The sequence below is a fragment of the Danio aesculapii genome, chromosome 23, assembly GCF_903798145.1.
Source record: "Danio aesculapii chromosome 23, fDanAes4.1, whole genome shotgun sequence".
NCBI classification, from domain to species: Eukaryota; Metazoa; Chordata; class Actinopteri; order Cypriniformes; family Danionidae; genus Danio; species Danio aesculapii.
Window position 1 is genome coordinate 1,811,698 of NC_079457.1, and position 51,516 is coordinate 1,863,213.

The 51,516-nt window shown below is 38.1% G+C and overlaps 3 protein-coding genes across 3 annotated transcripts in view; all 3 read left to right on the top strand.

The window, feature by feature from the left end:
• zgc:153012 (uncharacterized protein LOC777626 homolog) overlaps nt 1–12,084 on the top strand; it is a 23,257-nt gene extending 11,173 nt beyond the window's left edge. Inside the window, exons 3-4 of the mRNA XM_056448940.1 lie at nt 8,062–8,113; nt 11,482–12,084. Of these exons, the coding sequence (XP_056304915.1) occupies nt 8,062–8,113; nt 11,482–11,622 (193 nt within the window). The 3' untranslated portion in view covers nt 11,623–12,084. The remainder of the gene's footprint in view (nt 1–8,061; nt 8,114–11,481) is intronic.
• Nucleotides 12,085–18,610: 6,526 nt separating this feature from the next.
• On the top strand, nt 18,611–26,778 carry ppp1r35 (protein phosphatase 1, regulatory subunit 35). The gene is made up of 5 exons (XM_056449277.1): nt 18,611–20,214; nt 21,360–21,456; nt 24,587–24,784; nt 25,424–25,557; nt 26,434–26,778. Exons 1-5 carry the CDS (start codon nt 19,957–19,959, stop codon nt 26,611–26,613), a joined length of 867 nt encoding a protein of 288 aa, XP_056305252.1. The 5' UTR covers nt 18,611–19,956; the 3' UTR covers nt 26,614–26,778.
• Nucleotides 26,779–30,028: 3,250 nt separating this feature from the next.
• Nucleotides 30,029–51,172, top strand: LOC130217483 (growth hormone secretagogue receptor type 1-like). The gene is made up of 3 exons (XM_056449593.1): nt 30,029–30,693; nt 44,861–45,323; nt 50,834–51,172. The coding sequence occupies exons 1-3, from the start codon at nt 30,421–30,423 to the stop codon at nt 51,130–51,132; spliced, it is 1,035 nt and encodes a 344-aa protein (XP_056305568.1). The 5' UTR covers nt 30,029–30,420; the 3' UTR covers nt 51,133–51,172.
• The last annotated feature ends 344 nt before the right edge of the window (nt 51,173–51,516 follow it).

The following is a 51,516-nucleotide window of genomic DNA, read 5'->3' on the forward strand; positions in this document are numbered from 1 at the left end:
GTTAACACATATTTCTAATCAGCCAATCACATGACAGCAGCTCAATGCATTTAGGCATGTAGACATGGTCTAGACGATCTACTGCTGTTCAAACTGAGCATCAAAATGGGGAAGAAAGGGGATTTAAGGGACTTTGAATGTGGCATGGTTGTTGCTGCCAGACGGCTGCTCTGAGTATTTCAGAAACTGCTGATCTACTGGGATTTTCACACACAACCATCTCTAGGGTTTACAGAGAATGGTCCGACAAAGAGGAAATATCCAGTGAGCGGCAGTTCTGTGGACGGAAATGCCTTGTTGATGCCAGAGGTCAGAGGAGAATGGCCAGACTGGTTCCAGCTGATTGAAAGGCAACAGTAACTCAAATAAGCACTCGTTACAACCGAGGTCTGCAGAAGAGCATCTCTGAACACACAACACGTCCAACCTTGAGGCGGATGGGCTACAGCAGCAGAAGACCACACCGGGTGCCGCTCCTGTCAGCTAAGAACAGGAAACTGAGGCTACAATTCACACAGGCTCACCAAAACTGGACAATAGAAGATTGGAGAAACGTTGCCTGGTCTGATGAGTCTCCATTTCTGCTGACACATTCAGATGCTCGGCTCAGAATTTGGCTTCTTCAACATGAAAGCATGGATCCATCCTGCCTTGTATCAACGGTTCAGCCTGGTGGTGGTGGTGTAATGGTGTGGGGGAGATTCTCTTGGCACACTTTGGGTCCATTAGTACCAATTGAGCATGGTGTCAACACCACAGCCTACCTGAGTATTGTTGCTGACCATGTTCATCCCTTTATGAGCACAGTGTCTCCATCTTCTGATGGCTACTTCCAGCAGGACAACACACCATGTCATAAAGCGTGAATCATCTCAGACTGGTTTCTTCAACATGATAATACTCAATGATGCTGAGCACTCTATATAGAGAACAGCTTAGTGTTTTTTTTTTATCACAATTCTATGATTTCTTTTTGGTCTTCATAAAGTGTTCAATAACTAGAAATAATGAACATGAATATGAACAAAAATCAAAACAATAACACAGATTTTATTGTCTGAATGTTCATATTATAGTATTCAGTAAAGCAATCCAGTAGTTATTGCAACATACATGAAGAAGAGATAGAATAAATACACACACACACATATCAGATAGTAAATCTAAAATGTGTGTGTGTGTGTGTGTGTGTGTGTGTGTGTGTGTGTGTGTGTGTGTGTGTGTGTGTGTGTGTGTGTGTGTGTGTGTGAGAGAGAATTTGAATGTGAACGCCACTCATGTGTGTGTGAATGTGAACGCAGCCCATATATATGTGTGTGTGTGCGTCAGATTGTATGAAACAGAATGTGGGCGGAGTAAGGAATGCTGGGATCCATGTGGGTGGGCAGAGAATCACAGCACGCGATTTGATTGGCCAAGCTAGAGAGTGGGCGGAGAACAGAATGAAAGAGCGTGTGTGTGTTTGACTGTACATATTTACATATGTTTGTGTGTGTCGTGAGGAAGCACAAACACACACTTAGAGATCAGCGTTTGTGTCTCGATCACGGCTCCAGCAGGTGGACTTTCCCCCAGATTACTCTAATCTGCAGTTTCTGATGGATTTCAGCACAACAGAGCGCTCAGAGACGCGGGACTCGTGATGAGGAACGTCAGTGAGCGCTTTACTCAACATTACTGAGAGGAAATACTGCAGGAGTTTAATATTGTGATTGGTGGCGGATTTATAGCTAAACAATTACTGCAGCTGCGTTTTTATTCATTAATTTATTATATTATATATTTTTTGCTATTTAAATAATATGCAAATAACAGTGCAGTGGGGTTTTAGTATTATATACAGTTGAAGGCAGAATTATTCGCCCCCTTTGAATTTATTTAGTTTTTCTTATTTAAATATTTCTCAAATGATGTTAAACAGATTCAGGAAATTTTCACAGTATTTCTGATAATATTTTTTCTTCTGGAGAAAGTCTTATTTGTTTTATTTCAGCTAGAATAAAAGCAGTTTTTAATTATATAAAAGCAATTTTAGGTCAATATTATTAGCCCCTTTAAGCTATATTTTTATTCGATAGTCTACAGAACAAACCATCATTATACAATAACCTGCCTAATTACCCTAACCTGCCTAGTTAACCTAATTAACCTAGTTAAGACTTGAAATGTCACTTTAAGCAGTATATTAATATGATTATCAATAGTCTAATATTATTGACTTTCATCATGGCAAAGAGAAAATAAATCAGTTATTAGAGATGAGTTATTAAAACTATTATGATTAGAAATGTGTTGAAGAAATCTGCTCTCCGTTAAACAGAAATTGAGGAAAAAAATAAACAGGGGGCTAATAATTCAGGTGGGCTAATAACTCTGACTTTAACTGTGTATGACTCTGATTCATATTTGAATTATTGCAATTTTTTAAAATAATTTAGCTTATTTTTTCCGTTTATATTTTGTAGTTTTTTATTACTATTTTTTTTGTATAAATAAAAATAATAATTATAAATTTTGTCCACAGGAGATTCGTATATTGTAGTAATAATTTTGTTTGCATTAATTATTATTAATTTTTATTTTAGTTTTATTCATTTCCATTTAGTAGGTTCAGTGCTTCAGTTTTAAATATTCATGCATGCATTATTTAGATGCTTCTGATTCATTTTTGAATTATTGCAATTATTTTAATAATTGAATTTATTATTTCCATTTATATTTTTAGTTGTTTTTTTCTGGTTATTTATTATTATAAGTAAAAATATTATATATTATATATTTACATATTATAGTATTTTTTATTTTGTTTGCAGTAATAATTTTGTACATTTTTTATTTTAGTTTTGGTTGATTTCTATTTAGTTTTAAATAGTCAGGCATGCATCATTCTGTTAGTTGCTTTCAGTTGATCTAATGTTTATATTTTACCTTAATCTTAAAAATAAAAAAGATCATTTCTGTCCGATAAGCACAGGAGATCCACATATATTGTAGTAAAAAAAAGTTTGCCTTAATTATTAATCATTTTATTTTAGTTTTTGTTCATTTTGATTTAGTACTTCAGTTTTAAATATTCACGCCTGCATATTTCTATTAGTTGCTTGCAGTTCATCGAATGTTTATATTTTGCTATAAATCGTAATGCTTTTCACATTTTAGCTATATATTTAGTTCACGATAATAACCCTGAGTTTTAATACATACAGTGGGACGTTTACATTGTTTAATTTAATTTATTCTAATATGTGAAGTTAAATGAAATACAAATAGGAAATGTTGCTTTACTAACTAGCTAATTAAAAAATGGTATGGTTGTTGTAGCTATAATAACGCTGAGCTGCACCATAGTAAAGTGTACTCTTGTTCTGCAGATGTGAACAGAGATTTTTGGGGTTTTTTGTTACTGAATGAGTCAAATCCTCCCCGGACGCTTCAGAAAGAGGTCAGAGGAAACAATTACATGATGACTTTTCCTGTCGCTGCGTGAAAAAAAAACAACCACGTTCATGATTGAGCTTCCTTTGGATGTGTGTTTTTCCGGTTTCCCGCCATGTTTGTTAGCGTACGGAAGATGGTCTCCATATTTGAAAGCAAAAAACAGCCTCGTCCTTTGTCACTTCCTCCTTGTGTCTCTAATGAACAAACTGAGAAAGACAATACAAAGTTTCCTGCTGGACCTGCCTCTAAGCCACACCCCTCTATGCTAAACCCCGCCCCTTCAGCTGTCATTCGTAGGCCACGCCTCCATGAAGGAGGAGCAGGAAGTGGGAATGTGACTTTGCGAGATACTAATGTAGTTCGAAAGCTTCGGGATTCTTGGCCAATCGGAAAGCTGGATTGCTATCCGAGGGCTGGCAGATTAGTGGTTTCCATGGCAACTAAGGAGCCAATCAGCAGCAAGCGTTTGCCGCGCACAATGTCCAGAAGCAAACCTAGAGACAGACCAACAGATTTGAGAATGAGCGCATCCAAACATGCTGTCAGCTCAGAGACAGGAACAGATACAGCTACGCCACCTGCTGGCCAAAGTCAAGCACTGTGCTCTGAAAACAATCCCAGATCTGGGCAATCCAGGTCGTCCTGCAGGTCCACTGTTAGTGACCAGAAATGGACCTCACTGGCTTCCTCTGTCAGAGCAGACAGGGGTGGAGCTTTAGCTCACAAGCACAGACCCCGCCCCTCTGACGCCACTCTCCTTTCCCTTCTGCTTTTCTTCCACAGGTAATATCACCTCGCAACCTTATAGAAAACGCTGATAAGTCTCTTAGAAACCACTAAAAACAGTATAGCAACCTGTTAGAAACAGCCAATATCCTGCTTAAAAAAACATATTAACGTCCTAAAACCCACCAATAAGACGATTAGAAACAGCATAGCAACCCTCTAAACAGCGAAAGAGTCACTTAAAAACTACCTAGAACCCCTCCTAGAAACAGCCAATAAGCTGCTTAAAAACAGCATAGCAACCTCATAGAAACCACTAATAACCAGCTAAGAAAAAACATACCTCAAAGTAACAGCCAATAAGCTGCTTAAGAATAGCATAGCAACCTCCTAGAAACAGCCAATTAGCTGCTTTGTAACAGCATAGCAACCTCATACAAACAGCCAATAAGCTACTTAGAAAAAATCTACCTCCAAGAAACAGCCAATAAGCTGCTTTGTAACAGCATAACAACATCATAGAAACAGCCAATAAGCTGCTTAGTAACAGCATAGCAACCTCCTAGAAACAGCCAATAAACTGCTTAGTAACAGCATAGCAACATTCAAGAAACGACTAATAAGCTGCTTAGTAACAGCATATCAACCTCCTAGAAACAGCCAATAAACTGCTTAGTAACAGCATAGCAACCTCCTAGAAACAGCCAATAAACTGCTTAGTAACAGCATAGCAACCTCCTAGAAACAGCCAATAAACTGCTTAGTAACAGCATAGCAACATTCAAGAAACAGCTAATAAGCTGTTTAGGAACAGCATAGTAACCTCCTAGAAACAGCCAATAAACTGCTTAGTAACAGCATAGCAACATTCAAGAAACGGCTAAAAAGCTGCTTAGTAACAGCATAGCAACCTCCTAGAAACAGCCAATAAACTGCTTAGGAACAGCATAGCAACCTCCTAGAAACAGCCAATAAACTGCTTAGTAACAGCATAGCAACCTCCTAGAAACAGCCAATAAACTACTTAGTAACAGCATAGCAACATTCAAGAAACGGCTAATAAGCTGCTTAGTAACAGCATATCAACCTCCTAGAAACAGCCAATAAACTGCTTAGTAACAGCATAGCAACATTCAAGAAACAGCTAATAAACTGCTTAGTAACAGCATAGCAACCTCCTAAAAACAGCCAATAAACTGCTTAGTAACAGCATAGCAACATTCAAGAAACAGCTAATAAACTGCTTAGTAACAGCATAGCAACCTCCTAGAAACAGCCAATAAACTGCTTAGTAACAGCATAGCAACATTCAAGAAACAGCTAATAAGCTGTTTAGGAACAACATAGTAACCTCCTAGAAACAGCCAATAAACTGCTTAGGAACAGCATAGCAACATTCAAGAAACAGCTAATAAACTGCTTAGTAACAGCATAGCAACCTCCTAGAAACAGCCAATAAACTGCTTAGTAACAGCATAGCAACATTCAAGAAACAGCTAATAAACTGCTTAGTAACAGCATAGCAACCTCCTAGAAACAGCCAATAAACTGCTTAGTAACAGCATAGCAACATTCAAGAAACAGCTAATAAACTGCTTAGTAACAGCATAGCAACCTCCTAGAAACAGCCAATAAACTGCTTAGTAACAGCATAGCAACATTCAAGAAACAGCTAATAAACTGCTTAGTAACAGCATAGCAACCTCCTAGAAACAGCCAATAAACTGCTTAGTAACAGCATAGCAACATTCAAGAAACAGCTAATAAACTGTTTAGGAACAGCATAGTAACCTCCTAGAAACAGCCAATAAACTGCTTAGGAACAGCATAGCAACCTCCTAGAAACAGCCAATAAACTGCTTAGTAACAGCATAGCAACCTCCTAGAAACAGCCAATAAACTGCTTAGTAACAGCATAGCAACATTCAAGAAACGGCTAATAAGCTGCTTAGTAACAGCATAGCAACCTCCTAGAAACAGCCAATAAACTGCTTAGTAACAGCATAGCAACATTCAAGAAACAGCTAATAAACTGCTTAGTAACAGCATAGCAACCTCCTAGAAACAGCCAATAAACTGCTTAGTAACAGCATAGCAACATTCAAGAAACAGCTAATAAACTGCTTAGTAACAGCATAGCAACCTCCTAGAAACAGCCAATAAACTGCTTAGTAACAGCATAGCAACATTCAAGAAACAGCTAATAAACTGCTTAGTAACAGCATAGCAACCTCCTAGAAACAGCCAATAAACTGCTTAGTAACAGCATAGCAACATTCAAGAAACAGCTAATAAGCTGTTTAGGAACAGCATAGTAACCTCCTAGAAACAGCCAATAAACTGCTTAGGAACAGCATAGCAACCTCCTAGAAACAGCCAATAAACTGCTTAGTAACAGCATAGCAACCTCCTAGAAACAGCCAATAAACTACTTAGTAACAGCATAGCAACATTCAAGAAACGGCTAATAAGCTGCTTAGTAACAGCATATCAACCTCCTAGAAACAGCCAATAAGCTGCTTAGTAACAGCATAGCAACATTCAAGAAACAGCTAATAAGCTGTTTAGGAACAGCATAGTAACCTCCTAGAAACAGCCAATAAACTGCTTAGTAACAGCATAGCAACCTCCTAGAAACAGCCAATAAACTGCTTAGTAACAGCATAGCAACATTCAAGAAACAGCTAATAAACTGCTTAGTAACAGCATAGCAACCTCCTAGAAACAGCCAATAAACTGCTTAGTAACAGCATAGCAACATTCAAGAAACAGCTAATAAACTGCTTAGTAACAGCATAGCAACCTCCTAGAAACAGCCAATAAACTGCTTAGTAACAGCATAGCAACATTCAAGAAACAGCTAATAAACTGCTTAGTAACAGCATAGCAACCTCCTAGAAACAGCCAATAAACTGCTTAGTAACAGCATAGCAACATTCAAGAAACAGCTAATAAACTGCTTAGTAACAGCATAGCAACCTCCTAGAAACAGCCAATAAACTGCTTAGTAACAGCATAGCAACCTCCTAGAAACCTTCACTTAATAACAAGTGAGAAAGGATCTAAAAGGCTCGTCAACCAATTAGAAACCTGAGTTCTGTCTCCGCCCTCATGCTGATTTTACCATCAGGCCCCTCCCTCTGACCTCGCCTTCTTTTCGCTCCTCCACAGTAGCTGGTCTAGCTGGAGTCTACAGTGGGTTTGAGTCCTCTTCAGTGTGCGTGTGTGTGTGTGTGTGTGTGTCTTTAATTGAGTTACTGGAGGTTTGGCTTCCTTCTTCAGGATATTTATGATGTATTTGTGGTTGTTGAGAGCGTGGCCCTTGAGTGTGCGGTTTTCTGTTTCCATCAAGGTTATGAGAACCATGTGCTGCAGAACTCTCAGAACAATAGCATCAGTGTCACACACACACACACACACACACCGCCTTTCTCAGAGCTGCTCATGAAGACCTCATTCAGGTCAAGCATCGGGATTATAAGAGCAGAGTAAAGAACATCCAGCAGCGCTAGTGCTCCAGATATCACTCGCTTTGGGTTTCCATGCACCTCTATTCATTCACATTTTGAAATATTGCATTAAAATGTCTTCAATGCCAAGATGCACATACATTTTTTGCAAAACATTTGCTTTAAATATGAATAAATATATTGTTTAGTTTAATATTAGACAAATAAATAACATTTTACTCAAACCCCTAGCTAATACATTCAGAGAAGCTCAACATTTGAATCACAAGTGATGTATATGCTGATGTTTTCTATAGCTGTGTATGTATGCATATATATTTGTGCTGTGTTTGTACTGCATTCAACTAAAGGAATTGTTGTTATTGGTAAAGTGTCTGCAGAAGGATTATTTAAATGTAATATATGTCGATCTCTGTCTTTGTCACAGTGGAACGAACAGCAGTATGATCGCCATCGATAACAAGATCGAGCAAGCCATGGTGAGTGAGATCTTTCACTATAGCAGAACATCAAGATCACAAGTCTGAATGAAATTAAATGAACAATGTCTGTTTTGCTTGCGCGCATTGTTAGTGTTAAAGTGAACAATTAATCTGTGCATGTTAATCTGCTGGAAAAAAGTTTGTTTTGGTAATCTTTACCAGCTTTTCAACTTTTTGAACAGCAGTCCAACAATAATGACTAATGATTGGGTGAAATATGCTTAGCCACGCCCCTCCAACTGTTAGTAGAGGCGGAGTTCATCATAAACCCCGCCCCCCACTCAATATTCCATTTAAATTGGAAGTACATCATCATACTGAAATGAAAACCCACCCCTACTCCATATTCTATTTAAATTGGAAATACATCATCATAAACCCCACCTCCTACTAATATTCAATTTTAGTTGTATATCATTATACTGAAAAAACCTGCCCCCTACTCAATATTTAATTTCAAATGCAAATACATCATCATACTGAAATAAAACCCCGCCCCTTCATAATATTTTATTTCAGTTGGAAATGCATCATCATCATCATCATGAAACTCCGCCCCTACTTAATATTCCATTTCAGTTGGAAATGCATCATTATTATAAACCCCGCCTCTAACTCAATGCTTCATTTCAATTGGAAATACATCATTATACTGACATCAAACCCGGCCCTCTACTTAATATTCCACTTCAACTGGATCTGTATTGTCATACTGCAATAAACATATTTAATATCAAAACAGGAAATTCAAAACAGGATATTTATCATACTTAAATAAAACCCTGCCCCCTACTCAGTATTGCATTTCAGTTGGAAATACATTATCATAAACCCCGCCTCCTACTCAATATTCAATTTCAGTTAGAAGTACTTTATGATCATAAACCCCTGCCCCTTACTCAATATTCAATTTCATATGAAAATACATCATCGCACTGAAATGAAACCCCGCCCCCTGCTCAATATTCCATTTTAATTGGTAATACAGCATCGTACCGACATAAAACCCTGCCCCAACTCAATTTTGTGAATTGAAATAAACCCCATCTATGTAATATTCCATTTCAGTTCGAAGAACATCATTATCATAAACCCCGCCCGCTACTCAATATTCCATTTTCACTAGAAGCATAATATCCTACTGAAATAAATAGAATATTCAATATCAAGACAGGAAACTCAAAACAGGATATTCAACATTGTGAAATAAACCCCACCTCCTGCTTAATATTCAATTTCAGTTGGAAGTACATCATCTTCCTAACCCCCACCCCCTTCTCAATATACCATTTCAGTTGGAAATGCATTATACTGAAATAAAACCCCGCCCCTACTCAATATTCCATTTCAGTTGGAAGTACATCATCATCATCATAAACCCCACCTCCTACTCAATATTCAATTTCAGGTGGAAATTCATCATTATCATAAACCCCACCTCCTACTGAATATTCAATTCCAGGTGGAAATTCATCATCATACCAAAATAAAGGCCCTCCCCTTCTCAATATTCAGGTTTATTGTAAGTACTTCATCATACCGAAATAAAGGCCCTCCCCTACTCAATATTCAATTTCAATTGGAAATACATTATCATCATACTGAAATGAAACCACACCCCTTCCCAATATTCCATTTCAACTAGATGTGGTATCACACTGCAATAAACAAGATATTCAACATCAATGCATAGGGAAATAACACCTACCCCAAATCAATATTCAAATTCAATTAGAAGTACATCCTCATACTGAAATAAACCCCGCCTCCTACTCAATATTCAAGTTAATTTGGAATTACATCATACTGAAATAAAGCCCCGCCCCTACTCAACATTTCATTTAAACTGAAAATGCATCATTATTATAACCCCGACCCTACTCAATATTTGATTTCAATTAGAAATACATCATCAAACTGAAATAAAACCCTGCCCCCTACTCAATAATTCATTTCAATTCGAAGTATATCATTATCATAAACCCCGCGCCTGCTCAATATTCCATTTCAGTTGTAAGTACATCATTATACTGAAGTAAAACCCCGCCCCCTACTCAATATTTAAATTCAGTTGGAAACACATTATCATAACAAAAACCTGCCCCTACTCAATATTCCATTTCAGTTTGAAGTACATCATTATAATAAACCCCGCCTCCTACTCTATATTCAATTTCAGTTAGAAGTACATCATCATACTGAAATAATTTCAGTTGGAAATACAACTTTATCATGAAACTCCGCCCCTACTCAATATTCCATTCTATATGAAAATTCATCATCATACTGAAATAAAACCCCGCCCTCTACTCAATATTTAATTTCAGTTGGAAATACATCATTATCATAAACCTGCCTCCTACTCAATATTCAATTACAGTTAGAAGTACATCATCATACTGAAATAAAACCCGCCTCTACTCAATATTCCATTTCAGTTTGAAGTATATCATTATCATAAGCCCTGCCTCCTACTCAATACTCAATTTCAGTTCGAATTACATCATCAAACTCCGCCCCTACTCAATATTCCATTCTATATGAAAATTCATCATCATACTGAAATAAAACCCCGCCCCTACTCAATATTTAATTTCAGTTGGAAATACATCATTATCATGAACCCGCCTCCTACTCAATATTCAATTTCAGTTGTAAGTATATTATTATAGTGAAATAAAACCCGCCCCCTACTCAATATTCCATTTCAGTTGGAAATACATCATAATCATAAACCCGCCTCCTACTCAATATTCCATTTCAGTTGGAAATACATCATAATCATAAACCCGCCTCCTACTCAATATTCCATTTCAGTTGGAAATACATCATAATCATAAACCCGCCTCCTACTCAATATTCCATTTCAGTTGGAAATACATCATAATCATAAACCCGCCTCCTACTCAATATTCAATTTCAGTTGTAAGTATATCATTATAGTGAAATAAAACCCGCCCCCTACTCAATATTCCATTTCAGTTGGAAATACATCATAATCATAAACCCGCCTCCTACTCAATATTCATTTTCAGTTGGAAATACATCATAATCATAAACCCGCCTCCTACTCAATATTCAATTTCAGTTGTAAGTATATCATTATAGTGAAATAAAACCCGCCCCCTACTCAATATTCCATTTCAGTTGAAAATACATCGTCATTATGAAACTCCGCCCTCTACTCAATATTCAATTTCAATTAGAAGTACATCATCATACTGAAATGAAACCCCGCCCCCGATCAGATGTAAACTTTCACTGCAGTATAAATCACTTTTGGGTGAAATCATAACCGTGTGTGTGTTTGCGTGCATGTGTGTGTGTGTGTGTGTGTGTGTGTTTGCGTGTGTGTGTGTGTGCAGGACCTGGTGAAGTCTCACCTGATGCTGGCAGTTCGAGAGGAGGTGGAGGTGCTGAGAGAACAGATTAAAGAGCTCTCAGAGAGAAACGCTCAGCTAGAGAGAGAAAACTACATCCTCCGAGCCCTCAAGGACCGAGACTGAGCCCCGACACATGACACTGGCCCCGCAGTGCATCATGGGAGACGTAGTTCAATCAGAAAAAAGAGCCCAGAAAAAGGGAAAGGAAGACAGAAGAGTGTGCAGTATTGACCAGTTAGTGCCTTAAAAACCGCAGTAATGATTGATAGCGCTGCTCGTATGCTCTAATTAAGAGATAATTAAATGATGTTAATTGATTTATGACACCCTAAACAGTTCCTATTTATTACTGTCAGTCTGTATGCGTGTGTGTGCGCGTGTGTGTGTGTGTGTGCGCGTGGGTTAGTTTGAAAGCACTGCTCACGTCTAGGTTAACAAGTCTTTTTTAATGTTGCCATCGTTACTCCTGAACTACCCCGGGCGGATGAAAAGACTAGTTTAGGTTGGTTAACTGGCTCTTCCTGTCTGTTAGTGAATAATGATCTGATCTGTAATGATGACTGCTCTAATAAATAACTCTCACTACCCCGGCTGTCTGAGCATTTCACTGCTGAAATATAATAAATATAGAATGGACGTCTTACAAATATGCATTTGTTTGAGGCTTGGTTTTAATTTTGTTGGGAAACATCTTGTTGGATAATCAACAATTTAATAATTATGTCATCTTTACAAGGACCAGTGTTTATAAATCGACTAAATGCACTGATGTCACATTTATTCACTCTTTAACGTGGTCTTTATATAAGTTTCTAAACATATTAATCAAGTTTAATGTAGTTTAAGGTTTAAAATACACCTATTTTACCCCTTTTTCTTTTGTCTTTTGTGTCTCCAGAATGTGTCTGTAAAGTTTCAGCTCAAAACACCCCTCAGATTATTTATTATAGCTTTCAGATTGTTGGGATTTTCTGCTCTGAACACTCTGTAGCTGTTTTTGTGACCTGTGCCTTTAACGCTGATTCTCTCCGCCCACCGTTCCCACGTGTCTGTCAGAGTGCGCCTCAATATCCGCCTCGGCTGCGTCAGATAAACAGCACAGTGACAGACATGAAGGAAGCAGATCTCATGTAGCGTTTGGGAGAAATACTACTGTAAAAACATTACCAATGATCATTTGATCTATTTGTTGTGGAGTTAATTCAAGCCTTTCTGCAACGATGAGTCGCACACAATGTCGTTACAAAGTCAATGCAACGCACACAGACACACACACAGTATCGCATGGCAAATGTGTCAGGATACAGGTTAATCTCCACTGCTGTATGGATATCTGTTATGTTAATGTACAAAATAAACTTGATTTAACGTCCACAAACTGGGATTGAAGCATCTTTTTAAAATAATTGTACTGACACGCAGCTGTCAATCAATTCAGTGGGCGGGGAAATCATACTCCAACGTCACGTTGCGGTGGGCCTCAAAATGGGAGGGATTTGGATCCTATTTTAACGTCAGGAAATTTTTTAAAAGAGACTTATTGTGTTTATATCACTCCGATGTGACTGTGCACACACTATACCTACACACAGTTCTGTCCAAACAGATTATAAAAGATGAATATTTAAAGCATTATGCAGCACTGTTTGTTTTTCAGTATTAATATCTAAAGACTCTTCAATTGAGAGACATTTCCTGGAGTAACAAACAGACTTTAGATATTGTATGAGATTAGTTTTTGGGGAAAAAAAGCATGACAGAATTGAGTGAATTTAAGCTTAAATCTGTTTTTCTGATTGATGTTTATTTTAGTTTTAATCAAAACAAGACTTAATATGTTGTCATCGTGCTTTACAGTAAATGTTTGTTGATTTAAGAAGGTTTTGAGTTTGAGCATTGGGAAAAGAGATAAAAATACAAAGGAATCATTTTTAAAAATCCATTATTTTCAATATACAGATGAAGTCAGAATTATTAGACAATTATTTGATCAGAATTGTTTATTTTTTCCACAATTTCTGTTTAACGGAGAGCAGATTTCTTCAACACATTTCTAATCATAATAGTTTTAATAACTCATCTCTAATAACTGATTTATTTTCTCTTTGTCATGATGACAGTAAATAATATTAGACTAGATATTCTTCAACACACTTCTATACAGCTTAAAGTGACATTTAAAGGCTTCACTAGGTTAATTAGGTTAACTAGGCAGGTTAGAGTAATTAGGCAAGTCATTGTATAATGATGGTTTGTTCTGTAGACTATTGAAAAATATATAGCTTAAAAGGGGCTGATAATATTGACCTTAAAATGGTGTTTAAAAAATTAAAAACTGCTTTTATTCTAGCCGAAATAAAACAAATAAGACTTTCTCCAGAAGAAAAAATATTATCAGACATACTGTGAACATTTCCTGAATCTGTTCAACATCATTTGGGAAATATTTAAAAAAGAAAATATAAATAAATCAAAGGGGGGCTAATAATTGTGACTTCAACTGTAAGTCAGATTGTTTGTTTCAGTTCTTTTATGTGTTAAATCAATACGTAAATAAATGTGTCCATATCTTCATGTTAAGTGTATTTAAGTATGTATTTTACAGTTATTATTATATATTTATATATTTTTTATATGTAATATTCACGTCGGGATTTTTATGTTTTATATTTAAAGTCTCTCGGTTGTTGTTAGAAAGGATACAGCTGCTGCCAGAATTTAACAAGAATTATTTTTATTATTTATTAAATTACCCATTAATTCTATTTTATTAACATCTACCCAAACCCTAAACCCAACCATCACAGTAATCTAAAAACAATAATTATACTGAGCGATATTCAAATTATTTATAAAATTACACATTAAATAGTTTTTTATTAACGCCTACCAAACACGAACCCAAAACCTACCGCTCTTAGTAATATACAAATATTAAATATTGTTGTAGAGCTTCACAATAATTATGCTATATTGACGTGAGTATCCGCAGCTGTATCCCTTCTAGAGTTTTTTTTTTATAAGCATTGAAACATTACACAAATTATTAATGCAAATACAAACTATATGCAAGACCATTACAATAAGTGCAAACAAACACATTCAGAAATAATAAAACAAAAACAACACAAGTGAAAATAAATAAAATTTTACGTGGTAATAATAATAATAATAATAATAATAATAATAATATTGGGACACAATCAGACTACAGTGGAGGGTCAGTACCAGAAAAAATCCTCCATGAAATCTAACATCAAGTCATTCTTTTTGTTATTAATTTGCATTAAAGCCTTTTTCAGTGTTTCAGTTTCTAATATAAATAAATTTCATTTTGGTATACACTTCGCAAACTTCTATTTATGGATGAAATATTTACCTTCTAAGATGTAAAAGTTTAACAACATACTCAAACGCGTTTTTGTAGTATCCCTTCTAAAGTCTATCAGAGCGCATGCGCATAACGTCACCTCCACCCGGAAGTACAGCTGCGCGGCAGTAGTGGAGGGAGTTTAAAAAAACTATCATTATTTTCTCAAATCAGACATTTTCTGAATAAATTCTCGCATATCTCACCACGAAGAGTGTTTACACAACGCTAACGCTAACTTAAAGGTAAGTTAAGAGCGCTGTAATGTGTTTATTTAGATTGAAATAGTTATCGTGATCATTTAATGTCTGTTTTTGTACAGTTGTTGTCAGTAACGTTTCTAAATCAAATATAGACTAACTTTTAACAACACTTCGTTGTGTTTTACATTTGATAAAAACAGTACTTATCAGTACTGTGTAAAACTAAAGTGAATCAAGCTTTAACATTGTGTTTGTACACAGAGATGTATGTAAGGTTTGTTTACATTTCTGAATCTGTCATTTGGAGCGTGTTTCTCAACACTTTTGAAGTTATAACGCTGATAATGTGTTGTTTAAATAAGAATATTTTGGAAGAAATTAAAATGTATTAGATATATTGTCATCAGTAGTTTGCAGAACAAAGGAAAAATTACATATGAGCAATTCCAGCGTTATGGATGTGACATTTGCTGTAAAATCTCAGAACATAAATTGACAGAGGAAGTATGTACTAACATAATATGCAAACTTCTGTTTATATTTTTCAAAACAACTAGCCAGAGTTGTGGGAGCAGAAAAATATCACTCTGTAAACATGTTTAGTATTTTAAATGAGGGAAATAAACATATGCTATGGATGTGACAAAAATAAGTCTGCAAGTTTGCAGTATACAACATACTTTGTAGAAATTCTGTGAATGAAACTGCACAACCCAAAATAAATAATGCTAATCAAAAGGAGAAGAGTTGACTCACTATAGAACAAACATGATTGATTTGATTTGATTTTACATTTTTGCTTTTATGAGGAAAAAGCTTCATTATGGATGTGACGGATGTGAAATTGCCAATTGGGTGACTTTGTTAAAGCAATTATAATTGTTTGAAAACATTGACAGATACATTTTTGAGTATTTTTAAAGCACTGTAAAATACAAACCTACACAAAAATCGCAGAAACGGTTTTGCTATTTTGGCGAAAACTTAATTTTTTCATGGCAAGGTTGATATTTGCATGCAATCACTCATATATTTTTTTACTTAAAACAAAAAACTAAATTGTAAACCTTGAGAATTTTTACTATTTAAGTATCAAGTTATTTTAGTCCTCAGATTACACAAATTGAAATGAGAAATATATTGTATGTTTTATTTAGTTTCGTGTATTGTTTTATCTAGAAATACATTTAAAAATGGTTATAGATGCTCTTACTCATGTTTCTGTCTTCATCAAGACACTCTCCAAAAGTTTAAATAATATATTCACTCATTTATTCATTTTTTTTCGGCTTAGTCCCTTTATTAATCAGGGGTCGCCACAGCGGAATGAACCACTAACTTATCCAGCACATGTTTTACGCAGCGGATGCCCTTCCAGCTGCAACCCATCACTAGGAAACATCTATACACCCATTTACACACACACACTATGGGCATTTTAGCCTACCCAATTCACCTGTACCGCATGTCTTTGGACTGTGGGGGAAACCGGAGCACCCGGAGGAAACCCACGCCAACACGGGGAGAACATGCAAACTCCACACAGAAATGCCAACTGACCCAGCTGAGGCTCAGTGACCTTCTTGCTGTGAGGCGAATCTGCTACCCACCGCGCAGCCCTTAAATAACGTATATATATAATAAATAATCTGCTGTATTTTGAAGTGCTCGCGAGTCACGATAACAGTGTTGTACATGTTCGTTATGATAATATACTTTATTATTGAATATCCACATTTCTATCATGTATTAACGTTACAATTCATATCGAATTTATCTATTTGTGGTTTTTAATTGTATATTTATTAATGAAATGTTTTTGCTTTGAAAATAGTCTTTGTTGCTGCTGACATGGCATTAAATAATATATGTTCACATGCCAGGTATGTTCACACATACGAGGGATTTGTTTTGGTGACAGAGCTTCTACAGTGCAGCAGGATTACAGAGACAGGACAAAAAACAGGTAATAAGTTTTATTTTTAAAATACAGGTAAGTAGTGAAGGCAAAAATATAAATTGACAAGTGTATGTACGTGTTTATTACTATATACAACGTTATATGTGCAGCTGTTATGTGCAAATTGGCATGTAAAGTGTGTTGTTAAATAAGTGTATAAAAGTGTATGGCAAGTAGTGATGTTGGTTCCACAATTATTATCATCAAGTGTTCATGAGATGGATTGCCTGAGGGAAGTTTCTGTGTCGGGCTGTTCTGATATGTTATGATATGTTATGAATATCCACATATAGTTGAGGGCAAAAATTTTTCAATTCAATTCATCTTTATTTCTCTAGCACTTTTACAATGTGGATCAAAGCAGCTGAACACAGAAGTTCTAGTAAATGCAAACAGTGTCAGTCCAGTTTTCAGAGTTCAGTTCAGTTCTGTGTGGTTTAATTTTCACTGCTGAAAGTCCAAACACAAGAGCAAATCCATCGATGCGCAGCTCTACAGATCCCGAACTATGCAAGTCAGTGGTGACAGTGGAGGAACAAACTTCATCAATTGACCAAAGCGAAGAAAAAAACCTGGAGAGAAACCAGGCTGTGTTGGCCACGACCATTTCTCCTCTGGCCAAACTTCCTGTGCAGAGCTGCAGTCTATGCACCGGAGGCTGGAGAACACTGGACGTCCATCGTGGAGAAGATGCAGGTGGGAGAGGTCACCGGAGGGTGTTCAGGCTGACCCACATGATCAATGCAGAGACTAATCTGTCACTGGGGACTTTCAGGAATCAGTCTCATGCACTCCACTCTTTCATGACCACCACAGCATCAGCTCAGGATACGGCCTGGTCCAGGATTATGGAGACCTTGGCATCATTTCTTCACAGGTCTTGGATCGCATCAATGGTGCTGCATAATCTCTGGAGGCCTCGGGATGAGTATCCTCAGGTGGAAATAGAGAATAAAGAAAAAAATGAGCGTAGCTGCTGTTCATAGTGTATTTAAACGAGATGCAAAAATATAGTGCTATAAATGAAAATAGTAGTTATATAAACAAACATGTAAATCTTATGAGAGATTCTAACAAAATGTCTGGTGCATTAAGACAGGAGGAGTGTGTCCTACATTTACTAGCCTTCCTGTGAAATATATTTATATATATATATATATATATATATATATATATATATATATATATATATATATATATATATTTCAAATATTTATCTAGTAATAGTCAACAGACTCAGGGTTTTTTCACAGTATTTCCTCTAATATTTTTTCTTCTGCAGAAAGTCTTATTGGTTTTCTTTTGAGCTAGAATAAAAGCAGTTCTTAATTGTAATGCCATTTTAAGTTCAAAATTATTACCCCCATCCCCCCCTTAAGCAATATTAATTTTGGATTGTCTCCAGAACGAACCACTGTTATACAATGACTTGCCTAATTACCCTGACTTTACCCTAATTACCCTAGTTAAGCCTTTAAATGTCACTTTAAGCTGTATAGAAGTGTCTTGAAGAATATCTAGTCTAATATTATTTACTGTCATCATGACAAAGAGAATAAATCAGTGATTAGAGATGAGTTATGATTAGAAATGTGCTGAAGAAAATCTCTCAGATTAACATAAAATGTGTAAAAAAAATCTAAAAGAAATCAAATTTAACAGGAGGGCTAATAGGGTATATGCCGAGCTAATGTTGTTCCCATGCTGATAAATGTCCGGTGACCTGTTATTGTGAGTTTTTTTTTCCATTTTATACAGTTCTTTTTACAGCATCGATGTTGTAATGTAATTAAAATACAATCAGTTAAATAGACTTTGGCATTCATTTAGTTGCTCAAGCGTAAAACGAGACAAAACGCCATTCACTCCCACGCGTCCATAGATATATACATTAGATATCGCCTACCCTTTTGTTGTCTATTGGAAGGAATGCGTCAATAGAGCTGCCATTTTAGTACAGGGTAGCGCTCCTTTGAAATGAATGCGGGACTAAGCTGCAGTGGAGGACTGTGGCTATCCAGAGCCAGAGAAATACACATATATCTAAGATCAGGAGTTTTCCCGGAGTTCAGTATGCAATTATTTTTTTTTATTACAAAACATATAATTTTACTTCACTTTTCTACATTGATGGATAAGTGTTTGTGTGTATGGAAATGTACTATACACCCTCTGTTCAATCTGATCTTATCTGTGTCCTGAAACACACCGCCTTCTGCTTTCACTTCTCATACTGACGGAGGGAGCAATTCGTTGAATCAATAAATGAATCTACATTATGAACGACTCCTTCACTTGCCGATAATAATACAAGTTTCCGGCACCGCAGCATCTCGTTGTCATATTTCTTTTGCTTTGTTTGCTGATATTATTCAACAAAACTAGCATAAGCCGAGTGTTTAGTGCGAGCTGGTGCTACTTTGCCTTATGGTGAATGCAGTAGGCGACTGTATTATCATCAATAACGTTACCTGTTTAGAACAAAAACAAGATCTTACCTATGAAATGTTCTGCTTTTGTGCTTTGTTTTCTTTGTTTGCTCGTTGCTACACCTGTACACAGCTCTAAAGTGCAGCATCTTCATGTTGGCACACTGTCTTGACTAGTGCGGTTGAATGACACTTGTCCTGGGAGCACTGTACAAATATGGCGGAGCTATTGACGCATGCTCAGGGTCCGTATGCGATATCTAGTTTATATATCTACGGCACGTGTCTGTCAGAATCAGAAGGCTAGCACAGAAGCTCCATTTGAAAATACTGGGGTAAAATAAATGTTTATATTATAAAGACATGGCAGGGGAAAATGTTATTTAATGCAGGGCTTCTTGTACAATCTGAGACCCACTTTATATCGGATATCACTCAACCCGTGGAGATCCCTGATTTTTAAAGAAAACAGACATTGAATGCGCAGATTTTGTAATGGCATACAATTCATCGAAAGCGCTAAACCCAGGTTACTGGCAAATTAAAAGTCCTATTAGTATACTTCGGCTTATACCCTATTCAACTGTGTGTCTGTGTGCAGGACTGATGGAGGTGTGTGGCGAGCCTCTGATCCGGGCTGCTCCTGAACCCCTGCGGGACGAGCGCATCCAGACCGCAGAACTGCTCTGTGCTGATCTGGACCTGTCTGTCTCTCTCACCCCCGAGCGGCCAGCAGACAGACGCCGGCGACAGGTTCGGTCCTGTGAAATATCTAAACACACCACAGTCAAGTTTAAACAGATCCAAAGTTAAACCCGTTTTACAGGCTGACAAGTTCTGTGTGTCCACTAGATGGTGCTGTGCGCACTGACTCACTGCTGCTATTATGCACTTCTATAAGGGGTTTAAACACAGTTGTGTGTCAGCAGTGTGTGAATATAACCAGCCTCAAATGGTAAACATTTATTTATTGTATTTGTTCTAATCAGACTTGATGAAAACAGTCTGCAGAAACACTTTGATTGACATTCTCCCATTGTAGGTGTCATCAGAGGGGGAAAGCCCCGCCCACTAATGCTCATCTCTCCCTCATTAGCATAAACAGCAGCCCTGAGTGAGAAGCAGCCATCTGTTCGTTAGCCATTAGAGTGTTTGAGCTGCTGAAGATAATGTCAGCATAGGCTAAGAGGATTATAGATGTGGAGTTTTAGATGAACAGCGACAGGAGCGACATAGACTGACTGAAGCATGAAGCACACATGCACACAACACACACACTGCTGTTTCAGATCTGTCACTATGGTGTTTGTAGCTCCGCCCTCTTCTGAAAAGAGCACAATCTCATTTGCATTTAAAGCGACAGTCACCAAAATGCCACAATTAAGATCAAAGCCTAAAAGGGTCAGTATAGAGAGTTAGAGAACATCATCTGTGTTCTTGTTTGAGCTGAAACTTCACACACACACACACACACTCTAGAGACGCATTTAACATCTTGTAAAAATGGGCATGATAAATTGCTTCATTTGTTTGCACCCTCTTCCTTTTTTTATCTGTTCTAATTTTATTTGCATTTTCCTATTTTGTAACTGTATTTCTGAGTTCCAGTCACTCTTGTTTATCGAGTCAAACTCCTCTAAATGAACACTAAATGAGAGAGAGAGTAAATAACGAGGACATTTTCATTTTTTGAGTGAACTGTCTCTTTAAATGGTCATTGTGGGGGTTTTGTTAACACACTGACTCGAGACATCTCTTGCAGTTTTTTTGAGATATAATTATAGCATATTATTACCAGGATCTGTTCTGAAAGTATCTGTTTTATGTAAATGAAGTAAGTTGCTTTATCTGTCAGATGCATCAATGTGATCATCTTTGTACTGTTGCTTGTGTTTCAGGTGCGTTTTAATGTGGATCCGGTGCTCATCACAGTGAACCCAGAACCCAGAACAGATCAACCCACAGCCCGGAAACCTCAGAATAAAGACAAGCACGGTTTGTGGAATATTACGATCAGACTACATGAATATTACTGTATGATACTGGGATAATATGCAGTAATATTTCTTTTTATATATTTCTCATGTAATGATCCTATTCAAATAAACAGGTATCAGATATTTTGTTGATCCATTTAAATTTAATTCAGGCTAAAATGTATTATGATTCTCATTAGACATTATTAACTCCGATATGAGCATCAGCTGAGATTAAGAAAAGCTTTTGTAGTTTTCATGGTGAGTTTAGTTTAATTAACTAATGTTAACTATTGGAGCCTTATACATAGTCACAGAGTTGTGAAATAAGTGATTATTGATAACTATTAAGCTAACCAATTAAGTCAAGCATTTATGAACACTAGTGCAAATACGTTGTGAACTTTCTTAAGAAGCACTCTTAAAGATTAAATAATAAATAATTATTGATGGTATTTTGAAGTGCCTACAATATCAAGATTGCACATGTTCATTAATGTGAAATTGAATAATTGAATATCTGCGCATCTACCTGAAACACAAAATGCCAAGCAGTATATTTAACACACACACACATACACACACACACACACACACACACGACACAGACAAAAACACATAGTCTCTCATTATTCATTCATTTTCTTGTCGGCTTAGTCCCTTTATTAATCTGGGGGTTGCCACAGCGGAATGAACTGCCAACTTATCCAGCATTTGTTTTACGCAGCGGATGCCCTTCCAGCCACAACCCATCTCTGGGAAACATCCACACACACTCACTCACACTCATACACTACGGACAACTTAGCCTACCCAATTCACCTGAACCACATGTCTTTGGACTGTGGGGGAAACCAGAGCATCCGGAGGAAACCCACGCAAATGCAGGGAGAACATGCAAACTCCACACAGAAACGCCAACTGACTCAGCTGAGGCTCAAACCAGCGACCTTCTTGCTGTGAGGCGACAGCACTGCCTACTGCGCCACTGCGTTGGCTTAGTCTCTCATTATTGCGAATTTAAAAGTGAAAGTAAAATGTGCGTTTTATCTTTGTATTTTAATTAATGTCTTAAATAAATAACAGTAATTATATAGTTATTTAATAATCGTGACAGGTGTAGGTTCACCTTTGGGTCACTATAGCCATTAGCAGAACAGCACCCGCTGAGGAGAGGGGGATTAAGATATTAAGGCCTCATCTGATCAGACTACCCACTGTATATATGCAACTCAAGTACTTGGCATATAAGTTAAATATGATTTATGGCAACCCTCTGCTATGCAGCTATTGCATATACTATTTATATAAATATATATACAGTTGCAATCAGAATTATTAGCCCGCCTTTGAATTTTTAAAAAATATTTCCCATATGATGTTTAACAGATTCAGGAAATTTTCACAGTATGTCTGATAATATTTTTTCTTCTGGAGAAAGTCTTATTTGTTTTATTTCAGCTAGGATAAAAGCAGTTTTTAATTTTTTAAAAACAATTTTACGGTCAATATCATTAGCCCCTTTAAGCTATATATTTTTATTCGATAGTCTACAGAACAAACCATCATTATACAATGACTTGCCTAATTACCCTAACCTGCCTAGTTAACCTAATTAAGAATTTAAATGTCACTTTAAGCTGAATACTAGTGTCTTGAAGAATATCTAGTCTAATATTATTTACTGTCATCATGACAAAGAGAAAATAAATCAGTTATTAGAGATGAGTTATTAACACTATTATGATTAGAAATGTGTTGAAAAAAATCTGCTCTCCATTAGGGAAGTTTCATAAACTAGTTTCGAGAGGAACACGTGATATGATCAACTTCAGCTGATCCTCATCACTAATCATTAGCTAGCCTATCGGAGCACCCCTAAACTACTATATATATTCTAGCTAAACTTCATTCCCTATCTCTGTTTTCGGAACCCCCCAACCCCCCTATCCTTCCATTATCCCTCCTCCTCTTTGATCGGGCAACACGGTGGCTCAGTGATTAGCACTGTTGCCTCGCAGCAAGAGGGCCACAGGTTCAAGGCCCATTCGAACCAGTTGGCACTCCCTGCGCGGAGTTTGCATGTTCTCACTGTGTTTGCGTGGGTTTTCTCCGGGTCCTCCGGTTTCCTCCCACACTTTTCAAAAACATGTATATAAGTGAATCAGAATACAGTCACAAGCACCCAGCGTATACATGCCTAACCAACCAGTATCACCCATTAGCCAGAAGCGGGGGGGACATTCGAAAAACACCTGATCTTGTGTCCCTCCTAATGCTCATTAACCAGGCGGGAACCTCGGGCTCATCTATCTCCGAGCTCAGGGTTCTCTCCCGGGACAGCATGCCAAACCTGCTATTATAGTTGAGCATTATCTAAGTGTGAACTCTTGAAACAGAAATTGGGGGGAAAAAATAAACGGGGTCTAATAATTCAGGGTGTTTAATAATTCTGATTGCAACTGTATACTATTGCATATATACTATACTATAACATTGCACAACATATTTGCTCTAAGTGTTTATTTTGACTGAAAATAACATCATGATGTCAAATTGACCTTATACTAACAGATTTTGTGTAAATATATCATGAATTATCAAGAGGTGTGTCTGAAAACTGATGTAAGTCACACTGAGTAGCTTCAGAAAAATTCAGTCTGTGTGATTCACCTTCACATGAATCAGTAATATGAGTTACATGTATTAGATATTAGTACAGCTATTAGATATTTACCTGATCTATTAAAATTTAATTCAGGCTAAAAATGAATCATAATTCTCATTAGCCATTAACTAAGACATGAGCATCAGCTGAGATTAAGAAAAGCTTTTGTAGTTTTCATGAAGAGTTTAGTTCAATTAACTAATGTTAACTATTGGAGCATTGATTACCACAGCTTTATACATAGTCACAGAGTAGTGAAATAAGTGATTATTGATAACTATTAAGCTATTAATTTACTACTAAACTATTAAAATTCTCCTGAAAATAATAGATTTTGTGAAATTCAGTAGAAGTAAACTTATTATCAATTATCAAGAGGTGTGTCTGAAAACTGATTATTTTTAGTCTTCAGAAATAAATATCACCTCTGATTCATCTCCGCATGCGTCAGTAATATGAGTCCACATCTGTTCATATTTAGGTGTTGATTCAGATAGGGGGCAGAGCAGAGGATGTGATGGACAGCTGACAGATGGGGCGGAGCTAAACACCACCCTGGCACTGAGGGCGGAGCTTGAGGAGGAGGCGGAGCAAACGTTTGACGCTGAGAAAGCAGTTCGGGAGAAATTACAGAGTTCAACGCTCACAAAGAACCACGTCAACAGCAAAGCAGCAGAAGGTGAGGCGGAGGCTTATGACGCACTAGTTTAAATAAAGTTATATATTATATATAAATATGAATAATTTAAATAAAATGTAAAGAATTATTCACTGTGTTTTGAAATGCATTTGATAACACTCATGCAAATTTGTTTTTTAGTGAATTTTTCAGAATGAGTTGTTTACACAGCAATGATTAGAGCATAAACTGTGTACAGTATTTTAATGGAGGAAAAAACTAACCAAAACAGTGTGGTCTAATTCAAAGCAATATTGCAATATCACGGTGTGCACAGTTAAAAATAAATAGTAGACTTATGATCAATGCCAAGACAGGTCAAAGGAATTTCCCATAGCTTCTGAAATGACTTGCATTTCCCTTTTAATATATGTCCAATTTTTTCCATAATGATGGTGTCTTTAATCAGGATTATCCAATCCCTGACAAGAGGGGGTTCTGTCCCGACCCATTTATTCATAATTAATTTCATAAATTAATTAGAGGTTTAAAGACAATCTCATGTATGTTATCTTAATATTTTGTATTATTAAATATCAGCACATGTCTAATGGCACATCACAACACCACGATCTGCAAAAGCTCTAAACATTTTAATAAAGGGATTTTGCCCTTTAATTTCCTCCTCATTTTCTGCAGGTCTGAATTTCCCTCGCTCTCAGCAGCTGTACCGGGCCTTAGTCAGCGTCAGCCTATCACGCGATCAGCTCATCAGCCAGGCCCTCCAGGATAGGCCAGCGCTGGCCCCGCCCACCACCAGCCAGACCAATAAGGTCAGAGTTCGGTTTATGTCAGTGATGCAGTTTTCTGACTAAAGCAGTTGCTGTTTCCCAATTCACATGCTTATACTATGTCCAATAACGATAGACTTTTTTTGTGAAAGTGTGTAACAGAAGAGTGAGACAGCTTTGGGACAAACTACTTCCTTATTAATGGACTGTTAATAGCCCACAACAAAGGTGGAAAGTTATTACGTATCATATTTAACAAACTGTTTACTGCTAATTTGATGTTATTTTTGCTCACATGGATAACTGAATATTAATCAGATGATGTCATTACGCTGCTCTGCCGTCAGCCAATCGTTGCACTGCTGATCATGATTTCGAGGATTGTTAGATCTGTCCTTCACAACACGCGCATCGATCTCAGATCAGTTCATCCAGACATTTTAATCTGATTCACGAACTTGTTTGAAGAACCAAATTAGCTAGAGATCAGTCATCAAGATTAACAGATCCAGGATCTGCCAAATCATCTGAGATCATTTGAGCAAGGTGCGAAGAACGGACCCCTGGACTCCTTTTTTTTTTGCAAAACTAGTTACGACCAGAAAGTAAGAATTTGGGAAAAGAAGTACTGTGATACACCCAAATAATTTTTTTGAAGCTTGACCCATGGTTGACATGAGAGTATTTACCAGTGTAAATAACTCTGATGACACGTACACAGGAAGAATGTCAATCAAAGTGTTTCTGCAGACTGTTACTGTCAAGTCTGATTAGAAACAATACAATTAATAAATATTTACCACTAGAAACCGGTTATATTCACACACTGCTGACACACAACTGTGTTTAAGCTCCTTATAAACGTGATTTTGTCATAGTAGTTCCTCTTTAATGCATTTAATGTGTCTATGTGTGTAGTTCTCATCTCCGCCACCAGAGGGCCCTGATATACTGCAGTTCTACAATCCTGACACGATGCTCAGAGAGACTCCACTGTTGCCAGGCGACAGCATCCCTTTGCCCCGCCCACGGCCTGTACCTAGACCCGCCCACACAACCTTTCACCTACATCGCCTGCACAAGCTGTGGGAATCATGAACTTGTGAGTGTGTGTGTGTGTGTGTGTGTGGAAAGGACAATGTTTTGATTGATCGATAATCTTTGTGTGTGTGTGTGTGTTTTGTAAGCTTTAATGTGCATTATTGTATCGTTTTCAGCCGAATGTGAATTTAATATAAAAGCAATAAATATTTGGTTTTGTAAGTATTTGTTTGGTATTGAGTGAATGTTCAAACACACACACACACACACACACACACTCACACTCAGCACATTGCGTTCATTGGGTCTGTCTTAAAAACAATCAATCATGAAGTGGACAGAAAAACAGTTCAAACAAGAGCATCTGATAATTAAGATCATCAATTCTACTGACTAGACGGCATATTATTGTTAATAATTATACATAAATACTACAATTAACATCACTGCAATACTTTAGCTGTGCTGCTTCAGTAAACATCAACTAATGCATTATTAAAACATCTGTTAGCATCTTAACTAATGCATCATTTGTTGTACTCATTTGTTAGCATATTTAATTAATAAATATATAAAATTAATAAATTAATTAAATAAATATTCATATTTATTTATATTGGTTACCATATAATTTTTTCAAATATTCATATTTAATTTAAATTTGTTACCATATAAAAATATTTAAATATTCATGTTTATTTAAATATGTTACCATATAGAAAAAATTATTTAAATATTCATATTTATTTAAATTTGTTACCATATAAAATTATTTAAATATTCATATTTATTTAAATTTGTTACCATATAAAAATTATTTAAATATTCATATTCATATTTATTTAAATTTGTTACCATATAAAAATATTTAAATATTCATGTTTATTTAAATATGTTACCATATAGAAAAAATTATTTAAATATTCATATTTATTTAAATTTGTTACCATATAAAATTATTTAAATATTCATATTTATTTAAATTTGTTACCACATAAAAATTATTTAAATATTCATATTTATATTTATTTAAATTTGTTACCATATAAAAATTATTTAAATATTCATATTTATTTAAATTTGTTACCATATAAAAAGGGTATTTAAATATTCATATTCATATTTATTTAAATTTGTTACCATATAAAAATTATTTAAATATTCATATTTATTTAAATTTGTTACCATATAAAAAGGGTATTTAAATATTCATATTCATATTTATTTAAATTTGTTACCATATAAAATTATTTAAATATTCATATTTATTTAAATTTGTTACCATATAAAAAAGGGTATTTAAATATTCATATTTATTTAAATTTGTTACCTTATAGAAAAAGTTAAATATTCATATTTATTTAAATTTGTTACCTTATAGAAAAAGTTAAATATTCATATTTATTTACATTTGTTACCATATAGAACATTTTATTTAAATATTCATATTTATTTAAATTTGTTACCTTATAGAAAAAGTGAAATATTCATATTTATTTAAATTTGTTACCTTATAGAAAAAGTTAAATATTCATATTTATTTACATTTGTTACCATATAGAAAAAAATATTTAAATATTCATATTTATTTAAATTTGTTACCATATAGAAAAAAATATTTAAATATTCATATTTATTTAAATTTGTTATGATATCATTTTTTTAAATATTCCTATTTATTTAAATTTGTTACCATATAATTTTTTATTTAAATATTCATATTTATTTAAATTTGTTACCATATAGAAAAAAATATTTAAATATTCATATTTATTTAAATTGGTTACCATATATTTTTTAATTTAAATATTTATATTTATTTACATTTGTTACCATATAATTTTTATTTAAATACTCACATTTATTTAAATTTGTATCCATATAATTTTTTATTTAAATATTCATGTTCATTTAAATTTGTTACCATATAGAAAAAAATATTTAAATATTCATATTTATTTAAATTTGTTATGATATCATTTTTTTAAATATTCCTATTTATTTAAATTTGTTACCATATAATTTTTTATTTAAATATTCATATTTATTTAAATTTGTTACCATATAGAAAAAAATATTTAAATATTCATATTTATTTAAATTGGTTACCATATATTTTTTAATTTAAATATTTATATTTATTTACATTTGTTACCATATAATTTTTATTTAAATACTCACATTTATTTAAATTTGTATCCATATAATTTTTTATTTAAATATTCATATTCATTTAAATTTGTTATGATATAATTTTTTAAAATATTCCTATTCATTTAAATTTGTTACCATATAATGTTTTATTTAAATATTCATATTTAATATAAATTTGTTACCATATAATGTTTTATTTAAATATTCATATTTAATATAAATTTGTTACCATATAATGTTTTATTTAAATATTCATATTTATTTTAAATTAGTTTGCATATTTAACAATAACAGCCAACTATAATAATAATAATAACTAATAAATAGTTCATTGTTTCTTAATGTTGGTTAATGCATTAATGAAGTCTGATCCATCCATCCTATCATTTATACTAGATATGCAAATTTAGATCAGCATTTAAATGTGTTTTTATGGTGCTGCTGTGATGATAAATGAGTGTGTTATTTTTCACTATAATGTTGTTAAATCTCATTTAAATAGACAGAAATTGTAAGCGGATTTATAGATTTTCATATAGTTTCAGTTTAATAGTGGCACATCAAGCTGCATTACATGAAAATGAGTGTGTGAGAGTTGATCTCAGTTCATGTGTGTTTTACATGAATGTAAAGTAAATGATTGTTTATATAGAAGTGAAGTGTTTACCAATACTGCCATTTTTATGTTGACAGGAATTAATCTGCAACACTGAGGTCTTACAGATATGAGGATGAGGATGATGATGATCACTGATGATTATTGACTCTAATAAATTTGTATTGTTCCTCTTTTGGAGAAATGCATGACTGTGAATGGAGCAGATCTGATGTGTGTGGATATGAGTGTGCATATATTGTGTAAAAGTGTGTTCTTATAGAGTGTGTGTGTGTGTGTGTGTGTATTTGTGTGTACAAATAGCGTTTAAATGTCTGTTGTTATAGTGTGTGTGTATTTGTGAGTGTGTACATATATTGTGTACAAGTGTTTTCTTTTAGTGTGTGTGTGTGTATCGATGTGCATAGTGTGTGAAAGTATGTTCTTATAGTGTGTGTGTGTGTGTGTGTGTGTGTGTGTGTGTATCGATGTGCATAGTGTGTGAAAGTATGTTATTATAGTGTGTGTGTCTGAGTGTGTGCCTATAGTTTGTGTGTGTGTGTGTGTGTGTGTGTGTGTGCAGGTGAAAGTGTGTGTGCGTATTGTTTTAGGTATTTGTATGGCTGTGTGTATTTACTAGTGTGTGTTTGCATAGTTTGTGTGTGTCTGCCTGTATGTAAGCATATATTGTGTGTGTGTGTGAGTGTGTGCATATAGTTTATGTGTGTATATGTATTTATGAGTGTGTGTGTGTGTATAAGTGCGTGAGTGTGAGCACATATTGTGTTTGCGCATATAGTTTGCGTGTGTGTGTATATGAGTGAGTACGTGTTTGTATATAATGTGTGTTTGGGTGTGCTCTTGTAGTGTATGTGTTTGCATATAGTGTGTGTCTGTCTCTGTGTGTGTACATGTACGTGAGTTTATAGTGTGTGTGGGTGTATAAGTGAGTGTAAAGTGTGTGTGTGTGTGATTGAGTGAGTTCGATCTCTTCCTCTGTTCCTGAAGTGTCAGTGGTCTCCAGCGGGGTGTGTGTGTGTCACACACACAGAATGTTCAGTCCTGCTCTCCGTCTGCTGGTGCTGAAGGCTGCGCTCTGAGCTGGTCTCCAGGTCATGGATTACCCAGAATCCTCAGGCTGGTGTGAGGACTGTGGGAACTGGTCTGAATGGGAGCACTGGGATCAGTCGGTGTTCAGCGAGTGTGAGCTGCTGGTGGTGACGCTGCTGTGTGCGCCGCTGCTGCTGCTCGGCATCCTGGGAAACGCCCTGACCATCATGGTGGTGTGGCGACGCCCACAGATGAGGAGCACCACGTACCTGTACCTGAGCAGCATGGCGGTGTCAGACGTGCTCATCCTGCTGCTCATGCCCCTCGACCTCTACAAGGTACTGGGTTCACTTTTACTGTTCACGTCTTTATTTATTAACCCTTGTGTGCTGTTGGGTCGTTTTCATCCATTCTGGGCTGATTTTGAGGCTTAATTTGGCCATAACTCTCTCTGTGTTTCAGCAAATAGGATGATTTTTCTGACAAATCTTATTTTGACACATATTTTGGGAAAATACTTTGGAAATGATCAAAAAACTTAAAACCCTGTTCAGATTGACTCTCCTTTGGTGATGTTGGTGCTGCTTTTGCCTCATTGACTCCCATTATAATCACATGTATTGATTGTAAAGCCATGACAGCAGATAATCATGCATTACTGATTGACGCTGGTTTCCTTGTTGGGAAGAGGGACAACTTTTGTTTATACTATTGATCCACATTCTTGATATTTTGGATATCTTGTTTTATTTATGTGAATGCTGACATCCTTGTTGATATCAAGAATTAACATCATTACTAGTGGAAATGTTCTATTGATAATAAGAATTGATATGCTAAACCGTTTTCACTTCAACGCCCACCTCCTCCTCTGAAAATGTTTTCCTAAGCTGATTGTCTAGAGAAAATGCTTATTTTAAACCTTTATTTATTAGCAAAACCTTTATTTTGCTTATACTATTGTTATCTTACTATTAATAAAACCCCTGAAACATTATATATATAGAGAGAATTGAATATAGAATGTATAATACTGTATATTTTATTTGTTTTTTAAAACACAAACAGATTAAAAGCTCCTGAATTCTTCAGGTATTTGTTACAACTGCTGATTATTTAGGCCTTTTCTTTAATAAATGAACCTGACAGGAAAACAGGAGATGACAAAAAAGCTGCTGCTTTGAATTGGACTGACTACTTTTCATCTATTGATCATATACATACAGTAAAACACAGTAAAAACACTCTAAGTCTGTTAAACGCATCGATCTGAAGGCGGTTGAGTTTTTAGGATATTATTGGAGTTCGCTGACAGTAGTGAGCAGCTGTTCACTAAAACACCACCGAGCCTCGCCAGATCCTCCTGTATGGGGTGCGCATCCGTTCTCCCCATGTTCGCGTGGGTTTCGTCCGGGTGCTCCGGTTTCCCCTACAGTCCAAAGACATGCGCTATAGGGGAATTGGATAAAATTGTCCATAGTGTATGTGGGTGATTGAGTATGTATGGGTGTTTCCCAGTGATGGGTTGCAGCTAGAAGGGCATCCGCTGCATAAAACATATGCTGGATAAGTTGGCAGTTCATTCCGCTGTGGCGACCCCGGATTAATAAAGCGATTAAGCCCTGAATGAATGAATGAATAATGCTGGAGGGATTCTGATAATGACACATGTCTGATTTTACCAGTGAAAAATACACTGGTAAACCACACAATGAGTCTATACACACTCATACACTACAGACTACCCAATTCACCTGTACCGCATGTCTTTGGACTGTGGAGGAAACCGGAGCACCAGGAGGAAACCCACGCGAACGCTGGGAGAACATGCAAACTCCACACAGTAACGCCAACTGACCCAGCTGGGAGTTGAACCAGCGACCTTCTTGCTGTGAGTCGACAGCACCACCTACTGCACCATCGCGTCGCTATCCTCCTGCATTATATTCAACATTATACATGCTAGTGTAGTTAAACCAACATTGTTAAACATTTATTCTAATGCACAACACTTTGTGTCCGTTATTATAGATAGAACATATCAAACGCTTGTCGTAATCATAACTCTAAAAGGCGATATGATCATTTAAATGTGCACGCTTTTGGTTTCACTTTGGCCTAATCCTAATTCTATTTTTGTACCCCTAACCCTTCCCCTTTCACTTCCCCTTGGCCATTAAAACCGAGTGTTAAGGGGAAGGGCTTTAAAATTTACCCCTAAGAATTGGGACAGCACTACAGCACCTGCACACTTCTTCATATGTCATCGAGATCTCTTGCTTCATATGAGATCAGACGATGGCGACAGCTGTAGTTATTCCAGTTGGGTTATTTTTTGGTATGTATCTTCAGGAAATCACATGTTATCATAATGATCTAATGTGGCTATAAGATCATAACAGTACTGTGTATTTACACAGTGGCCATATTCATCTATTTAAATACACAAACACAACATTAACATTACAGCAGACACTGTAAAAAGCTCATTTCCAGCCACTAGACTTTTCTGACAGGGTATTCGAGTGTCAGAATGTTGTGGGACTGATATACAGGAATTATTATAATTATAGATTTCGAAATTAGGCGTTTTTTATTTTAGCGTTTGTTTGTTTTTTTTAAATCATGATGGTAAAACATGAACGCGGTTATGAATATATTAAAATATGTGCTTGTTTGTTGTAAAAATTCGTAATAATGACAAAAAAACACTAATTTGTGGATCTTCTTACTTCCGTGTGCAGCGTGTATTCTGGGAAATTTTCTTACCCCTTGGTTTCGAGTGTGCTCCTGAAAAATCTCAGTTCGAAGAGCTATACACTTATTTCACGCGGCCGCCATTTTAATGAACCAAAGCGAGGCTGTGGTGGGAAGAAACGCGGAAGTATAGGACCAGCACTTTAAACATTGCAGTGACATGCTGTGGACTACAAACCTCCAGCTGTTGCTGAGATTTCAAAATACAGATATGGTGTAAACATCACTTTAATATCAGTCAGTACGTTTAATTTAAACAATTAAAAGCAATTTAGCATCAAACAACATCACAAGCTCTGTAAGAGTAATATGCTCAAGTGTCCTCCTAGGCTTCAGTTCATGGCAGCAGGTAAACAGAGGGGACGCTTCCCTGCTTCAGCCTATGTAACTTGGTGAGCGATAAACACTGCAGTCCTCTGTAGCACAGTGTTGTCCCGGTACTGAAGTTTTAAAACAGTCTAATTCCCGCTAAGTTAAAATTGAAGTGCCGCTGAGCGCGGATGACTCGACTGATCTTCACGGCTGCTTCGCGATCCAGTCTCCATGTATCTTGTGTTTGCACTCAGTTCACCGCTCTTCACCCAGTGCAAACACAGATACACGGAGACTGGAGCGCAAGCGCGAAACAGCCATAAGGATCAGTCGAGTCATCAAGCAGATCGCTCGGCTGTGTTTGTGCTCAGTAAACAGCGGAGGGTGAACTGATGACCTTCTCGGCCAATCACAAGCATATCTGTTGAGCACGTGAACACAATGGCCAATCAGCGCTGTTTTAAGAAAGCCATCAACAGTGCTTTAAATGTTAGCGGGAAATTGACAAATTTTCTTTTAATTCAGTAACGTGACAAGTCTAATATAGTAAAAGAATCAGTTCATTAACTTGAGTTTGATAAATGGCGTCTAAAACGTGTGTTTGGGAAAGAAAACGTTAGCTAACTAGTGCCGTTTCCCTTAACTTAGCTGAAAATGAGCTCTGATATCCCTTTATATTTTCACCATTCACGAGTTCACACTTGCAACAGTTTCAGAATAAAGCGTATTTGGCGTGCTGTCCGGGGAGAGGGCTCTGAGCTCGGGGAAGACACCTAAACTCGAGTCATTCCTCTTATCAGGAAACAAAGAGGAATAGGGATTCGAGCGAAGTATCTAGCCCGGCCCCAGAACGCTCCCCCCGGGATAGTAATGCTTAAGAGGTGAGGTGACGGGGTGGTGGAGGGATGCTAAAGTCGTAAGATGCTGCAGGTAAGACAGCTTTGGTATATATAGGGGTTTGGTCAAGAACTGATTGGATAATAGAATAATTGTCAATGACGTATTTGATACTGAAACTTCTGCGCGTGCTCCTCCCGAAATTTGTTTATCAAACATCACTTCACGAGTTCACACTTGCAACAGTTTCAGAATAAAGCGTATTTGGCGTGCTGTCCGGGGAGAGGGCTCTGAGCTCGGGGAAGACACCTAAACTCGAGTCATTCCTCTTATCAGGAAACAAAGAGGAATAGGGATTCGAGCGAAGTATCTAGCCCGGCCCCAGAACGCTCCCCAAAAATTGCTTATTTTGTTACAGGACAGCAGCCAGACAAGTGGGTGAGCCCCCCAAAATTTGCTGATCTTTAAAATTTGGAGGGGTGCTGTTAAGCTGATGGTTGTGCTATGCAAGGTGTGTGTCTCGGGAGGAGGCAGTAACTGTATTGATGGTGATGCGTTAAGTGTCTCCAGCAGGAGTCGTCGCTCCCACGGGAGACGGGCGTCTCCCATAGGAGCGGTCACTGCGCTGGCAGTGGTGGTAAGGTGTACTTCTCCCATGGGAGCTGTCACTGCACTTGCAGTGATGCATAATTAAGGTGTACGTCTCCCGAGGGAGCTGTCACTGCGCTTGCAGTGGTGCATGATAAGGTGTACGTCTCCCATGGGAGCTGTCACTGCGCTTGCAGTGGTGCATAATTATAATGTGTACGTCTCCCGTAGGAGCGGTCACTGCGCTTGCAGTGGTGCATAATGAGGTGTACGTCTCCCATGGGAGCGGTCACTGCACTTGCAGTGGTGCAAAATTTTGTAAAGGTGTACGTCTCCCGTAGGAGCGGTCACTGCACTAGCAGTGGTGCATGATAATGAGGTGTACGTCTCCCGTGGGAGCTGTCAGTGCACTTGCAGTGGTGCGTAATTATAAAGTGTACGTCTCCCGTAGGAGCGGTCACTGCGCTTGCAGTGGTGCATAATGAGGTGTACGTCTCCCATGGGAGCGGTCACTGCACTTGCAGTGGTGCATAATTTATAAAGGCGTACGTCTCCCGTAGGAGCGGTCACTGCGCTTGCAGTGGTGCATAATGAGGTGTACGTCTCCCATGGGAGCGGTCACTGCACATACAGTGGTGCATAATATATAAAGGTGTACGTCTCCCGTAGGAGCGGTCACTGTACTAGCAGTGGTGCATAATAATGAGGTGTGTGTCTCCCGAGGGAGCGGTCACTGCACTTGCAGTGGTGCATAAGATGTACGTCTCCCGTGGGAGCTGTCACCGCACTTGCGGTGGTGCATGATTATAAAGGTGTACGTCTCCCGTAGGAGCGGTCACCGCGATAGCGGTGGTGCATAAAAAGGTGTACGTCTCCCGTGGGAGCAGTCTCTGCGCTTGCAGTGGTGCATAATAATGAGGTGTGCATCTCCTGTTGGAACGGCTATGTAGATGCTGTATTAGCGTTATAAAAATATATTATGCAAAGTGTATTTCGAAGGAAGTGTCGTGTCAATGAAGGAATGTGTTTTGAATAAGGGTTTGATGGGCTTTTCTAATGTGAGAGCGGTCGGCTCGAATGTAGCACTTAAAGGCCTGTGAGGACCAGCGTCCGAGTGTTTGGATCTGCTGCTCTGATAGACCATTTTGTGCTGCAGTGGTGGCTGCACCTATTCTGAAGGAATGGCTGGAGAAATTGTCAGCTGGAAAGCCCGACTTAATTAGGACGCATTTAATATGCTTCTGGAACCAGAAACGAGTGACTGGGCGATTGCTATCGTCTGTAAAAAGGGGGTCTGAAAGGGAAGTGGCTTGTGATCTCCTGATATGTGAAAATGCTAGCAGTGTTTGGTATGGATGGATAGGTGATTGAAGGTTGAAAATGTAAATGTAATGGCCTCTTTTTGCTTGATCAGTTTTGCTTTGTTTAATGAGGAAAGAAATGGTTTCGTTATCCAGCGTTACTAGATCGGATATGGTGGGATGAATGTTTGGGTTGAACCCTGATGTAATGGTGAGTTCTGAACACCTTAAAAATCCGAAGAAGGCTAAAATAAACATGGCGTCGAGAGTACGTGCTGTGTGGATTGATTCGTATCCTTTGCGAAGAGTGGATATGCATTTAGTGAGTGTTTTCAGTGTTATGGGTTGTCGGGTGTCATGACGTGTGGGGTGGGTTCTCTGTATGCCTTTCAAGAGAAGAGTTGTTTGCGAATTAGCTATGTGAGGTGCAGGGGAGCCGTAAATTAGTTTGTGGAAAAATTGAATTCCACTCAAATAGCCTTTAATGGAATTGATCTGGAGTTTTTTGATAATTGTGAGGTAGGATATGTAAGATGAAATGGAAAGTAGAGAAAAATCAGGAAACAGTATGTTATAACATGCATGGAATGTTTTAAAGCTTTTCCATGCTGTTAAATATGACTGCAGGGTTCTAGGAGCCACTGCCTGAAGGATAAAGTCGAGAGAGGCTCCAAGCAGGTTTTTTAAAGGATGATCTATGGGAATATCAGCTCTGAATAAGGAGGGACTTGGATTGGAAACTGATCCGCCTCTGGTGCCAAATGTCTGAATTTCTGGAAGGCAAAACGAGAGAGAGAGTCAGCAATTTGATTTTTGGACCCAGAAATGTGATTTGCAGTTAAAATAAACTGGTCACATGCTGAGATCCAAGTTAGGCGTCTTAGTAGGGGAATTAGTGCTAGCGAATTTGAACGGCCTTTATTTATACAGTGAACGGTTGCTTCATTGTCACAGTGAATTATGATGCGGGAAGAGGACCATTCTTTACCCCATAGGGATGCAGCGACGACTAGTGGGTAGAGCTCGAATAGCGCCGATGATTTTAGTGGTTGCGGCAGGTCTAATAGCTGGGGCGGCCAAGTGGACGCGAACCAGCGTCCTTGATAGTAGCCTCCGAATCCGATTGACGGGGCGGCGTCGGTGAATAAATTAATGTCTGCTGGGGAGGATATGAGGTCGCTGTAAAAGAAGGAGAGACCGTTCCATTGTTTGAGGAATAATATCCATAAACGGAGTTCGTTTAGGCTATTGTCATCGATGGATATAATATCCTCTAGACCGTGAGCTGAGGACGCGAGAAATAGAGATGAGAAATAAACGAGCGGCCTTGGGGAATTATGCGCATTGCGAAATTCAAATGGCCGAGAATTGATAATAGCTCACGCTTAGAACAGAGGGGACTGTCTAATAGGGAGGAAGCTACCAGGATCGTTCGATCAATTTTTTCCTTTGGTAGGGACGCTTGGAATTTATTGGAGTCTAATTTGATGCCCAAGAATTCGATTGAAGTGCTTGGACCGGCGGTTTTTTCCTCGGCGAGGGGAATCCCGAGTTCAGCGAAAACCTTCTGAACTGTCGAAAGGTGCGCGGCTGGTATAGCGTCTGGTGGTGAGATGATTAGGAAATCATCTAGTAGATGTATTAGATGCGGGATTTCGTAGTTATTGGAAAGGATCCAGCAGATTGCTTCCGACAGCGTATCGAAAATCTTTGGACTACTTCTGCAACCAAAGGTTAGGCGGACGGAAAAATAATAATTTTTTCGCCAAAGAATGCCGAAAAGGTGCCAAAAGTCAGGGTGGATGGGCATGACTTTAAAGGCGGACGTTATGTCGACTTTAGCCATCCATGCGCCGCGACCCGCGATTTTAATTAATGAAATAGCTTGGTCGATGTCATGATAAATCATTGAGTACTCTTCCAGAGGGATGAGACTGTTGATACTAGGAAACGGAGAGTTATGCGGGGAGGAGAGGTCGATTATTAAGCGTTTTTTATCGGAGAATTTCCGCGATAAACTCTGAAAGGAGGTGCGGAGAAAGGACCCATCATGAAATTTTCGTCTACTTCTTTTTTTTTTTTTTTTTTTTTTTTTTTTTTTTTTTTTTTTTTTGATTAGACGGTCGACGACGTCGGGTTCGGCGAGAGCGGACTGAAGATTTGGACAAATAAAACTACAGGTGGGTAGGCTAATGACACCTGGATGAAAACCTGAAGACAGACCCGTTAATAGAAATTCGGTGAATTTGGGATCGGGATGTTTGAGCAGTTCCGATTTTAGGCGAGAAACATTCACAGGAGTCGATAGGTACTTTCTGGTATTTTTATTTACAGATTTTCTCACTGGACATACTGTGCGGGCGTGAGCGCCGCCGCAGAAATTGCAAACATGCAAAAAAAACGACATTTCTGTCTCCAGCACCTGCCGCTATTGAAGCTGGTGCACGGGCTGGCGGAGGCTGGGACAGAAGAGCTGTGATCAGAAAAAAGGGGCGGAATATTTGGGTTTGAAGGGACGTAACTGGTAGATCTGGGCTGGGCTGGGTCGGGGAGGGGAGGAGGGATGGGATTTATGAATGGGCATGATTCTGTGTGGTGGGTGGTGGATCGACAGACCGCGCAAGATATACTGCGGCAACCGAGAAAGACTTTATTATGGAGATCTGTGTCTATGGCTCCCCAGAATGGGGTCTGGTTCCATTGTGAAATGCGAATGGCGCATTTAGCGGAGAAAAGGCGGTGGTATGTATAGAAATGAGAGCCTCCGTATGAGAGCGCGAGCTCAGCGACTATCGCGAGATAATCATTGAGCTCACGCCTCCTGTGGGGATAGACAGAACAAATGACGTCTGTATATCTTGAAAATGCTATTGTGAATTCTGCGAATGATAAGATGCGTGACTGAATGTTAGCTGTGTTTTTTAAGGTTACTGAAAATTGGCCGCAATCTATCTGGCGGTCTGCCGATGTGGGTGAAATGGGTGAGAGGAGAGAAAAAAGATCAACTTCCGAACCTGACAGGATTTGGCTCCTGATGGTGTTGGAGACGGGTGGAGGATCCAGGGCGAGGGCGTTGGGTGGAACAGGTAGAGGCGTGGCTGTGGACAGAGAAAAAGACTTAGTGTGAAGAAGTGGCTGTGGGATGTTGGAGGCTAGAGCCGCTTGCGGAGGCATGCTCGCGCTACTGCTGGCCCTAGGATCACCGGTGGGAGGGAAAGAGAAAAGGGGAGGGGCTTCCGACGTTAGTGACGTCAGCGGAGGCGGCCTCACGCTGGAACTTGCGTCGGGGCCTGGAGGAAAGTTGTAAGCTAGGGCCGCTTGCGGAGGCATGCTCGCGCTGCTGACCCTAGGATCACCGGTGGGAGGAAAAGAGAAGAGAGGAGGGGCTGCCGACGTTAGTGACATCAGCGGAGGCGGCCTCACGCTGGAACTTGCGTCGGGGCCTGAAGGAAAGTTGTAAGCTAGGGCCGCTTGCGGAGGCATGCTCGCGCTGCTGCTGGCCCTAGGATCACCAGTGGGAGGAAAAGAGAAGAGAGGAGGGGCTGCCGACGTTAGTGACATCAGCGGAGGTGGCCTCGCGCTGGAACTTGCGTCGGGGCCTGAGAAAACCTGGGGAAGAAGAGGAGGAATTAGAGGAGCTGGGTTTTGAGCTGGGAGCTGAGGCGGCCTCGCGCTCGCACTGCTCGCAGGAGCTTGGGAGGAATGGGGAGGCAGGATGTGAATTTGGGCCTGTGCTTCCTGTAGCGACCCTGCGCTTGAGTTTGAAGGGGGGGCTGCGGGCCAAGGATATATTTGAGGATGAACTTCTGGTGCCGCTAGCGGAGGCAAGCTCACGCTATACTGGCGGCTCGAAGGAACGAGTCCAGAGCCGGCGTGGAGTCCCACTTCCGGGGTTTGAGATCCTACGTCCTCTGGACCTTGGGCTCTCCCCAGACTCGCTGACGGCCTGCTGCTGCGTCCGGGTCTGGAAGACTGGTTTCGATCCGGACGCTGGTATGGAGACTTTTGGACCTGGCCGGATTTTTTCGTGGCTTTGGAAGGTGGAGTGATGGAAGGAAGTGGTGCTCCGGATTGCAAGGCGTTATACATAGCCAGGAGGTCCGCCTTGGTGGTTCGGCGCGGAACGGTGACGCCTGCGCTGGCCAATGCTTGGCGGAGGTCAGAGACGGTGTTTATCCCTGTGGCTGGGACGGAGGACATGGCTGAGGCAAATGATGAGGCTGGAGAGGATTGCCTTCTGGGAGATGGAGATGGTGAGCCCCGTCTTGATCGGACAGCCGTGATTCTGGCTGAACGGCGGCCTCGAGGTGGAGCCGCGGGCTGAGCTGATGCGCTCTGCGGGGCTACGGAGCTTTGGGTACCGGCGGGAGATCTCAGAGGAGCCTCGGCAAGGAAGGCGTCGTCCTCTGCAAAGAGATTAATCTCAGACATTCTGCGTCGAAGTTTGGATGCTAAAGTCGTAAGATGCTGCAGGTAAGACAGCTTTGGTATATATAGGGGTTTGGTCAAGAACTGATTGGATAATAGAATAATTGTCAATGACGTATTTGATACTGAAACTTCTGCGCGTGCTCCTCCCGAAATTTGTTTATCAAACATCACTTCATTCAGAACGGACCTTCGGGTCATTCAGAAGGTGGTGAAATGATAAATTTGTGTCACTTTCTATTCGCTGATAAGATATACAGCCAAGAACACAACGTTCTAATGTAACTCCCAACGATACTTCCGGGTTTCTTCCCACCGCAGCCTCGATTTCGCTTTTAAAAATGGCAGCCGCGTGAAATCAGTCTATTCACCCCTTCCCGTTATCCCTATGCCTTTAAGCTAAAGAGAATTAGGACACCCCTACCCCTCGTTTTGGGCGTTCCCATGAAGAGGTAGTGGCGATTCTCTTTAGCTTAAAGGCGTAGGGCTAAAGTAAAGTAAGGGGAAGGGCTAAGCGATAGAATTAGAATTGGGCCTTTCACTGCCAAGCGCGCTCATGTAATGTCTGCCGTCACTTTTAAGAAATAAAACACACATGCAAATCCTATTTCCAAACTGAACGTTATTCACAGCCTATGCACTTTCTGTTCACTAAAGCAGAGATCATTCACGGCCACATGCGCGTCCTCTCTGTAGTAAACAAACAGTGCGTCAGCTCATGTGTGATGTTAAACAATGTGAAGACTTGTGAAACCTCCTTTACGCTTCTTTCCTGACCTTGAAAATATAATGGGCTGAATCCTTGAGATGATGAATTAAGATCGTGTGGGGTCGATTCGAGATAGCGATCTGTTTTCGATGAATTGTGCAACGCTAGTTAAACCCAAAGTAAATGTGTTTCCACTCTTTTAGAATATAAATGTTTCTCCAACTCCGTTGTGCACATAAATGTTTTACACGTGTATATTTAAAATTTATGCACAACTTTACATTAAAGCAGACCTATTTAACCCATTTTTCAAGATGTGAAATGCGTCTCTGATGTCTCTAGAGTTTGTGTGTGTGTGTGTGTGTGTGTGTGTGTGTGTGACGTTTCAGCTCAAAATACCACAAATAATGTTTTATAACTGTCTGAAACTGACCCTTTAGGCTCATTTTTATGCAATATTCCAAAATTGCTCTTGTAAATCGCTGGATGGACAAACAGCTAGTAAATCATGTTGTGTAGGAATTTGTTTTAAATTTTTCTAAACTTTGAAAAACTTCACATGTCCCTGACTGAAATGTGTCTGTGTCTGTAAGTTTGCATGCGTGCGTTTGTGTCTGTTTGTGTGTGCACGTGCGTTTGTTTTTGTGTGCATGTGTGTGTGCGCGTGCGTTTGCGTGTGTCCATTTGTGGGTTTATGTGTTTGCGTTTGTGTGTGCGTTTGCATCTGTGCATTTGTGTGTGCATGCTTGCATTTGTGTGTGCATGTATGTGTTTGTGTGTGCATGTTTGCGTTTGTGTGTGCATGCGTGTATTTGTGTGTGCATGCTTGCATTTGTGTGTGCATGCTTGCGTTTGTGTGTGCATGTATGCGTTTGTGTGTTCATGCTTGCGTTTGTGTGTGCATGTATGCGTTTGTGTGTGCATGCTTGCGTTTGTGTGTGCATGCGTGTATTTGTGTGTGCATGCTTGCATTTGTGTGTGCATGCTTGCGTTTGTGTGTGCATGTATGCGTTTGTGTGTTCATGCTTGCGTTTGTGTGTGCATGTATGCGTTTGTGTGTGCATGCTTGCGTTTGTGTGTGCATGTATGCGTTTGTGTGTGCATGCTTGCGTTTGTGTGTGCATGTATGCGTTTGTGTGTGCATGCTTGCGTTTGTGTGTGCATGTATGCGTTTGTGTGTGCATGCGTGCATTTGTGTGTGCATGCTTGCATTTGTGTGTGCATGCTTGCATTTGTGTGTGCATGCGTGCATTTGTGTGTGCATGCTTGCATTTGTGTATGCATGCTTGCGTTTGTGTGTGCATGCATGCGTGCATTTGTGTATGCATGCTTGCATTTGTGTGTGCATGCATGCGTGCATTTGTGTATGCATGCGTGCATTTGTGTGTGCATGCGTGCATTTGTGTGTGCATGCGTGCGTTTGTGTGTGCATGCGTGCGTTTGTGTGTGCATGTATGCGTTTGTGTGTTCATGTTTGCGTTTGTGTGTGCATGCGTGCATTTGTGTGTGCATGCGTGCGTTTGTGTGTGCATGCGTGCATTTGTGTTTGCATGTATGCGTTTGTGTGTGTATGCGTGCGTTTGTGTGTGCATGCGTGCATTTGTGTGTGCATGTATGCGTTTGTGTGTGTATGCGTGCGTTTGTGTGTGCATGCGTGCGTTTGTGTGTGCATGCTTGCGTTTGTGTGTGCATGCTTGCGTTTGTGTGTGCATGCGTGCATTTGTGTGTGCATGCTTGCATTTGTGTGTGCATGCGTGCATTTGTGTGTGCATGCTTGCATTTGTGTGTGCATGCTTGCGTTTGTGTGTGCATGCGTGCATTTGTGTGTGCATGTATGCGTTTGTGTGTGTATGCGTGCGTTTGTGTGTGCATGCGTGCATTTGTGTGTGCATGTATGCGTTTGTGTGTGTATGCGTGCGTTTGTGTGTGCATGCGTGCGTTTGTGTGTGCATGCGTGCATTTGTGTGTGCATGCGTGCGTTTGTGTGTGCATGCGTGCGTTTGTGTGTGCATGCTTGCATTTGTGTGTGCATGTATGCGTTTGTGTGTGCATGCGTGCATTTGTGTGTGCATGCTTGCATTTGTGTGTGCATGCTTGCGTTTGTGTGTGCATGCTTGCGTTTGTGTGTGCATGCGTGCATTTGTGTGTGCATGCTTGCATTTGTGTGTGCATGCGTGCATTTGTGTGTGCATGCTTGCGTTTGTGTGTGCATGCGTGCATTTGTGTGTGCATGTGTGCGTTTGTGTGTGTATGCGTGCGTTTGTGTGTGCATGCGTGCATTTGTGTGTGCATGCGTGCATTTGTGTGTGCATGCGTGCATTTGTGTGTGCATGCGTGCATTTGTGTGTGCATGCGTGCATTTGTGTGTGCATGCTTGCATTTGTGTATGCATGCTTGCGTTTGTGTGTGCATGCTTGCGTTTGTGTGTGCATGCATGCGTGCGTTTGTGTATGCATGCTTGCGTTTGTGTGTGCATGCATGCGTGCATTTGTGTGTGCATGCTTGCGTTTGTGTGTGCATGCGTGCGTTTGTGTGTGCATGCGTGCGTTTGTGTGTGCATGTATGCGTTTGTGTGTGCATGTTTGCGTTTGTGTGTGCATGCGTGCATTTGTGTGTGCATGCGTGCGTTTGTGTGTGCATGCGTGCGTTTGTGTGTGTATGCGTGCGTTTGTGTGTGCATGCGTGCGTTTGTGTGTGCATGCGTGCGTTTGTGTGTGCATGCGTGCGTTTGTGTGTGCATGCGTGCATTTGTGTGTGCATGTATGCGTTTGTGTGTGCATGTTTGCGTTTGTGTGTGCTTGTTTGCGTTTGTGTGTGCATGCGTGCATTTGTGTGTGCATGCTTGCGTTTGTGTGTGCTTGCGTTTGCGTGTGTGTGCATGCATGCATTTGTGTGTGCGTGTATTTGTGCATGCATGTGTTTGTGTGTGCGTGCATGCATTTGTGTGCACTTGCATGCGCAGGTTTGTGTGTGCGTGCATGCGTTTGTGTGCACTAGCATTTGTGTGTGAATGCGTGCATTTGTGTGTGCTTGTATGTGTGCATTAGTTTGTGTCATTTTGTGTGTATGCGTTTGTGTGTGTTCATTTGTGTGTGCATGCGTGCGTTTGTGCAAGTGCATGCATTTGTGCGCGCTTGCATGCGTGTGCGTGCATATGTTTGTGTCCTTTTATGTGCATGCGTTTGTGTGTCAGTTTGTGTGCGCGTGCGTTTGTGTTCTTTTGTGTGTATGCATGTGTGTGTGCATTTGTATACACTTGCGTGTGTTCCTTTATGTTTGTGCATGCATTCGTGTTTCCCTTTGCACGCGCGTGCGTTTGTGTGTATGCATTGGTCCAGGCTTGCGTTTGTGCATGCATGCATTCATGCGTGTGTATGTTTGCGTGCGTGCATTTGTGTGTCCATTTGCATGTGTGTGCATTTGTTTGCTTGCATGGGTTTGTGTGTGTGCATTTGTTTGCATGTACACTTGTGTGCGTGTGATGATGATGTGTGTAATGCTGATGATGATGATGAAGAAGAGTAGTAATGATATTAAAAATTGTAAGTGAATATAACGTGTGTGTGTCTGCAGTTGTGGCGCTACCGGCCATGGCTGCTTGGCGCAGTGGTGTGTAAGCTGTCGGTGTTTGTGGGCGAGTGCTGCACCTTCTCCTCCATCCTCCACATGACGGCTCTCGGTGCGGAGCGCTATCTGGCCGTGTGTTTCCCGCTGCGCGCACGACTGCTGGTCACCAAGGGGCGTGTCCGAGTGCTCATTGGTGGGCTCTGGGGCGTGGCTCTACTCAGCGCCGGGCCGGTATTGGCTGTGGTGGGCGTGGAGCGGCTGGGGGGCGGAGTCACTGAGTGCCGTTGTACTGAGTTTGCGCAGAGCTCCGGGCTGCTGAAGGTGATGCTGTGGCTCTCCAACCTGTACTTCATCTGCCCACTGCTGCTGCTGACGCTGCTGTATGGCCTGATCGCCCGCCGCCTGCACCTGCGTGCGCACACACATACACACCGGGACAACACACACCGACAGACCCTGCGCATGATGGGTGAGTAACCGAGTGTGTTGTTTTTATTATATTTAGTATTATTTTAGTTTAAGCTAGTATTTAAAAAAGAATATATATATATATATATGTGTGTGTGTGTGTGTGTGTGTGTGTGTGTGCGCTTTTTACAGTATTTCAAATGTGTTTTAATTTTGGTAGTCTGTTGTTTATTTCAAATGAAAAGTTTAAAAAAGTATAATTCTGTTGTTATATTAGTTTTATTAAATATTTAGAGTCTATATAGTTTTTATAAATGCTATTTTAGTTTTAGTTCAGTGCACACCTCAAGATAAAATAAATCTTAAACAGTTATGAATGTTTCTTTGGCGAACTGGTGTTTTTTTATTTTATTTTAATGCAGCATTTATTATTTTCTGGATTATGGAAGAGCAATAAAATAAAGTAACATAAATGGTTATGTAGTGTTTGTAATTTGGTATATCTCAGATTTATATATATATATATATATATAAAATTTGAGATATATCAAATTACAAACACTACATAACCATTTATGTGAGCAAGCAAACGCAGGTTGCCAGATTGGCGACACCAACAGGAGCGAGCCTGACTATCCAACCTAAAGGCAGATTTAAGTCTTGTTCTAGCTAAAAGTAACGGCACACGATAGAAGGAATATATTCATTTTAAAAGGAGCTTTTGTCCTTGCCAACACCTGAAGTTTCTATTTTTTCAGAACACCTTTAAGTTTCTATTTCTCACAGCTGAACAACAGAAAACTGACAGTGATCAGCTCAGGTACAGCTCATGTGCTTTATTCAGTGTTAAATGCTAATAATGTGAGTCTGAATGCTGTTTTACATGACGTTTATTCAGGGTGTTCGCGGGGTCTTAAAAAGTATTAAAAGTTGATAAACCAATGTAGAGAAATGTAAAAAGTAATAAAAAGTCCTACATTTTTTAAGAACACACCATTTTGATTGTGCAATGTATGTTTGTATAATGTGACTTAATCTGCGAAGATCAGGATGCTGTGTAGTTTATGAAATCAATGAAATCCTGCTAGAATTGACATCATGCTGCTTTGTTTACTCCAGTAACCAAGGCAACACCATTATTTCTGCAGTTCTATAGGCGCCAACCTGCTGTTTTAGCTAGATTTCATAGATTTTTATTCAGTATATGAATAATGTTTAGTTTTGGATTAGTTTCTTATATTAATATAAAGTAAGTATACTGTAAGTTAAAATATCGCTAAAGTGAAACCTAAAGTGGTAATAAGTTCTTAAAATGTATGGAGAGAGTCTTAAAAAAGGTCTTAACAGGCATCGAATTTCACTCTTTGTTTCCTGTATATACTCTGTTATTGCCATATATTGAAAGCAGCAGCAGATCTGGAGAATAAACTAAACCATCTGAAACTGAACTCTAGAACTGAGACCAACACATATCAGTGATTCAGCATCTACATTTAATCATGTTGAAGAGGTTTAATATGTGTTCATTAGATTATAAACCTCACCATTGTGCTGGAGTGCAGTGAGTGCACTATTCTGTGCTTCTGAATGGCTGTGTTTACATGTCTGACATGTTTCATCTGGTGCAAACAACTCATCACTGCATATCTCGTCATGCAGCGTGTTGTTAGTTTGCACTGTTTACGCTCGTAATATTTATATTATTTACTGATTATTAACCAGCTCATGTGGAACTCTGAATCTGCGTCTCATTTCGGAGTCTGCTACTGTCCACCAGAGGTCACATTTCGGTCACAGACACACACTTTCAGAGCCTTCATGACTGAATGAATGAAATACGCTGTTTTCCACCATCTGGCAACCCGGGGTGCTGAAATATAATTGGCTGAACAGGCATTGGGCGGGTTAAATGACCAAAACAAAGACAGATGTTCCAGCACGTAACACACACGTTCACAGCAGAATATCTGACTTCAGTGTTGTGTCTCAGATAAACAAGAGTGTTCACTGAGCATGTTTCTGAATATCTGCACACATATGATGGGGTTTTATGCTCTAGAAGAGCCAAAAGCTCACATACAGCACTTTTAATCCTTAAAAAAGAAAATGCATATGATAATTAAGTTAAATCATATATAAAAAGACATTTTTATTTTATCTTTTAAGATTTGACCTTAATCTTTGGGGTTTATTTGACTATTACTATTTGTATTTATTTTTTTTATTTAAATGTTATATCTATGTTGTCATAATAAAATTTAACATTGGATCTTTAATTAAGTAGTTTTTATAAATACGCTTTTACAAATATCAGTGTTTTTACTATTGATATGGTAAAATATATTTATATATACTTTTTTTATATTTCAAATATGTGTTTTATCCTGGCAGACTGTGATTTATGTCAAATGGAACATTTCAGTAATTCAGACAGCCACTACAGTACTTACACAGTGTGCAATAAACTTTAGAGCTAAACGTCCACATGAGAAACAACTGCTTTGATGTGTGTTTTCTTCGCAGTGGTCATCGTTCTGGTGTGCATTTCCCAAACAGCGATGTAACTCGCGGCTGAACTATCATAGTACGATGCATCTTTTGGGAAAAAAACAATGTAGTGACGAGTGTTTCCCGAAACCCGTAGTTTCCCTGTCTCAGATCCATCATTTGAACCACTTAAGTTATAACATAAAACGCCCATAATGATGCTCTAAATGGGGTGGAGGAACTACTTCTTTAGAAAAGAACCCCATCATTTATTTGTGCAAATTATATTGTTTTACCCACATGGTAACACTTTATAATAACTACACACTATGATTCATTTATTAAGCATTAGCATCTAGTGAATTCATTATCTGTTAAGCATTAACTCTACATTAATAAACGTTAATAAGCAGTTTATAACTGCAGCTATAAATGCTCTATTCTTGACTTATAATCACCTATATAATGGGCTTAATAATTGTATTTTCATACTTTGTTAATGATTTATTTTTCATTTCTAAATTAAGTATTGCATTATTTACAATCCATTTGTATTTAAGAGTAGTTGAGGGTTTTTAGGATCATTCAGAATGAGTTAGTAAAGGATTAATAAACTATTGAAATCAACGTTTATATGTCTTATTATTCAGGCGTATACTAATAGTTAACTAATATGTTAATAAATGCTTTATTAACTCAGCTTCATCCAGTTTTGTGAGCTCATCTAAAGTATTAATGCTTTATAAATCCCTTATAAATACTATTAAAGGCTTGGTATTAAATGAACGATAATCTTTACAATTTTATCTAAAAAGTCAAATGACTGTGCAGTTTAAACATTGCTGAATAACAGGAGTGTCTAAATACTACATCAAACTGGATAAAACAACAACAATAATATTATAATTTAACAATATAATAAGATGCAATGTCTAAACTGTACAGTTATTTTATTTTAGATAAGTTTGCAAAGATTTATTTTTCATTTGAAGTTCAGTTTTATTTGTGTATCTTTAAATGAAAAGTTTTGAATGTCATTTTTCCTGTTTATAATTTAATTGAGCCTTTATTTGTCATTTATAAGGGATTTTATAAAGCATTAATAGTCCTCACTTTAGATTAGGTCACAAAACTGGATGAAGTTGACTTAATAAAGTATTTATTAACATACATAGTAGCCCTTAACATATACCTGAATAGTAAGATATGTAAACGTTGATTTCAATAGTTTATTAATCATTTACTAACTCATTCTGAATGATCCTAAAAACCCTCAACTACTTTTAAATACAACTGGTTTGTAAATAATGCAATACTTAATTTAGTAATGAAAAATAAATCATTAACAAAGTATGAAAGTACAAGTATTAAGCACATTATAAATATGCTTATAAGTCAGGAATACAGCATTTATAGCTGCAGTTATAAACTGCTTACTAACATTTATTAATGTAGAGTTAATGCTTAACAGATGATGAATTCACTAGATGCTAATGCTTAATAAATGATTTATAGTGTGTGGTTATTATAAAGTGTTACCAAAACGTGCACTCGCTTTCCATATTAATCAAAATATATGTAAACGTCTCGCATAGAGCCTGTGTTTCCTTTACAGATATTATTAAGAACATTACATATTCTATTCTAAAACATAAAATAACTTACCAAAGATAACACATTCAAATATTAAATATACATCACATAAATAAATAATGAGGCCATTTATTAAGAAATTAAATTTAATATTTATTATTTATTAGGAAATTAAAAAATCATACTTTAATAATAATATTAATAATAATAATGATTATTATTATTATTATTATTATTATTATTATTATTATTAATAATATTAATATTATTGTTGTTGTTGTTATTATTATTAATATTATTATTATTATTGTTGTTGTTATTATTATTAATATTATTATTATTATTGTTGTTGTTGTTATTATTAATATTATTATTATTATTGTTGTTGTTGTTATTAATATTATTATTATTATTGTTGTTATTATTATTAATATTGTTGTTGTTGTTGTTGTTGTTGTTATTATTGATATTGTTGTTGTTGTTATTATTATTATTAATATTATTATTGTTATTATTATTATTAATATTATTGTTGTTGTTGTTGTTGTTATTATTATTAATATTGTTGTTGTTATTATTATTATTAATATTATTATTATTGTTAATATTATTATTATTATTGTTGTTGTTGTTATTATTATTAATATTGTTATTATTATTATTATTATTATTATTATTATAATTAATATTGTTGTTATTATTATTATTATTATTATTATTATTATTATTATTATTATTATTATGAAGTAGGGTATTGTTTAACCACAGCAGAAATGTTCTAACCAGCAGGCCCATGTCATATACAGTACAGATACTTAATAAATAACCTACTATAAATTAAAAGCATTAACATATTCTGTGTTTTTGTTTTCACAAGCTTTAGAGACGTAATGTAAATTCCGCTTTAGTCATGAGACACGGCTGTGTTCAAAATGGCATCAATGTTTTCAAAGTGCACTGCGAAGGGAGAAAAATAGAAACTTCAGGTGTTGGCAAGGACAAAAGCTCCTTTTAAAATGAATATATTCCTTCTATCGTGTGCCGTTACTTTTAGCTAGAACAAGACTTAAATCTGCCTTTAGGTTGGATAGTCAGGCTCGCTCCTGTTGGTGTCGCCAATCTGGCAACCTGCGATTGCTTGCTCACAATTGTAAACATGAAGATCGCTAAAACTGAACTGTAAAAGTATTTTGAGAGCAAATTACACCTAAGAGAGATGACTTTAATGCTTTATTTTTACAATAACTCCATGTTTAAATGTTAGAATGTTCTAAATGAATAGGGCATAGGGGGGATAAGTGGGAATAGGACACAGCCAGGAACTGTTTCTAACTACAGCTCTGCGAGTGTTTGTTGGAACGATGGATTTGAGAAACACCAAAGCAACGAACTATGTTTGTAATGACAGAACTTGCGACATTAGTTGGCTAACCATGGTTTTCAGAAACACACCCCTGGTCTTCATCTTGTCTTGTGTGTTTTCCTCCGCAGTGGTCATCGTTCTGGTCTTCATCTTGTGTTGGCTGCCGTTCCACGTGAGCCGGACACTGTTTTCGGTGTCGGACTCCAGCGCTGAGCTCTATTACATCAGTCAGTATTTTAATCTGGTGTCTTTAGTGCTGTTTTACGTCAGCGCTGCAGTCAATCCGCTGCTGTACAACATCATGTCTGCCCGCTACCGTGCCAATGTGCTGGCCATGCTGCGGCTAACAGTGGGCCCCACGGACGAGCTGCGCCACAGGGCCCGCACCTCCCCGCTGACCGCCTCACACTCCAGCACACACTTCTGAGCCTCCACGCATCTACAAGACTAGCTGATTGAGCTCATTTCAGATCGTCCACTATAGTTTCAGACCCCACAAAATTGCTGCTCCCTTAAATAGTGCACTATTTAGGGATATAGGAGGCGATTTCACAAACAGCCTTTGTTTATTTACATTTTGCATTAGTGCATTTAAGACTCAGCCTTGCTCTATCTGTGTGGGTGTGTGTCTTTTGATTAATATCTACAAGCAGACTCATGTTTAAAGCATCTGTATGTATGTTCTCAGTTGTATTTTGTGGGTATTGAATAAAAGGCTGTTCTCCTGGTGCTGTGATGTGTTTTATGAAAGCAATAGTGCATGTAGGATGTTTTTTGGGTGAAGAGAATGTTTGAGTGATCATTCTCATCC

Excerpts from the sequence above, each read along its gene's own strand:
- LOC130217483 (XM_056449593.1), top strand. The coding sequence starts at position 30,421 with ATGGATTACCCAGAATCCTCAGGCTGGTGTGAGGACTGTGGGAACTGG. Across the intron at positions 30,694-44,860 it reads TGCCCCTCGACCTCTACAAG|TTGTGGCGCTACCGGCCATG; the intron begins GTACTGGGTTCA and ends GTGTGTCTGCAG. Across the intron at positions 45,324-50,833 it reads ACAGACCCTGCGCATGATGG|TGGTCATCGTTCTGGTCTTC; the intron begins GTGAGTAACCGA and ends TTTCCTCCGCAG.
- ppp1r35 (XM_056449277.1), top strand. The coding sequence starts at position 19,957 with ATGGCATACAATTCATCGAAAGCGCTAAACCCAGGTTACTGGCAAATT. Across the intron at positions 20,215-21,359 it reads CAGACAGACGCCGGCGACAG|GTGCGTTTTAATGTGGATCC; the intron begins GTTCGGTCCTGT and ends CTTGTGTTTCAG. Across the intron at positions 21,457-24,586 it reads TCAGAATAAAGACAAGCACG|GTGTTGATTCAGATAGGGGG; the intron begins GTTTGTGGAATA and ends GTTCATATTTAG.